The sequence below is a fragment of the Ixodes scapularis genome, unplaced genomic scaffold (genome assembly GCF_016920785.2).
Source record: "Ixodes scapularis isolate PalLabHiFi unplaced genomic scaffold, ASM1692078v2 ptg003039l_1__unscaffolded, whole genome shotgun sequence".
NCBI lineage: Eukaryota > Metazoa > Arthropoda > Arachnida > Ixodida > Ixodidae > Ixodes > Ixodes scapularis.
This window is the reverse complement of record NW_024610291.1, coordinates 310,796-382,116: the sequence shown is the minus strand read 5'-3', so window position 1 is coordinate 382,116 and position 71,321 is coordinate 310,796. Positions and strand designations below refer to the sequence as shown.

Sequence of the window (71,321 nt, the reverse complement as noted above, 5' to 3'; positions counted from 1 at the left end):
TGCAGAGCAACATAATATAGTCACAGCGGGATCAAACGCTGCACCTTATAATCAGCCCTTCACACAGTACGAGCTAAAGAGTGCCCTTGATATAAAAAAAAAAACTCTCTGCTCCTGGACCCGATGGACTGCATTACGAAAGGCTGCGTAATCTCTCTCCAGAATCTCTTAAATCCCTTCTTAATTTCTTCAATTCATTGTGGAAAAGGGCTAGCTTTCCAGCGGCTTGGAAACGGGCACACATTATCCCTCTCTTGAAGCCGGGTAAGGATCCATCTCTGCCTTCTAGTTACCGTCCGATAGCTTTAACCAGCTGCCTTGGGAAGACATATGAAAGACTGATAAACAGGCGGCTGGTGTACGTTCTAGAAAAGGAAAGTATTTTGGATAACAATCAGTGCGGGTTCCGCCGAGGACGATCCACTTTGGATCATTTGGTGCGCTTAGAAACGGCCATACGTGAAGCATTCGTGAATAGGCAGAATTGTGTATCGATATTTTTTGACTTGGAAAAGGCCTACGATACAGCATGGAGATATGGCATCCTCCAAGACCTTTATGGCTATGGAATTCGTGGCCGCATGCTGCAGTGCATAAAAGATTTTCTGACGGACAGGACGTTTCAGGTTAGATTAGGAACTGTTTTGTCGGATCCATTTGTTCAGGAAAACGGGGTTCCCCAGGGAGGTATCCTGAGTGGTACACTTTTTGTTATCAAAATAAATTCTCTCACTCAGGTTTTGCCACCGTCCATTACATATTCACTTTATGTTGACGATATCCAGATCTCAGCATCGTCGTGCAATCTCTCGAGCTGCGAGCGCCAGTTACAGCTTGCCACTAATAAACTTGCCAAGTGGGCAGACGAAAACGGTTTTAAGTTTTCTCCCGAGAAAAGCGTCTGTGTCCCATTTTCTTTACGCCGTGGTCCATCACTGGATCCATCCTTAAAACTGCAAAGAACCTGCATCCCTGTCAGGAAAGAGCACAAGTGCTTAGGTGTTACCTTTGACAAAAAGCTCAATTTCATTTCTCACCTGAAGTCACTCAAAGAAAAATGTCTCAAAACTGCGAATATTTTGAAAGTCTTAGCCCATAAAACTTGGGGATCTGACAGGAAATGCCTTTTTGGCTGTAGAACGCTCTTGTTCGATCCCGTCTCGACTATGGGGCTCCACTTTACGGTTCTGCACGACCGTCCGCGCTCAAGATGTTGAATCCAGTCCATCACCTTGGACTGCGACTCGCAACAGGTGCTTTTCGGAGGTCCCCCGTCCTCAGCCTGTATGCTGAATCAAATGAGATGTCACTCGAGAAAAGACGCCAACATCTAAGCTTAACATACTACTACAGGATACTTGCGAACCGTAACCATCCAACCTACAACTCCCTCCAAAAATCTAGATATTGCCGCCTCTTCCAGAATAGGCCAAGCATCGTAAGGCCCTTGAGTTTCCGAGTACAGGAATTTTGTTCCTCACTTGATCTTTGTTTGGACAAAGTTAATCTTATGCAGAATGTAGAGTGTGTTGCCCCCTGGGACATAGTGCCATTTGCTTGTGACTGGGCTCTCACAAGGTTTAATAAACATAGCGTCTCTGCCCTTATTATCCTACAGGAATTTTCTGAGCTTGAGAAGAAGTATGAAGGCTACACACATTTTTACATTGATGGTGCTAAGACGTCGTCATTTGTTGGCAGCGCCGTACATTCTGATTGTTTTGTTAAAGTGAAACGTCTAAATACTTTCTCCAGCATTTTTACAGCTGAAGTTTATGCAATATCTATGGCCATAGATTATATTCTCCGAGCTAAAATAAAGCAGGCTGTCCTATTCGTAGACTCCCAGAGTGCTGTTACCGCAGTATGCTCTTTGAGAGTTACTAAAAATATGCTGGTGCAGCAACTACGAAATAAGCTCAATAAAGCTGTACATGGAGGCCTAAATATAAAATTTTGTTGGGTGCCCAGTCATATGGGAATATAAGGTAACGAGGAAGCAGACAGACTCTCTACATCCTCAGGTAATCTTCTCCCGTCCCGTGCTTGTTTGCCACACCAAGACATTAAACCTCTAACAAAGTCATCCCTTCTTCGTTTATGGCAGTCTGAATGGAACATGGAGTGCAACAATAAACTTCATATTACAAAGCCGGTTCTCGGGCTTTGGGAGAACTCTTCTCACAGGAACCGATTTCATGAAGTATTGTTGTGTCGACTTAGAATCGGTCATTCTTACATATCACACAAATATCTCCTTTGTGGGGAGGACCCACCGGTGTGTGAGCATTGTGGGGATACACTTACCATCGTGCATATCTTGCGGCTGTGTCCAGCTTTGGACAATGAACGTCGTACCCACTTTTCTGAATTGTTTCATTTCCAAATTCCATTCCATCCTGCTCTTTTACTGGGAGAATATCCCCTCATCCCATTTGACCGTCTATTGACTTATATTACTAACGCAGGTTATATTAATCAGATCTAGTTCCGCATAGCTAATTATTATTTTGTAGCACAGTAACAATAACAGCTTCTTTTCCTTTTAACTTTGTTTGGCGCAGTATGGCTTCCGTTGCTGTTGCGCCATAAAACCCCCAAACAACAACAACAACAAGTGGGAAGGGAAACCCATACGCGCTCCGCTCCTGGCCCACAGATTCCTAGAGTGCAACGCGCGCGGTGACGGATTTACGTAAGTAGTCTATTGTGTTGTATGCAGACTTGTACACGTTACTGGAAAAAGTAACCGATTACAATTACAATTACTTCACTGTAAAAAGTAAACGATTACAATTACAGCCTAAAAGAAGTAATCGAAAATTTACTTTGAAGTAATCAATCACTTCCCATGTTACTTCTCATTCAACTTTTTTATTAGGGCAGCATAATCCTTAGAGTCTCGCGTTCAGTTGTTAAAAAAAAAAAAAAAAGCCTGACCTTTTTTGTTTATAGCTGAGTGAGTGACGCCAACACACTCAATCCCTCTCGTGAGTAAAAAAAATAAATAAAAAGAGCCCTTTTTAGATACATTACTCACAAGAGGCTGAGTAAGGCAATCTTTTAAACTTGGACGTAGTCTTCGTTGTAGGAAAAAAATGTACCCAGGAAACGAAGCATAGTGAAGTGGCCTACTAATCCTCGAGACCTCATGCATAATAGTTTTGAAAAAAAAAAAAAAAAATTGACCATCGCTTACAGCTGAGTGACTCAGGCACATCTAACCCCTCCCCCTCCCCCCCCCCCCCAAAAAAAAAAAGAAATCCAGAAAATTTGTAATGGGTAATTTTGTAATCGATTACTGCAAAAACGTAATTCAATTACAAGTGTCATTACTTTTTAAAGGAAGTAATTGAAGCGTTACAAAATCACAGTAAAATGTAATCGATTACAAGTAATCTACTACTTGTAACGAGTCACGTGCAAGTCTGGTTGTATGTGTGTTTGAACAGCCGGAAATTGATCATCCTCAATGGGCGTCTGTCTCAGCTGTAGATGAGAAATTTATCCAGTGCTGTACAAGCGGTAGCCAGGGGTCTTTAAAGGGATACTGAATCGAAATTTGGATTTCGCAAAATAAGGCCGCGGAAGTGTTGAACGGGACGCTACGAACTCCAAAACCTCACTCATACATCGATATCTCATACGGATGGCCGAATTTTTGGAAAAGAAAGACGCGATCAAGCGAGGACTCTGACGTTACGATCCTCCTGGGACAGTTGAGAATGAGGGGAAGCGGCCTCGCTTCTCCCCTCGCTTCGATTCACGAGCTCGACGGGACGAAGCGAAGAGGAGAGGGAATGGGAATCACGACGCCACATGTCTCGTCGGCCTCATCGGCCGTGTTCAATCGCGCATTTCTTTTCCAAAAATACGGCCATCCGTTAGAGCTATCGCTGTATGAGTGGTGTTTTTGGCTTTTGCAGCATCCCGCGCATATCGCTCCAGCCCTGTTTTGTGAGCTCGAAATTTCGGTTCAGCATCTCTTTAACGTGCACCACGCTGTAGTGATACACGATCACACACTGGTACGATGCTCATCCAGATCGAAACGGGCAGGGGTGGGAATTGATCCCAGGATCCCCGGGTACTGCAGCGTGAGATTTCACTCCACGCGCTCCTAAAGACTCTGGATCCTGGGAACTCCGCGCACGGTCGCTTTTTGGTTCATGGCATTGGCAGTTTTTCCAGTTTTTCCTCGACCATTTTATTCTTGGTGAGTCTATCTAAATCAGGGTTGGACAGTATCGCGATACAAATGTATCGCGAAAGTATTTCAGAAATACATTTCGTATCTGTATTTCTGTATCGCAATACATTTTTTTTCACCAGTATCCGTATTTCTGTATCGAAATGTTTATTTGTATCGCGATACAATCAGGCTAAAATGTATTTTGTTACATTTTTCAGAAATACCTTCTCACCCCCCAAACCTCCAGAAAAAAAAAAAAAAAAGAAAAAAAGAAAAAAAAAAGTTCGAGCGCCTTTTTTTTATAATTTTTTACTTCTGAGGGTTTTAGGTTGAAGGCGGTGCTGGGGCATTGTTACTCTGCTGATCAAGGTTACTTCTGATTCTCCAAACTATTTTTCTATTCGTCCTCTTCTATCTTCCGAGAAGTGTTGCGCAGTGGGGGACTTGAACCAGGTAGCGTGCCAGGACTGGAGTCTTAGCATCTTCTGTCGCAGGTCCCTAGGTAAGGATTTCATGAGTCATTGCTTGCAGGTAGCCAATGCCCGCTGCTAACCGTTTCTCTCACCTTAGCGTACACAGTACAACCAGCCAGCAAAGCTGAGTCATAGCCCGTTGCAGCACGAGCTTGGAGGTGGTTGACATGAAATAGTAGGATGACTCACGCAGTGAAGTTCAACAGATATCCGAACGCGTCTGCGCCCGTAATATGGCACGGCTCAAGGGTACCTCATCAGTCACGTGAACGTGACCCGCTGCTCTGGTGATCTGATACCCAGGAAGGATGCCAGGAGTGACCTCGCTGTGTCGACCCAGACCGCCCGGACTTCGTACACCTGCGACTCGTCTCTGGCGTACTGTTTCTCGGACAGCTCGCACCTGCGCCGGCAATCTTAGGTCGCACCCCACGAGACCTCTGTTTGGATGACGCTAGGTGAAACTTGAAGACTGCCATCCAGGCACGTAGCCAGGATTTGGTTTGGGGGGGGGGGGGGGGGGGGGGCGCCCAAGACAAAATGCTGTATGAGGGGGAGGGGGGAGAGGAGGCCCCAGCAAAATGGAAGACTTCGGAGGGGGGGGGGGGGGGGGGCCGGACCCCGTGGTCCACCCCCCACCCCCCTGGCTACGTGTTTGCTGCCATCCATGCGTCATAGCGTCGACAGGCCGGCAGGAAGGACCGTCACGACAGCGATGCCACCGTATCGTTTTTTCAACCGTAACAGAAGATAAGACATGTGTTCCAGGATGCTTCAGGTAGTCCACTATTCTCGAAAATTCCGAATGCCACTAACTGGCTGCACGATCTTCAACGAGGTCACCTACAAGGAAAGTACGCATTGTCCTTTCATACAGCAGCGTGGGTAAAGTTTCATGTTTAAAGCCACACCTACAGATGCAAGAATACCAATTCATTCCACCGTGACGTCATGGGATCACTGTTGACAGGGGCACCCTTATTTTCTTATTGAACAGGAGCGTGGTGACGTTTTGATGGGATTTAGAGTATCATGGAATTTATTTAGAGCTCGAAGTCTTTTCGCATTACTCGTCAGACAGACAGGATGTCAGGGAAGGGACCGCGGTCAATCCTTGATGGAACGTTTTTTGAGTCCACTGAAAACTCCTCTTCCTCCCGAACCACTGTCTTCAAGGCGAAGTGCCAAGCGTGCGGGAAAGTAATTTCGGGATCAAAATCTTCCACTTCAAACTTCAAGCTTCATCTCAGTTGGCGTCTCGAACAAATGGGAAAAATGTATTGCAGTATCAGAATTTCAGTGTTTGTATTCCTGCCCAACCCTGATCTAAATTCGCTGGTAACGGGTCGCTCCATAGATGCGTTTCTTGTATACCGATATTCTGCTATCACCGGCGAAACAAGCCTACATATTCGTACCGCCACCACGTGCGGCGTCGGCGCTCGGAGGCGTTGAAAAATAATTTTCCTGTCTCGAAACACGTAAGAAGAGCAATATCATTGGTAAGATATGTTGGATGATAAGCATGATTGATAAGCTGATTGCATGCACAGTTCCAACGACGCTTATATTGGCGAGGACTGCATTCAGTACGATATGATGCTCCATAGGGATCTTGGCGCTACAGGTTCAGAAATACCCTTTCGAGCTTGGAAGATTTGAGTGGATCGGAATGGCGATTGCCATGGCAACTGAGACCGACCTTGCGTGGTTTTGTATTCTGTATGCGAGTATTTGTTTGTGTCCGGCGGGCAGGCAGGGAGGGCAACGAAACACTTTCCCGGCATCCGGTGACTTTACGCGCTCCGCGCTGCTGTGCGGTAACAGCCTCGGCCACAGTCGCCATATTTTGCTATATTACCCAAGCATCGAGGATAATGCAGGGATTGGTTTTCCACGCGCCACACGCGCACGCCTTCCCCGTATAAATGATTGGAAGTAAATAACCAAAATAAAGCGTTGATGAACGCGCGTGGAAGATGCCATTTGTTTTATGTATTTGCTTGAGAAAAGTTGCTACTGCTGAGACCAGCAAGTGCGGCGCATGGAAAACCAATCCCTGCATTCTGCCTGATGCTTGGGTGAAGGCCTGTTCACACATGCAGCGGAGCGCTACAAGAGCAGCGCTGACTTCGCGTTAAGCGCGTGCTGACGAAAGCGTTCACCAGCTTTGTATCGCATCTTCAAGACTGTTGCTCATGGCAGACGATAAGTAGCTGACGACACGTGAGTAGCGCTACATCAGCGCTTCGCTGCATGTGAGAACCGACCTTAACGCGGACGGGCGCTTTGCCGAGCGGCGGGTGCGCGCCCGCACCTTAGGCACGGGGTTGGCTAGCTTGAAAGCCTGTATATACTGTACATAGCGCGTTTTCGGGGTTTGGCTTTGTTCTGGGCATGACACCACTGTTGTAAATAAAATTTTCTAAACACAACATTGCAATAGGTCTATTCAGAGGTAGTGGAGAATTAGCCGCTGAAGCTGCCTGCCGTTGGCACTCAATGTGCGTGAGTGCACGCGAGCCTTTACAATCTAGAGGACACCGGAGGTTTCAGGTTTCAACGGTTCTCGTTTTGTTTCTAGAGGACACCGGAAATTTTGTGTTTCAGTAATGATTGAAGGGCACGCAAACTCGTATCGGTTGATTATCAATTTTAAGCACTGTGGTTGTCTAGGAGCGATCTCGGCATGACACTGAACAAATATAGAAATTTGACAATTTTGGTGGCGTGGTCCGAATTCTGGGGCACTGGCCTGATAAATGTCTTAAAAAAAAAACCTGAAAAGAAAAAGAAACAAACATTTTTTTTAAAGAGTCTGGTTGGGACACGCGTGTCAAGAAATAAAAATTTTATGCCAAGAAAAAAATTTATTGTAATATTGACGGCGAGAGATTTATTTGAAATTCTGTGCGCAAATTTCCTTACGTCGCGGATTGGTCATTCGCTCTTTTCACCTCAACGGGAAGGCGAAGCCGAACCACCTCTCCTCCACGCGCCCGAAATCCCGAGAGACAAAGCAAGTGGAACGGTGGTGACTACCGACTAAATCGCGTCTCGCGCCGTTAATATTGCTCAAACAAATAGTTTTTGTCCCGTAAAATTAATATTTTAACACGCGTGTCCCAACCAGACAGTTAAAAAAAAAAAATTAAAAAACTTTTTTTTTTTTTTTTTTTTGAGGGGCTCTTTAAGACCGGTTCACGCAAGGGTGTTTGCTCACAATTTCTGACATTACGGGAAAAGTGAGCGGGACATTCGTGTTTCGTATATCGCGCGCAAAGCTTGAACCGGCCGCCACGTGCTTCCTTTCAAGCACATGATGTCCTGGTTACTCGCCATGTAAGCGGTCCTAACGCAGCGTAAACAAACGCATCTGTGCAAACCGACATTTAGGCCCCCTCGCACAGTAGCGGTTTGACCCTGTTGGACTACATTATGAGGGCTTGCGTCGACTAGAGGCCTATTCACATCAAAACGTTTGCTCACGTTGTGCCTGGGCTACAAACCCTTTCCGAAATTCAGTCTGGCCACTTTGATAGATATCATCAGCTAAGTGTGTACCATCTGAACATGCGAATGGCGGCCTTTTGGTGGCTGGTAAAGGAGGAATTTGAAGACAGAAACCACTGATCTCTATGTCTATTTCCTGGATCGCGTTTGCCCGCTGCGCGAATGCGGCCACTGGCAGCCATCTTTTTGGTAGAGTTCTATTACCTTTAGCCACACCACACGTGTTGCTCGAGCCCAGGGCTGGGCAGAGATACACCAAAAAGTATTCGGGAATACAAATACTGAAATACATGTGTTTTAAGGCCCGAAATACAGATACTGAGATACATTTGTCTTTTATGCAACGGAATATGCCTGAGATACTTCTGCAAAAACGGCGAAAACGTATTGGGGAATACAGATACACATAGATACCTAAAGAAATACATTTGTTCCCGAACGGTGCTACATGGAGAGGGTGTACTTCGTGGCGAATGCGGATGGTAATTTATGCTTGTGTTCCTCTTTTCGTGTATTTTTATGCACTACCCCTACCTCAAACTCTTTATTTATCCTTAATGCCTCTAAATAAGCATGTCACCCCCGTTGAACTAAGTAGTTATAGAACGGTAAAGACTGCGTACCATTCTTGACAAAAGGCTTCTGCCCGAAATGAACCCTGTTTTACCGTAAGGGCGCATCTTAAACTGTCGTCTTCTATGCTTCTGAATCGCTCATAATGTGGGGAGATCGGACAATTGGGCCATACTTTCACCCCACTGAACTCATTTACACCGTTCATTCTGCTAAATTGGAAAGAGTGGAGGGCTTTGTGAGAAGAGCAGATTTTGTTGTTCTTGCTAGTAACCTTCTTTAAACCACTTTCTTTTAATGTTGTTGACTGTGATGGATCATGTTATAGGGCGGGTTCATATAAATTCCGAAGAAATTTGCACCAAACAAATTTTGTTATCTTTTTAAATTTATCTTAAAAAGAGCAGCAAATGTAACGCGATACCTAAGTCCGGCAAAGTATCGCGATACAAGCGATACGTTGTGAATGTATTTCACTATTGAGATACAAATACATTTTGCGAATGTATCTCGATACAAAGATACAGATACTTGAAAGTATCTCTAAGATAGTATCGCGATACATTTGTATCGCGATACTGCTTAGCTTTGCTAGAGCCACACTCTAGCCACACGCGTTTTACAATGTGCAATTGCGATTGGCCAACAGAATAAAAAAGATCTTCCACATCTTCTATTCCGCACGACCATATCTTTTCGGCGGTTAGAAAATGCATAGAGCAGAACGGCGAAGTGTTGCTTGCCAACTCGAGTGGCATCAGTGCGGAGAGTTTTTTTTGGAAGTGTTATCTTTCTATCTATCGCACATGTATGTTTCCTCTCAAGGTGATATGTACGTCCAAAAGAAGGGCATTTGCATCGGTTCGTTTGTCGCGCCGGTACTATCCGATATTTTCTTAAGTAAATGTGACAACGCCATTGCCGAGAGGCTGGGGCGCGACAACAGGATGAAGATTTATAGGTACGTTGATGATTACCTTGTGTTCAGCGAATCGGCAGAGAGATCGCTGGATGGTGTTGTACCCCAGATGCTCGATCTGTTTTCCTCGTGTTCTGGAGGTCTGAGGTTTACTCACGAGAAGCCGGTAGAAGGGACACTACTGTTCCTAGACCTAAAACTACGCTTTCTGGAGAGCCACATATGTTGGGCGTACGAGCCAAGATCTCAGATAGGCATCCTGCCGTACCAGTCTGCCCATTCAAAATTAGTAAAAAGGGGCATTGCTAGCACGTGTTTGGAGGCGGCCCTAAAACGATCTTGCCAACATTCTGTGCAAGACAGCTTTAATTTACAGATTTCGCGCCTGCAGAAGGCAGGTTTTCCACAAAGATGCCTGACTGAGGTTGCGGAAGGATTGTTAAAAAAAATCAAAGGGGCAACTAATCGGGCAAGAGAGAAGCCAAAAATAAGACCGGTAATTATTTCGTACTTGCATGCCATGTCCCATAATTGAAAGAAAGTTGCACAGCGGTTTAGAGTACCCGTAGTATTTTCAGCCCTGGAAAAATGGCACGCTTGTGCCGCCGAATCAATAATCCCCAGCCAGATATGGAGCATTGCAGCACAAAACACCGGACCAAATATGCTGAATGTGCCGTCAGAGTGGTATACGAAATTCCGCTGACTGAGGCTCCGTGTACATCGGCCAGACTGGTAGATGTGTCAATGATCGTGCACGGGAACACACGGCAGCTATGAGAGCAAGCCCGTCTGGTAATCCAGCTGTTCATTGTAGTCGGTGCCCGTGCTCAGCAGTTCTGCATAATGTGAAGGTTCTGGCGAAATATAAAGATAAAATATGCCGAAAAGTGCACGAGGCGTTTGAGATTAGGGCAAAGGGAGACGAATGCGCTCTTGCCCTCTCAGGGAAAGAGTTTTGTCTTTTTCAAGGGGTCTTTTTTATTTACCGATACTACTAATCCTCACAGGAGGATTTTTGTAGGGTGGTACAAAAAACACAGATGCATAACCATAGTGCAGAAAAAACAGTTATACAGAGGATAAAAAGTATATGAAACAAACGGAGTGGATGAGACATAGTATGTTCACATCATGAGCGCTTCGACATCATCCATGAACTGTTTCAGCGAGCTAGCGTGAACAACGTGTCGGGGCAAACTGTTCCATTCCTGGACTGCTAGCGGAAAAAATGAAAATTTAAAGCAATTATTTTTAGGTTGGAACTCCCTGAATAATTTCCCATGGTTTGAACGGGTTTCTCTTCCATCGTGGGGAATAAGGTATTTAGACTTTTCTATTTTAGTCAAGTTATTGGCTATTTGGTAAATTAATTTTAATCTCGTGAGCTTAGCTCTTATTTCTAAGGGCTGCACGCCGAGCACTCTACACAGCTCAGAGGGTGAATCTCGCGTGCCAAACTTATTAGTAATAAACCTTACAGCGAGCTTCTGCACTTTGTCCAATTTTTGTATGTTAGTTTTTGTGAAGGGGAACCAAACAGGGCTGGCATATTCAAGCACAGGTCGAATAAGTGTCGTGTAGGCCAACAGTTTGGTATCGCGGGAAGCGTCTTATCGATTGATGTGATGAATAGGCGTTTTTAACGGCCTATATATTATGTGTTTTCATAAATAAACTTTAGTTGCGAGTGCGCCTCGTCCTGTTTACTCTCCTCTTTGTCCTGTCGCTTTTTTTTTGGCACTTTATATTCCGAGTACAATCTTAAATCGGCGCATGGTGATGACGCACCGCGAGCACAGAGCACTTTCGTTTTTGCTCCTATACGCAATACTAAAACTCTATCGTACGCGACTGTGCTTGTTGTTTGTACATGTGTAACATCCCTCTGTATAGTTCGTTGTCGACATTGTGAAAGCAGAAATATGCATGTATTAGAATCCAAACATAAACAAGCCAGTGTTGGGTAAAGTATACATAAATCTAAGAGGTACTTGAACTAAAGTACAAAATAAATCAGAGTTTATATACTTCAAGTAAAGTAGTAAGTACACAGGGTGCAATGTACTTGAAGTAAAGTACCTTAAGTAGGGTGTACTTTCAAAATAAAGTACAAGCACTTCTCACAATCTTTCATGATGCCCTGCGATTCCTTTTTGTCTTTCTTTTTTAGCTAGTATACATTGCTCCAGGGGTAATGAGAGGAGCATCAGTTATTTTCCGAAATGGCAGCGGATATTAAATAAAGTGCCTGCAGAGTAGTTGTTTTACTCTCGCTGACGAACTATTTATTACAATCAACTTATAAGGTACTTATTTGTATTGGCCTTATAGCCACCATTATTTCACTGAGGGAAATGACCGGATGACGTCTCGAAAGTCGATAGCGTATTTTCACAGAACGACTAGCCATTTTTTGTTAGAGGTTGGACTCAGCCTTACTGGGAAAGTCAAGGACATGAACATGTTATCCTTGAAAGAGCCTAATTTTACCGAGATCAAATTAGGGGATGTACTTTGAAGTCAGGTGGCGGGTACTTTCCTCGGAAAGTACCAGAAAAAAATGCTTCAAGTAAAGTACAAGTACATACTCAGAAAATGTACTTCAAGCAAAGTTCAAGTTTTCTAAACCTCCTTGAAGTAGCACTTTAAGTACAACGTTGTGAAGTACTTCCCAACATTGAAACAAGCAATGGCCGAACTTTCTAAACTAAAACGGCTTCTGGTTGAACCACTTTCTGTATCTATCAGCAAAAATTAAGAGCGCGTATGTGAATTTTTTTACGTGAAAAATCGGAGAATCTATGTCAAAAAGCTGGCGTACAATGGATTGGTGCGTCTTTCTAGGCCACATGAGGTTAAGAATAGTACAGTTTCCAATTTAATTTAGTCTCTTTGGCAAAACAGAGCGGCGGGGGGGGGGGGGGGGGGGGGGGAGCGTTCAACGAAGTTATCAGTCGAGGCCCTTAAAACTACTTCGTGAACTGCAGATCGTGTGTGTGCACCAACCCACGTGCACGTCGTCGCCTTGAGCGTTCAAGAGAGGGAGACGCAACTCAAACCGGCCAGAGAGAAATTCGAAGATAGCCGACATATCATTGAACGATTGTGCTCGGCAAACAACGAGGGTTGTCGACAATGGATTAAGGCATCGTGATTGCGGCAACGTCGACCTATCTTGGTGTTCGCGTAAACGATATCTTCAAACAGGGACGGATGCTGAACTTTTGCGTGAAGGAAGGTCATCGCAGTTCGGTGTGCCTAGTTTTCAGACCGATAGTGAAAAGGCTGATCCAGATCCTAGAATACAGACGATGATGTGAGAAAAAATAATGTCGCTTCCAACATACTGTCTCCATAAATCTGTTAACGCGCGCATTGCATTCTGGGAACCTATAGGCCAGGAGCGGAGCGCGTATGGATTTTGCTTGCGTCTGATTCGAACAATGCTTAATGTGGCATTACGCCGTGATGAGGCGTTTCGAGTTTTGGAATAAGTCTATTTTCTGCAGAACACGAGTGCACGTGAGGCCACGGTTTTCCTGACAAATAACGTGGTGCAGGCCACTTGTATACAGAGGAGAGCGACATCGCGGCACTCCTGAAGTCCGATTCACATGGTGCGATTTTGTTTTCGAATTCGCAGCTGCGACGTCGGGCACCGCAGCTTCCTCCAGGCTTTTTGTGCCACAAGAGCGACAGTTGCGATTTCGCAACTGCGAAATCGCAAGTAAAATCACACCATGCGAATCAGGCTTGAAACGTACTGCTTGTCGGCTTGGACCACTTGTGTTTCAGCAGGCATCCGCATGCGCTTCCGTTTTGGTAACACGCCTTTGATCGTGTGTCACTTTGACGACGCGGGTGAATAACTTAAAATCAATAGCATGTATCACGTCTTGCTTCAGACGAACATCTGCGCGACACATGTCAGCACCCACGCGAATGGGCACTGTTTTAAAGGGATACTACAACGAAATTTCGGCGCTTATTTTTTGGTCTATATGTGTTCAAAGGAGCAGCATCACATCGAACATACCAATATCTTGTTAAAAAAGCCACGAAAAGACGAAAAGGAATTTTAAAACGAATTAAACGATTAGCAAAGAGCACCTGGTGGATGTCGCTAACGCCTCGCTTGTAATGCCCGTCTAGGAACCTTGACAGCTAGTGACGGTGAGTGTCTCGCCTCCGGCCGTGACGAGAGAAGAGGGGCAGGAGGAACTCCCCTCTTCCCGAGAATGCCTTTTCTGTGTCGCAGAAGTCGCTATTACCCCCCTACAAGATTACAGAAGAATAACCCGTCACTCAAAATTCGTACAAAAGCAGCCGCTTCGGTGGCTGGAACGACTAGGCCATCCTCTCGACGTCAGCCTCGCCGTAGCTTTGCTCGTCCTGAGACGACCTACGTCACGATTGCGTTGGATGTCACGTGGTCTCCGCTGGGCCTTCTCAGAGCGCTTGACAGAGTGGGCCGTTTATAACGAAAAATACAGCCACCAGGCTCAAAATACAAACGTGCGATTGTCATTTACAGATATTGTGGATTATATTGAACCTATTTTTGAACACGACGGGAATATTTCAAATTCCGTTGAAGTATCCCTTTAATGCGAACGCACTAACTCATGGAGCTGGCCTATGTTGCTTTTTGCGCCATTAAACACCTAATAATCAATCAACTAACTCATGGAGCGTAAGAGGCAAACGGCTCTTTTACACCCCTTCGATCACATTGGCTAGCTGGCGTCCACAGCCAACGGCACCTTTTACATCGCTGCGATCCCATTGGCTAACCCGCGCCGACCAGGCGCCCATTTGTAGAGAGGCTCCCTACCCATTTGCCGGACACGCAGCGTCATCGGGTGGCCGGTCATTGAAACTGTCGCTGAGCGTCAGTTTCAACGACCGGCCACCCCATGGCGCTGCGTGTCCGTCAGCGCTAGAGTTACTCTAGTCAGCGCTAGAGTAGAGCACTATATAGCTCCTACGGAGCAGAGTAGCGCAATCCTTTGAACCCCGTGTTTTGCCGACAAGATGGCCGACAGAGCGGCTCGGCGCGAGTCACGTGGTACTCAGGGTTCCAGGAGGCGGCCCGCCCTATGGGAGAATACATGGAGATCGACATAACACGGCTGATTAAAAAACTAACGGCGAGTTCACATTTTTCAAAACTAGCCTGTCGTGAAGTTAGTAAAGCGCTAAACACTTTATCAAAGTTTTAATAATATCGGATGCGTGTGCAAATTTTGAGAAGGCAATTTCCAAGGCAATGGCCTTTGAAGCAGACGATTTTTGCTCGCAGCGGAGATGGGCTTTTCGGGTTGGCCGGAGCGGGTCACGTGAATGGTGTGACGTCGCCGTGTCGTCTGCTGCATGATGCCGCTCAAGCAATTTTTTAAAAAAAGTCAGGTCCTTGCGGGGCACAAAACTTAGCGCAAATTATTCTAAAATGTTCCATTATTATGTCAAAAACAATTGCCACTCCGTACACCCCCACAATACTAAAGAAACAGCGATTGTCTCACGTTCTCTATGCATTTCTGACCGCAGTTGGAACCTCCGGGCGTTCGCCGCTAGTCGCCGAGAGGCGGCGTTCTAGATTGCGCTACTCTGCTCCGAAGGAACTATATAGTGCTCTACGCTAGACATACATGGGTAAATTACTTTCAAAATGTAATTTAATTACAATTACAATTACTTAGCTCCCAAAGTAGTTTAACTACAATTACAATTACTACTACGCGAAAGTAGTTCATTGCAATTACAAATTACTTTTTAAAAGTAATGCAATTACTTTACAATTACTTATTTCTGAGAGTTACCCACCTTGGGCCATATAACTGTAAACGAGTTATATGGCCGCTGTATAAATGTTACGCATTGTACTTTCCTTTTATGAAATTTGTTAAATGGATTATAGAACTTAATAGTTTGGAGTAATGAACTTCTGATTTCTTATATTCTCAAAAAAATAAAAATAAATGGCGACAAAATTCACAGGTGCGAGGTGAATCTCTTTAGAGCTTGTGCAAATGGTATCCAAGTCAAACCAACAAAAAATAAACTTAAAAATAATACAAGGAAACAAATATGCGACACTACTGGTATCATAAAACTCGATGATTCGCTGCCTCTCCCTGTCTGTGGACTTGTAACATGTCGGACGTGGGTAACCGTAGTACGCGAACTGCGGTCGCTTCCACAAAACTAGTGTCACAATAGCAGCAACTCTCTTGCCAGGGATTCTGGGTTAATTCAGTGCACGGTAACACCCAAAAAAAAGCTCCTGAGATATATAATAAATTTAGGATCGTCATGTCAGGCGAAGAAGCAAAGAAGCAGCAGGTCTCATTAACACGACTCACCCTGCCTTACTTCCAACTGTTGTTGCTAAACTGCGCTTCTTCACCTCGATGTTAGAGTAGCACGACCCTCTGTTAGTGGTACCAACATACGAGATAGAGGAGAAAGACGTGAAAAACTCATAAAGAAAAGAGAATAATTTCATAAACAAAAAAGTCCCCAAACTTGACTGAAATATGTAAGCGAATATGCTAGCGGCGAAGACGCGTAAGGAAAACCTCGAACCTCCCCGCCTCGACCGGATGATGTGATCGGAGCCAACCAGCTCGACTTCGACCCCCATGCCCCCGTGTGGGAATGAGAAATAAGAAAGACCCCTAGAAACAGGAGCAACAGGAAGCGAACGAGACGAAGAGTCAGATTCAACTACGACAGGAACGAAAACGGACGCGAATGAAGCCCTCATTTATCAAATTATTTCTCAAATGCTTCATTAAATCGTTTTGCAGTCTACAAAATCCTTCATTCCGTTCTATCCGATCCCTCTTTTCAATTTTTCTGAGCAGGTTGGGAGACTCTCCCTTTATTGCTTCGGTTGTGCTCTCGTCGCCGTGGCCAGGGGGGAAAAGCGCCACCGCCGCAAAATCTTGCAAAAGTATTTGTAATTGTGCCTAAAATTTAGCAATTACTGATGCTAGAAAGTAATTAAATTACAATTACAATTCCTTTCAACCAAAAGTAATTATTACAATTACAAATTACTAGGAAAAGTAATTAAATTACAGTAATTTAATTACTGTAATTGAATTACTACCCAAGTATGACGCTAGAGAGCCTTCATACATTCTCGCCACGTCAATCGAGTGGCCGCATAGAGTAATATAGTAAACGTAAAGAGAGGACACAGGAGCCGATTCGCGGCCCAGATCGCCCAGATAGTGCGTTTCATACCCTCCGCTACGTGGCGCTTTTTTACAATTTGGTTAAAATTAATTAAAACTCTTCCTGTGAAAAGTATTTATTTTTTAAATGGCAATGCTTTAAAATTGTTCAATGTACTTAAAACGACTAAATAGATTAAATCAAATACGTCACAAAAACCACGTGATGAATGGCGCCTGCCATGGCCTGCCTGCCTGCACGCCTTCGCCTCTACATCATTCTGCATGGCCTCTGCTCGTCCCTGCGTCGTTCGTGTGTGCCGTGCGTGCCGTCCATCTGTGCTTTCTGCTGCATCATGTTCGGTCCACTTTGCATCAATCAAGGTGACGCATGACCGCCCGCGTGCTCGCATGCTCGGCGTGAATTCGTGGAGCCCATCGGTTCGAGCTTCTCGCGCTGTTGTTTCTGCCGGGCTGTCTGGCTGCACTTGAAACGTGTGTGCATGTTGATTTTCGATGAGATTGTTTTAAAAAAAGAATTTAACTTACGACCTTGCACACGACATTGTCCATGGGTTTATATATGACGGTGTTGAACGAACCTCTAACATTGCAGATAGAGCCTTGGTTGTTATGCTGTCTGAAATTTCCAGGTGCGTTTGCACACACTGTTGTGCACACTCCAACAACGTCTTCTGTTTAACGCAGTCTCCTCATTTCTCTCATTCGGGAGCTTAAAGGGGCAGTGTAATGATATTCAATTGGAATGTTTTTCACTTTACACGAGCTTACTGGCACTAGTGGGACTCAAGGACACTCGCACGCAACGCCACTGACCAAGAAACTCCTCTGTTGCGCTGTAATTTCGAGGACAAAACCCAGTGTTTTTATTCAATCTCTCCTTCGAAAAACCTGATGACGTAGCTGCACGGTAGCAGTACCGCACGGTGACGATATTTGAATACGGCTCATAGATTGGACCCGAGCATGGCGTGGACACTCGATTTGGGCTCGTGATAATCGATAGCTCAAGAAACATTCGGGTAGTGTCCTCTGTAAATCGCTGCAATGACGACAACAGCCGAACCATAACAATGTCTGGAACTCAGCGGGTGTCCTGTGCCTTGCCAACCCCAGCGCATGACTATGATCAACATTGGCGGCATGTAATCGGCTCCAGATCACGGGGCCGCTTCTTCTGGCTGCGAGTTGAGGGGGTGAACTCTGCTCGTTTTTTTTTTTTTTTTTTTTTTTTTTTTTTTTCTGCGCCTTCGATTGCGTGTGGTGAAAATGAACGGGTATATTTTACGGATCATTAACGTCAGGGATTCGTTCTAAGCGGTATTTGCGCAAAATACAAATATCAGTGCATCGCCCCTTTAAGACTGTTGGCTTCACAGTAAAGGCTGTGGTCTGTGGTTAGGGGGCTTCAAACGTAAGCTTGGTGTGTCTGGTGATAAGCCATTTTTTGAAGTTGACAACGAACACGTTTACTTTGTCTTTGGTGTTCCGCATCTTCCCAAAACAACCAAGAGCACTCTCCAAGGCCACAAACTTTGCATTGGAAATGAGGTCATTGAGCGGTCTTCTATTGTTGAACTTCATTGTTCTATCCATGAGATTAGCTTGCAATTGACTCCGAAACTTACTGAGAGACACATTTATTCAAAAACCTTTCTGTAACATGGAAGAAAATTTGCCCCACAGGTACTGAGTGCCTCAAACTTTCATGTCATCATATCTCTTGTTTATGCAAAGGGACTTCCTGAGGCATCCATGGCTACAGCCTATTTCTGTGATAGGATGGACATACTTTTTGATTGTCAAAATAGCTGAAAAATTCAAGAGGACAGGGCAGAAGTTGCGTCATGCCATTCTGAAGGGAGAATCTCAAATACTTGATTTTCTCCACCAGTAACTCGGATGGATTTCAGCATGGCAGTTCCAAAGTAGGAGGCAGCCATAAGCCATCACTGGGCGGCAAGTTACTATAAAAAGTGTCCTCATGCTCTGGGATGAGCTTTCAAGCAGCCATGACTTTAAGTTCTTACTTACACGACGCTTGCAGCAAGACACACTTGAGAACATTTTTGGAGCTAGATACGACAAATGCTGGGCTGCAACACAAACCCAAATGTGCATCAGTTCACCTCATGGACTAAAACACCTCTGAATAAAGAAACTGTTCAATCTGTCAGACAATGAAAACGTAGAAGATGACAAGGCTGACCTCCTAAAGGAGTTGCAAATATCTTCGCACCATGAAAGTTTAATTTCAGACATTGCGGAATGTCTTCGAACTGATAACTTCCCGCCACTAGAGGATATTTCTGAGCTGGCATCAGACATCAGGTCTAACATAATTGATGACTCGTCCACGTTTTTATTACGTTTGGGGCTATTTGATCAAGCTTTTGCTTGAACAGACAACTTACAGCTGTGGCTGTTCTCAGCTACTATCGGATGGGTCTAATAACTTGACCAGGCCTCACCAGTACTGTCTTGTTCCTAAAGCATACCACGTGCCTGGAAAATTCTTCGGGAACTTAGTAGTAATATCACAGCCTGCCTTTCATTTCATTCAGCAACTAGAAAATCACTTTCTTCCCATAATAGAGAGTGTGACAGATGTTCGAGGAGTGTGTGCCGCCTTGTATAGCACACTTTAAGGTCTGGGTGGTTTTCGCCTTTGCCCAGAGGAGTACCACAAAGGGTTTTTAAAATTGTTTTGCAGAATACGCTTGTGTTGACATGTTTGATTTCTTAACCGGAATTCGGACAAAGTTCGGTTGCACTCTTCAGTGGCTAGTAAGAACGAGACAGGTTTAACTATTAATAGCGTATTAACAGAGGCGGTTGCCAAACCAAAAACAAAAAGTGATTAAGTGGGCGGTGCAGCTTGCTCTCCAAATATTTGTTTCCCCCTTTTTCCAGCGAATGTGTATCACGGCTCCCTAACAAAAATATTTTCCACTTTCTGAAAACATTGGATAGAAAATAGTGTATAGAGGCTAACAATATCTGAAAGAAAATGTATCCACTTTTGTATCCACTGTCCATAGTTTTTTAGCCGCTTTTTTCTGAAGCCATATTTCTTTTCTGGACAATTTCGGGGAATATTTAGGGACGTTGAATCTTTTCAGATTTCAAATAGAGTTCTCATTGTTTGGTAATGGCTCGCCCGCAGTGAGTTTGAGGCTATGCAAATTGATGTTTTTTTTTATATTTGCCGGAAATCGGGAATTTGTACTATCCGGCGTGTGCTTCGCACTGTTATTATACTCTTATGACTGGTAATGATAGCGATGTCTTATTTATTTTTGCACTTACTTCCCGTACCCGAGTCGGCGTGAAAGTGAATGTATCATGCAGCATGCTCTCCGTGGAAAGGGTTTGTTAACTTGTTCCGCTAAGAATCTATTACGAAGTGTACGAATGCCGATGTCCTTCATATTCATTTATTTTTGTGAGTATCGATCTCTTTCGTATAAAACATACAGAGCTTCTGAAGTAAATCATGTGTACATGAATGTGGTCCAATAAAATGTGTTCCAACCACTTACTGTTGTTGACCCCAAAATGTTCCACCAGCCAGGAGTCTATGCGGTGATTGTGTAACTTCAATGCTTTACAATATAAAAAGAACAAGAAATATATATACTTCTGCTTTGTGAAGCAAGTTGAAATATTGTTTGACACATTTTGCAGGGACTCTATCGTAAAAAATAAAGCAAAAGTGTGTCAGTATAAAAAAAAAAAAAAAAACAGCGGCTTACGGAATCAAGGTGCTCCCGAGAGATGAGCGAGGCGGGGAGGAAAGAGAGAGAGAAGGGTATTGGAGAACCGGAGGAAAAACGCCCAAACCGAAACCGAAACTAACTTGACCGGAAACGGAATCAGATTATACTTAATACCGCCCGCTAGGAGCGCTACCTGTCACTGGTCTATGTGGGCCGCTGGGGCCTATGGCAGTGTCCGCTCTTTACCTTGTGTATATTACTCTATGGTGGCCGTGTCATGACAGACGCACATTGAGGCACCCTAAAGCGCGAAACACATGTACGACGAAACCGTCCGATCCGACGTCCGACCGGGCAATACGACGGTCGGAGGCGAGGGTTTTCGTAGCATCGGAGAGCGTTGAAAACCCTCGCCTCCGACCGTCGTATTGCGCGGTCGGACGTCGGATCGGACGGTTTCGTCGTACATGTGTTTCGCGCTTAATCGACGCGTCAGCGCTAGCGCCTGAGTTCCGCGTCTGTTTCCTACCTGCCGCCGCGCCGCTATTCGCGGAGATACGATTACGTGAGGAGCCGGATCAAGTGTCGCACAGGAAAGTAGACGTTGCACGCGCCCCGCCGTACGTACCCCTGGTTTTGAACGCGCCGCGCGCCTCAAACGCGCGGCGCCGCTATTCGCCGAATTCAGTCACGTGAGGAGCAGGATCAACATGCCGTGCAGGAAAGACGGCCCTACGGGGATGAACGCGCAACTCTGGCTCCCGTAGGGAGCCTTACAGGAACTCCAGTAAAAGCCAGTCAGCGCGCCAACAGCGGAAGTCGAAAGACTGTATTGTCTGTTTGTCTTCAATGTTCCTCTTTCCTTATCGTAGCTTAGAAACCAACACGCTCAACCATCTACAGCAAGATTGATGTACATGCTTTCGCATTCACAACTCATAAGAAGTGCTTAGGTGTACCGCGATCTTTTTTTGTTTTTCAATTTTACGACCTAGATGAGTGCCGAGTTCAACAGTGCACCTGATGAGCGCGCCTTATCCCACACTTCTAGTTTTTATGACAGCCTTTCGGTTCCAACAGAAAAAAATAATGTCGATCACTTGTTCGCGCCATAACGTTTCGAACAATGCATGTTTCGAACGCTGGAAGTTTTCAATGGTTCGTGTGGCATGCTTCCGTTTGTTCAAGCATGTCACATATACACTTTGTCCGCAAGCAAACGTGTAACAGTAGCAATTGTTATTTTTGTCATTAAAGAGTATATGCAGCGAGTTTGTCTGGGTAGTGAAAGCCTGGAATCTGCAAATGGAACTGCAGTAGATAAAATTATCTATATTTTTCAATGTCTCTTAATGATCGAAGTAAAATAAATTGGTATGCGTATGTTTATACAGCCCGAACTTATACCCCTGTCAGACGGACAAGTTTAGTGTACTTCAAGCGACTGCATGCAGGTCCAGACCGCATTCCTGATCCAGCCCATCCCGAAGCACATGCCCGCGATACACCACGAGGGACACAGGAGTGCGCGAGTTCGGGCTCTACGCTTCCTCATCAGCAAGGAAGGTGACGCCTACTACGTAGATACGGCTGACTACGGCACCAGCAAGATGGTCTCTGTTGTAATCGACGCCAGGTGGTCTCTCGTCGCGAGCTGCAGCATCGACACCGCGGATCCGGAAACGGCAGAAGAGGTGGCCATCGCCCTCGCTCTCCAAATGCACAAGGCACGCCTCGTTGTGAGCGAGTCACAACGGGCCATCCGACAGTTTGCCAAGGGTCGCTGTTGCCACAAGCAGCCAGAATTCTGCGCGGGTACGCCCCCGCGACGTCTCCCTTTAAGCTGATCTGAACCCCAGCTCACTCGTCTCTTCCCGGTAACGAGGAGGCTCGCAGCGGAGCCCCAGGATTGATTGGCTGGGCTGGCCTAACGCTGGACCCCTTCATCACGTCGTTGGCGGGGAGAGACGGGCTGATAATTTTTCCGGGACGTCCTCGACTACTACGCGGGCGATCGCACTGGCTGCCCGCCCTCGCACGCAGCACCGTACATGGCATCGACAGTGCTTTGGCGATGCCTGTAGACGAATTCCTACCCGAACCCTTCCACGCTCCACAAGTGGTACCCGGACCGCTACTCTCTCTCTATCCCCCCCACCCTAAGTGCTAGCTCTGTCAAGCAAAAGCAAACCTGCGGCACATGCTGTGGTAGCGCGCACGACTCGTCCGATCGAAGCATCCTATGATCTCTGAGTGCACCAGTCAGGACGACTGGGACGCTCTTTCCCAGGCCTCCTCACAGGAGGTCCAAGAAGCTGTGGTCCGAAGGGCCGAGGACGCCACCAAGATCGAGGGGATCGAAGCCGCCATCTGAGAAAGACGACCGGGGAAGGCGACCCCTCGCGGGGCAGCTCACACCGAACGCCTAACCCTCCATCTGGGCAAATAAAGATTTATTTAGTCAGTCAAAGTCCCTCGTCCTCCGGCACGGCGCTCCCGAAGTTCTGGTTACAGACCGTGGATCGTCGTTCATGTCCCAGCTGGCGCAAAAAATTCTTCATTTCAGCCACGCCAGCCATCGTCGCACCACGCAGTACCACCCGCAGACCAACGGGCTGACGGAGATACTAAACAAGACCATCGCCAACATGATCTCCATGTACGTCGACGTGAAGCATAAGACATGGGACGAGGTGTTGCCGTACGTCACATTTGCCTACAACACGGCCGTGCAAGAGACCACCGGGGTGACACCCTTTCAACTGCTTCATGGTCGCAAAGTAACGACGATGCTGGACGCGAAGTTATCCCTCGAACCAGCTGTCGACGGAAGTGACGACGCCCACGTAGTTGCTCAATGGGCAGAAGTTCGTCAGCTCGCCAGACTCCGGACTAAAGCCCAACAATGTGTCGACACTGGCCGCTACAGCCTTCGTCGCCAGAGCGTCCACTTCCAGCCCGGAGACAGAGTGTGGGTGTGCACACCGATTCGCTGCCACGGCCTCAGCAAGAAGCTGTTGAAACTGCACTTCGGACCCTCAAATTTCTTCGTCGACTCGGGGATCTGAACTACGAGCTGATGCCCGACGCAATACGGACTTCATCAGACCGCCCCCTCCTTCCTCCCCCCCGGGACCGGACCCCCGGACCGGAAGTCGTCCACGTCGTACGCCTCAAGCCGTACTACACGCTCGATAGGACTAGGAACTGCGTTTTTGTACTACGCTCGATAGGACTGTGTTTTACAAGCCTCCGTAGTGTGCCGGCCATTATGTTTGCTTGTTTAGATGTTTTGTTTCCTGGTACATCGCATCGAGACGATGCGCTTTTAAAACGGGAGTAATTACGCGCACGTTGCCGAGCGAGCGCGTGGCCGAATGGTTACCGCGCTTGGCTACTACGCGCAGGCACCGGGTTCGATTCCAGGGAGCGGACTCCTCTCTTATTTATTCTTTCAACTTGACATTCTCATAAGTTCGAGAACCTTGTCGACCTGATCGAGTTCCGAATGTTCTACGCGCCGAGCGTTCCACGCCGAATGTTCCTGAAGCTCACGCGGGTACAAAAGGTGCTCCGCGTGGCGGTCCGGAGTCAGTCTCGCCCGAGCGCTCGCGATCCTGATGTTAGGCCGCCATCGGCGCCTGCGACGGTAGCTTTCTATTTGGTTTTGGGCACAAGTTCGCCCCATTAAACGTTTAGTTTCCTTCTTATATATTTCGTTTCAATGATTGTCATTCGTGACAATATAAAATTGATGAACCTTCTATCGCTAGTACTTTAACTTCCTGATTTTTTACACGAATTTTTTCCCGCAAGTTCCACATTTACTCGCAGTTACTTTCTTTAAAATGTCGATTACTCCTGATGTAAACATTTGGCCTTTGAGTAGTGTGACATTTAGTTTCCAAAGTTACCGATTAAACTTCCGCGCTGGTTTTTTTTTCTTTCCCACCGTCACCATTACAAGGCAATGGTCGCTGAAAAAGATCGGCTGGACACAAAACGCTATTGTATGTGTACGAAGTTCCGCGGAAACATATATTCTGTCTAAACGTGCTTGAGATGACAATTGAAATGGGCAAAACGCAGATAGTTTCTCGAAGCTCGCGTTTCCGCGACATATTCCAACTCATACTCGTCCAACGAGGTTTTCAAGAAACTCGCGATTCTATCGTAAAGTCGATTTGTTGTAGCCCTATCCTGCACTTTACACACACAATTAAAATCTCCTAATAAACATGTCTTACACAATTTAAAGGTTGCTCGAAGTGTCGAAAAAAGGATCGAGTCGTCTTTATCAGTTCGATTCGGTGTATAAACGCACAACACCCGCCACGCCTCCCTCATTTTTTTAAAACCAAATCACAAAAAATAAAACAACCTGCGTCGTCAGTCGTAATTCCTCAGTTTGGTCAAATTAATTTTCTCTGAAAGAAATTAAAAGCGCCCTGCGGACATGCCGATTGACACATATCGCTTATTTGAGCAAAAATGGTCTTATATCAAGATCAATTACCTTGTAATTTTTTATTTATGTTTCTTAGAGGTGTAGGATGTCAATATCTTGATCATTAAGAAGTCTTTGCAACTGGTACTGTTTTTTTCCTAAAGATTATTCCCCTTACCTTAAAGGTGGCAAAGCGGAAAGGCGGGATTGACTCAACCATTGTTACTTTGACAGTAAAGAGTGAAAGGTTGTTTGTGCTCACACAAGAAACATTCTGTACAGAATGTAGTTTCGACGCAGAACGTATGCGCACTGAAGCGTTAGAAAGCACTCGGAGCGAGTTTCTACGGCTCCTTTCTTTTTTTTTTCTTTTTTTTTTCTGCCTTTTTTTTTTTTTTCTAGATGGCTGCGGTGAGAAGCCCTTGCTGCCTCATCCTGTTTCACAGAGAGGGCGGTTCCGCTTACTTCTTTGCTACTAGGATTCCGAGGCATGGCTCTTCCTGTCGCGTCTTCCGCTTCTGCCTTATTCATCTGAAAGTCGTTTGCATCTTCGTCAGTCCGTTCTTGGGGTATCGCTGCCAAGGTGCGAACACAGTCCGTGCTCTATACCTTCCCAGGCAACACGGACACGTTAAAAAGACGTAGAAAGAACGTCGATGACGTCAGTGACCACATGTCGAAAGAACGTAAAAAATCTAGACGTCAGGTCCCTTCGACGTAATTTGGAAAAGCTAATTAATGTCTAGAAAAGGGTTGATTTTACGTTGACAAAACGTCCCACTTAACGACCATAAAACGTCGAATGCACGTCTGAATTGAACGGGAAGTCATGTGATAACGTTATATCAACGCTGACATAACGTCCGTCTGAAAGTGATGTCAATTAATAACGTCATGTCAACGTTTCAAAGACGTAGAAATATCACTTCACGCCATAAAGAAAAAGCCGCAGGTCGTCAAATATAAATACTATTCGCACGCCTGGTTGAATAGGAAACGTATATTGAAGTATAGAAACGTCTAAAACGTACTATACGTCTACTGGAGACGTTAAATCGACATACAAGAAACGTAAAGATAGCACCGCATATCCTTAAAAAGGTCATAGAACGTCAGGCAGACGTTTTATCCAAACGTATATTCGACACCTTTAGGACATCGTCTACACACCAAGAAAAGGGAGTAGTACTTCCTTCCTTAAAGGAGGAACTCGCGTGTATCATATATTGCTCTATCACGGGAGGAAATTTCTTCCTGCAAACTGGGGAGGAAACTTACTTCCCTAAAAAGGGAGGAAGGTTGCCACCTATTTTTGCTCGTTGAGAAAACGTTCCTTCCCAACGGAGGAAAATTGCCACATTTTTTCACCCAATGAAGGGAACTTTCTCCCCTCGTGTAATTATATAGCTTCAACCAGATGGCACTCAAAACGGGAAGAAAAAAATGTTGGAGAAGCGTCAATTCGTTTTTAAGTTCCCCCAACGTTTGGATGCTACATGGTAGATATATATACATCACTGAACACACATAATACACGGAACACAAGCAGAATACCTCCCCACACAATTGCAACGCAGCGACACCGGAACCCCACCCCTCTCTGCGTACGCTGAGTTCGCACTGCATATATGGCAGTCTTATCTTTGAATCCGACTTGGCCGGTGACTGATATCATTTGTCGCATAAACACGGAGAGTGGGAGCAAATATTACTCGTACTTAATACATTATTTGAATTGTCTCTTGGAATAGCCCCCATCCCTTGTTGAGACGTTTCGTGCTTTACGTCCCAAAAACTGCCCTGGACGTTGAATAGAGGTCGTGGATGCCGAAGACATCAAGGTAAAGCGCGGACGTTGTCAGGGTGTATCATACTAGACGTTGAAATAATTCCTCGTGCAAACGAAGAACAGACGTCACTTAATATCGATGACGTCAACGTGTAGCTCAGGAGATTGTTGAGACATCTCGTGCTTGACGTTCAAAAGACTTTGTAAGGGTTCTGGAAAAGACGGTTGGTTTCTCGATCGGCCGGGCGACGGTCGTCTTGTCCGGCGGCGTGTATGATGCTCCCTCCCCGGTCGTTTTGTGTAGTTTTGCTTTTCTAACGGGGGACCGCGTGGGCCTTTCTGCCGACGCGGCCCCCTGGAGAGCGTCTTCCTGTGTCTCCCTCATCGGGATGACCCCTCGGGAAGAGATGTTGTTTTTTATTTTGAATCTGGAGGCTTGCGCATTCTACGGGGCTTCTTGGGTTTCAACCTGGGGGTTCCGGAGAGGCGCCGCTATGTCTGCAACGGGATGCACGGACGAAGTTACGGAGCTGTAGGCTGTAGTCCGTTGGCAAGTTAACGAATGTGTATCGACGCCCTTGCCAACTATTGGACGCTGGATATCACGTGGCTCCAGCAGAGCTTTGAAATGATTGGTTGATCCTCGCCCTAGAGTGAGGGGGTCAGCGTCTTCAGAAGTCCGTGACAGGGGAGAGAGAAGCCCTTTCTGGCTTGGACTTGGACTAATTTGGAGGACGGCGAATTCCCTTTGCTTGGTATATACTGTGTACAATAGCCCGTCACGTCTAAATAAAAAGTTTAGACGAAGTCCTCCCGCATCTGTCGCACTCTTCTGATCACCCACCGAACAAGGCTCATCAAACGATTGGCCCCGCAAGACACCGCCGGGCAATCATCATCTATTCAACCAAGGGACGAACCTTTACTGGCGCAGCTCGACAGCGATGAGCGAGCCTCGGTGAAGATCGGAGGATCAAGAAAGTGACAGAGGTGGTCCAGCTGAAGCTTCCTGGCTGGCCAGGTGCTTGAACGGAGCGATCTACGGAATCCGTCGACAAGCAGCGCTGAGCGTCAGGGAGCGGTACTGCCGAAGCGGCCTTCTCCGGTGGAAAGCGGCGCATGCGGCACATCGACGGAGAGAAAACCACCTGGGTCATCGGACAGCAACGCTGAACGACCGGTGGCTGAAACCAGGGACCTCAAGGGTCAGGAGTTCCGACGCCGAGGCCAAGGACGACTACTGAGGACGCAATATCCGGGCTCTGGGCGTCAAACTGCAGCAACGTTTGCGCCGGGTGAGTGGGATTTCTTCCGTCGAGTCGAGGTTGGCATGGCTGGTAGTTGGCGGGACTTATGGTTTTGACGCGTCAGATGTTGGCCGACATGGAGAACGGGTTAAATGGAGAGAACTCGCAGGGGACAGGAGCCTCTGGTCAGGGGCAGGAGGCGCCACAGGGTGCGACAGAAAAGGAATCGGAGGCGGTCACAATTCGAAGGCTCGAACTAGAATTTGAGTTGCGGAAAGCGCAACTTCAGATTGAGTCCGAAGAGCGGATCGCGTTGCGCATGGCACAGCTAGGAAAAGAAAGTGGTCGACCTTCCTCCTCTGGGTCGGAAACAGACGACCAACGGCACGCAGGCTTAGACCCGGTTGCGCAATGCGCAAAAGTTTTGAAAGGGTACAGCCTGCCATGTAACGCGGACGTTCCTCTATGGTTTGATGAGGTGGAAAAATTGTTTACCACGTACCAGGTGCCGGATAGTGGTCGAGTACATTTGATTATGCCGGTGCTAACGGAGCGTGTCCGCTACCTGCTGCGCAGTCTAGGGCAAGACGATTGTTTAGATTACGAGTCGGTAAAACGGGCGGTGCTGAGCGAACTGAAACTCACGCCAGCTGAGTACCTAGACAGGTTCGACAGTGCAGCCAAAAGAAAAGATGAAACATGGGCTCAGTTCGCCTCCCGTGTCCGAACCTACTTCACGTATTACCTTCAGGTGAGAGGTGCGGACACGCAGGAGACAGTACCGGAGCTCATGGTTGCTGATCGGATTAAGGCGAGCCTGAGTACCGATGGTCTGGAGTATGTTCGCCTTCGCGAGGGAGAGACTTGGTTAAAACCGGTCGAGGTGGCGAGGGTGTTACAGACTTATGAGCAGGCAAAAGGGAAAGGGAGCGCCACAAAACAGGTGTACGTTCCAACAGAACAGTCAGGGACGGGGCGCTCGCCAGGGTTCAAAGGTCCCGTGAACTCGGGTCGAGCAGCTGTAAGGTGTCATGTATGTCATGAGCAGGGACACATTGCCAAGCACTGCACTCGCGCTTCGGGTAGTGAGGTGCCTCAGGGGCTGGCAAATGTCCCTGAACCGAAAGGGCAGACAGACAGAGTGTTAACCGCTCGGGTTGAGGTGAGGCGGTCGATTTCGGAGACGGGCCGCTCGAAGCTACAATTGGTTCAACTGGAGTGCGGCGACGTACACACCGAAGAAGTGCTCGACACGGGTACCGAAATGACGGTAGTACGGGAGAGCCTGCTACCTCAAGCTTGGAGGGAACCGTCGGGCACAGTGAAGCTAGTGTCCGCTTTTGGCCACGCCATTGATGCCAATCTTGCAACACTTCCAATAAGGTTGAGCTGTCCAGGGGCGGTAGAAAATCCAACTAAAGCCGACTTAGTGTGCGCGCTCACCAATCAGCTGGCGGAAGGGGTGAACTGTTTGCTTGCCTGGGAAGATTGGGAACTGTTGAAAGCTAGGAGCGGTAAGGTCCAGGTGCAACAGGGAGGTACAGCGGCCTATCCTTGTGAAGTTGAAGAACAGAACGTCGGAAGAGATGAAGACAGCGAAGCACTGACTTGTGGGGTTGGCTAGGTAGGCCTCGGCCCTTCAGCGCTACAATGTAACAGCCCAGCATGGGAGGGGAACCAGTAACGGAAATACTGATGCGTAGTGTGGGCTCAACAATTTATGTTGGGAGTCGACTGAGTGATCATGCCATGCCGCCTCGGTTAGACGTGAATGTTCCCCTCACCCGAGCCGCAGGGCGCTGTGGGGCTGTGAAGTGAATTGGCGAGTCGAACTTGAGTACCCAAAAGGACGTTCTTCTCGTTGCTGTTGTGAATACGTTCAATGCTAATGTAACGCTGTTTTTCTCTTTGTGTGTGTGTTGTTTTACAGCCTTTGGAATGTCACGCACGCGTTTTGGCCCCTTTTTATGTTTGCACTGGGGCATTCCGGTTTGTTAAAGTAGAATCTGTTGCTTTTTATGCGTTTTGTTTTATTGTCAGCTTACGATTATGTTTGCGCGCTTTGAGTCGGTTCTGAAGAACTTCACATTAGTGTTATCTAGTTTTATTTCTTTTGCGTGTGTTTAGATTAACTGTTTAGCAGGTCCAAGAAGGACCAGAAACAGTCTTGGGGGGAAGGTGTAAGGGTTCTGGAAAAGACGGCTGGTTTCTCGATCGGCCGGGCGACGGTCGTCTTGTCCGGCGGCGTGTATGATGCTCCCTCCCCGGTCGTTTTGTGTAGTTTTGCTTTTCTAACGGGGGACCGCGTGGGCCTTTCTGCCGACGCGGCTCCCTGGAGAGCGTCTTCCTGTGTCTCCCTCATCGGGATGACCCCTCGGGAAGAGATGTTGTTTTTTATTTTGAATCTGGAGGCTTGCGCATTCTACGGGGCTTCTTGGGTTTCAACCTGGGGGTTCCGGAGAGGCGCCGCTATGTCTGCAACGGGATGCACGGACGAAGTTACGGAGCTGTAGGCTGTAGTCCGTTGGCAAGTTAACGAATGTGTATCGACGCCCTTGCCAACTATTGGACGCTGGATATCACGTGGCTCCAGCAGAGCTTTGAAATGATTGGTTGATCCTCGCCCTAGAGTGAGGGGGTCAGCGTCTTCAGAAGTCCGTGACAGGGGAGAGAGAAGCCCTTTCTGGCTTGGACTTGGACTAATTTGGAGGACGGCGAATTCCCTTTGCTTGGTATATACTGTGTACAATAGCCCGTCACGTCTAAATAAAAAGTTTAGACGAAGTCCTCCCGCATCTGTCGCACTCTTCTGATCACCCACCGAACAAGGCTCATCAAACGATTGGCCCCGCAAGACACCGCCGGGCAATCATCATCTATTCAACCAAGGAACGAACCTTTACTGACTTCCAAAAAAAACGTAGAACTGACGTCGATTAATGTCGATGACGCCAAGGTGTTGCTCAGGACATTGTTGGGACGTCTCGTACTTCACGTTGAAAAGACTTCCCAAAGAAACATAGAACTAACGTCGACTGATGTCAATGATGCCAAGGTGTTGCTCAGGACATTGTTGGGACGTCTCGTGCTTGACGTTCAAAGAACTTCCCAAAGAAAACGTGGAACTGACGTCGATTAATGTCGATGACGTTAAGGTGTTGCTCAGGACATTGTTAAGAAGTCTCAAACTTGACGTTGAAATAACTTCTCGAAGAAAATATAGAACAGAGTCGATTAATGTCGATGACGCCAAGGTGTTTCTCAGGACATTGTTGGGACGTTTCGTGCTTGACGTTCAAAGAACTTCCCAAAGAAAACGTAGAACTGACGTTGACAAATGTCGATGACGCCAAGGTGTTGCTCAGGATATTGTTGGGACGTCTCGTGCTTGACGTTCAAAGAACTTCCGAAAGAAAACGTGGAACTGACGTCGATTAATGTCGATGACGTTAAGGTGCTGCTCAGGACATTGTTCGGAAGTGTCAAACTTGACGTTGAAATAACTTCTTAAAGAAAATGTAGAACAGACGTCGATTAATGTCGATGACGTCAAGGTGTATCTCAGGAAATTGTAGGGACGTCTCGTGCTAGACGTTCAAAAAACTTCCCGGACAAGACGTCGATTGATGTTGACGACGTCGAGGTGAAACTCATGACGTTGTCACGACGTCACGCGTTTGACGTTGTCGGAACCTCTCGTATGGACATACCATTGACGTGGATAAAAGGTCTATTAAGGACCTCAATGTCGCCGACGTCTGGGACCTTATTTCGATGTCATCTCGACGTGCTGTGCTACCTGGGTTGACGATGGCATTCCGGGCATCTGGGAACACGGCATTCTTTCCTGACGTGTACCTTGCGCTGACACCGAAGGCAAAGAGGGGCTCTACCGGGCACCAGAACGAGTACCTTGCAGCCCTCGACGCGAATTTTATGCGGGATGTCGTCCCCGGCGATTCCATCCTCGAGTGCCATCCGGACAATTCTGGTGCTCGAAACCTTTCTCACAAAAGTAGTCTCTGCTGATCTCAGAAACTTTACCAAAGCGCTCCAGTTCCCTACGTACCTGGCAGTTGGGTACATCGTAAGGATCCCAGTGGAGCTTGACCTTCACTACTATGTTGACCGGGTCAAACATGAGGCACCGCCCACCTGCGCGCAGCCGCTTTTTTGCTCCCACCAAACGCTGCGTCGCGGCTAGTGAGTGCAGTCAGAGTATCCATACGTGAATCATCTGATGGGCGCCTGCCGACGCCAAGTTTAGAAGGACTGCCAATCTTCTTAGTTCCTTTTTAAAGTCTTCAATACAATAGGGCCGGTTTCGTTTTTCGCAATGCAGAAATACTGCATTATTCGCAATGTATCCATTAGGCACAGGAGGCAGCTAGAACAATCGCATAATCAGCAGATTTAGTACTAGCAGGGATACGGCGGCCAGTAAAGTCTGTTGTTGCCGCTCCGTTGGAGCTTGTCATCGCACGTCTGTACTCGGCGGGGGCCGAAAGTGGAATCGCCTCGCAGGTACGCTTGCACGACTTGGGAACGGGCGGGTGTTTATGCGTTTAGCTTTCGCGTTCCTCTCTTAAAGACGAAACTTAAGCGTCCTTCCGTATGTTTTTATACAGCAAGCGGCTCTGAAGCAAGCAGCTGCGGTGAGGCATGCTCTTGGCACAGCACATGCATATCACTTGACGCGGATCTGGCTCCTGGTCACGCGCAGTGCTTTGACCTAGTGTGAGCAAAGGCGGAATCTTTGTAATTAGCGTGCCAGTATCAAGCACGCAGCACCTTATTACGCTCAATGCGAGGCTTGTGCCTTTTGGTCCCGTCATAATCTTAGACGATTTACGGTAGCGCCTCATTTTATTCCAAGGCTACGGTCTGACGGAGAAAGTCAACCAGGAATGTCGGACACTCATTGGTATGGGCTGCCAAAAAAGTCGCCACATAGTACTTCATGATCATCGTCAGCGAGCGTCACTGTAAGCACTTGTAGAACGAGAACAGCAGGGGTATATTTATTGGATACAAGGTCTCCGTCATGCGCTCATTGCTTTCCGTCGTGCTTCGAATAAGCGTTTACGCTCCAAGCTTACGAGACGCCAAAGCGCTATCGAAGGTGGGAAAGTCGCGCTCAAGGGGCAACATCTGAAACACCTCCCCGCCGTTCTTATCTTGTCAGCGACTATAACTACGGTGCCTGGAACCCGTCTCCGAGTGGTGTGTTTAGCGTCAAAGTCCTCCAATGCATCGAAAGTGGTCCCGAAGTGGCAACAAATGACGTCACAAAAGCCGGAGTGTCATGCTCTCGGGAACTTGGCGGTTGGTCGTAGAAATTCTCGCGAAAAGCACCAGCGAATGTGAGTGTCGCTGTCGTCGTGGCGCCTCATTTGCTGGCTGCCGAACCTTCCGTAGACTGTCGCGCTGGAGAGCGACATGCCGCTCAACAGCGATCGTTCATATCCAGCACCACTGCTACGACGCCGGGGATCACGGCCGGCGACAGCATGACACTTATATGACGTTATCATGTGAAAATCAAGGGACCACTTTTTTGGGGACGCGGTAAACACATAAGTCGGAGGCGCGTTGCAGGCACCGTACTGTAACTAAAATCGTTCTGTGTAGCTGAAACAAAAAGAGACCAAAACATTCTAACGTAAAAATACAAGTTCAAAAAACGCTCAAGAAATACATAAACGATGGTATCACTGAGTGATGCCGTTTAGGGTCTCCTTAAACAAAAAGGCGAAAAAACCATTCTTTAAAATATTTAGGTTTTGGAGGCTCTTAGGGACATAAAACGAACGATGGATCTGCCATACCACTTAGTCATCTTCATTCGAAGAAGTGTCCGATGTCAGGTCAATTACCGAAAGGTCAAGATTTCGGTCGACGTCAGGTGGTTTTATAGGGCTATCGCCGATTAGGATAACGTCGACAGGTTTTACTACAGGCGTCCACCTGCCACCCGGGAAAAGTTTTACGGCGCCGCAGGAAGAGTCAATGCGACCCAGAAGGTCGAGTGCAAACAGGTCGATCCTAAGCTCTTCTACCTTGATACTTTGATCGCACACTGGACAGCGCCACAACGGCCGGAGGGTGCTTTCGTTCATTTCGAGGTAGGCCATCGCGTCGAAAGCCTGGACGTGGGAACATCTGGGGCCGCGGCACGGCACCTTAATTCTAGTCCTCGATAAGGGACAGGTGAGGGCCAGCGTAATGAAGTCCACGACTATGTCCTCAGTGTTTTCATCCCCAACCGCCTTCTTCACTAAGTCATGTGTAGAGGCCACGTTGTCCATTCCCTTCAGATGATCGTCCCCACACCACCGAACCAATTCGTGCTCCGGTGTCTTGTTGACGACGTGAACCGTCAGGTACCCGTCACACAACCCGTCAGGTACGCTGCAGCTCTTGATGCGGATGTCGTTCACTGTGGCAGAGACATGACCCGTAATGTGGAGCATCTTCAGAGGCACGCCGTAGAACTTGGCATCGTTGATCTTGAGGGTTACCGTCATTTCGTCGTGCTTGCACTCGGGCTCCGGGAAATCGTTGAAGACGAGGAGGACCCGTCTTCTTTCGTGGTTAGCGTGCAGATGCTTCGGCAGGAGTCTGCAGCTGTAATGCCTGCCGCTGCTACCAACTTGAGAGCAACGGACCTTGTAGACTGGCGCGTAGAATGGCTGCGGAGGAAGCATGCCGCGGGCGGTCCGAAGCGGCGATGTAAACACGGGTGTCAAGTCGTTTGGTGCTCTGCACAGAAGTAGAATAGATGGTGCTATGGAAAATTCCACAGCCTTGAAATGACGCCGGCTACTCCAAACCTTGGAAGTGATATGATCTAAGACCTAAAAACATAATGATTAAAATAGGAAAGAAATGAGTAGGGAGTAGCAGCGCAGGCCTGACACGACCACACGAACATACACACGCACACACGCGCGCAGAAAAAAAAAACGAGAAAAAAGAAAAAGAGGGAGCGTTACAGAACACTTGCTACAAAACATAGCACAAAAATAGTTGATGCAGTTGAGGCTTTTCTTGTCAGTCTGTTGCTTGTCTTAATTTTCGGTTAGGATAGAGCATATTTTTGCCACTGTGAAAGGAAGACCACGGAGGCTGAATCGAGTTTAGAATCGAGCTGATACGCAGGGGCGCGTGAGGGGTGAAATGGAAAGTGGGAGGGACGACTGGTCGAAGCATCGGCTTGACTCAACAATGTGAAAGGAAGATAAGACAGCGTTTCGGTGTTTCGCGATATCTGACTTCCGTTCCGTGACCACTTTTTCGCAGGCAAAAGAAATTCATGACCGCGCAAAGTGCCTACGTGGCTGGCAGTCAACGCGGCCTAATTAAAGTCCTTTGATACTTCTTTTCACAAGTAACCAGAACCAATATAAATGGCAAAGCACGTTCCGCTGGAACAAAATGGCGTCATTCAGTTCTGTTCTGCTGTGCGCGGCTATAGGCACCGGCAACGGCCAGGCGGCGCCAGCAGGGCGAGAGCGCACGGTTATACCCTGTCTCGTTGTAACTTGGCAAACGGCGAACGATAAGCCCCACACTGCGTGCCGAAGGCTTCGAAACGCGCGACGTATACGAGCGCAACGCACACATATTGGAGCATGACGCAGCGAAAAGTCTGATACTTCTTCAAAGTTGAGCCGCGCTCCGGTGATACGCAGTCACGTTCCGATTGGCCCGCCAAGGCCGTAGCTTCCGTTCTACTGGCACGTTACGCGATCACGGCTTCCTGGGATACCCAGTATTTCTTGCTTCAGACACTAGGCTCAGCGGCGCCACCAGAGTAATAGCTCACGTTTAAACAATGCAGCCGCCACTCCCAGGGGTACCCAATATTTCTTGCTTCAGTCGCTAGATGACGCCAAACCAAACAGCATTGCAGGTTGGCTATTCGCTTCCTAAAATCTGTACCGTCATGCAGTCAAAGAATATCGCTACTTGCAGGTAGCTCTTACCTAGGAACTTTAGTGCCAGCAGCACCAAAAGCGCAATGTCACGGCGTTCGGCGTTCGTCATGTTTTTGCGCGAGTGATATCACCGGCTAAACTAATACGGCGGCGGCGATCAAGTGCTCCAAAAGCAAGGGGGGAACGCCGATCAAATGGCAATGCAGAAAACGTAGGGGAGACGCGCGATGACAAACCAGCCATACGCTTGTGCCGTCATTGGTCAAGGTCGGAAAGGGGTCGGGAAAAGGGGGGGGGGGGGGGGGGGGCACGTGCGTGCATTTTGAGGGTAAACAAGCGTTCTAGAAAATAAGCAAATGTTTCTTTCCTAGAACTGCATAATATTCTAAACCCCAACCAACATGGTTTCCGCAGCGGCCTGTGAGCGGTAACCCACTTCATTGAATTTTATCATGAATTATCCACTTACGTTAATAGCCGTATGCAGGTTGATGCAGTGTTCATTGACCTGCGTTTGACCGAGTACCTCACCATAGACTAATTAAGACCTTAATCGACCTCGAAGTTCCCTCATGTGTGACTGGATGGGTTAATGCACACCTTTCAAACCGCTAACACTTCGTGGATGTATATGGTACCTTTTCAGGATTATTGGATGTTTATTCCGGCATACCAAACGTTCCGTCCTGTGGCCTCTGCTTTTTTTGGTCTATGTTAACAACTTGTTTCAATCCACCATTGATGCTCCAATTAAGTTAAGAATGTTTGCCGGTGACTGCGTTATTTGCACTCCAGTTTCTACAATACAGGACTACATAAAAGTGAGGGATGTATTGGCTAGCATCGCGTCTTGGTGTCATGTGAAAAACATAAAGTTAATATCAGGAAAACTCAGGACATCCATATTTCAACAAAAAAAATGTATTAAACTTTGGTTATGAGGTTGACGGCGCGCAGCTGACAAAAGTTGACAGTTCTAAATATTTGGGAGTGACTTTATCGAGTGAACTAAGGTGAAAAAAGCATGTGGAGTAAGAAGGGTGCAACAAACCAATTGTGGTATCTGAGAAAAACGCTTGGCAAATCTCCTCCTTCTGTGAAAATTCTTCCATATAAATCAAACATTAGACCTGTTTTATAATATGCTCTGCAGTGTGAAGCCCATGGCAGAGCTCTATGCTCAAAGAACGGGAAGATGTCCAATCACGAGAGGTGCCCATAATATTTTCATATTTCAGACGAACCACGTCTGTCACGGGATTTAAAACGAGAGCCAATATAAATCCTCCGGCAAACAGAAGAACGTGCCAACGGGTCAAATTGTTCTTTCAGATTTTCAAGAACAGTATAAAAATTGATAGCTCAACATATTTAAAACCAAGAGGCTTCTGCTCCGAACATCTGCATCACTCAAAGACCGTAGCCCACATTAATTAACAAATAAATAGCTATAAACAATCTTTTTTTTGTGCATACAATTGCTTTATGGAACAGTCTTACCGGTGATGTTGTGAACATTGATTCATTCTCTCTTTTGAAAAAGGTGTAGAGATCATTCTTCAGTGCTAAAAATGTTTTCGATTACTCTTTAATTATGAAGTTCAAAGTTCTCAATATTTTATATGTGTGTTACAATGTAAAATGTTAAAAAGGGAGTGGGTTAAGGTTTCGTGCATTGATTGTATAGAAAGAGAATTTTGTTGTTTTGTATATTTTATTTGTATGCCATTCAGATATCAGTGTGCCAACTTCCAATGTATCACCCACTCCTGCCCAACGTTACTGGAGCAAGCTCAGTTTCGGAGCTCCCTATTCTCGCCTGCAGAGCAGAAGAAACTTGCACACCGCATAAAGTACTATGCATTTGCCGTCGTCTAGCGTTTTTAGTATGCGTGTTTGTGATTTGTCTGTCTCCCAGCTTTTAAGGTGCAACCCCACCCTTGGTTAGTGTGGTTCTGAACCAACAGATGGCGGTAAGATCGCCTTCCAGGCCTGTGCATCAATGCGAGAAATCATGTGTGGTGGCGCTTCGATACAGTGGGGTATTTTTCTATATCCTGAATTTGACATCCCTGGTACCTTGCTTGATTTTCTCTGCACGAGCTTTCTTTGGAACGTGCACGGCTGCGCCAGTTCTCGTGCAAGGGGGCCAGTTGCCTGCGCTCCGAGCTCACGTCTTCAGCAAATGTGGGCAGAACAAAACGCGAAAATCGTTCAGAGCCAAATGGCGAGACACTGATGCGTTGAAAAATATAAATTGCCTGTGCGCCGTCATCGGAGATTTAAGAGGCCAACTACACATATTTTAATGTGATGATATTTATATTGCCTCGAATAAAGGTGGCGAGGGAACGAACAGTGAACTGAAAAATAAAGGTTTAATCTGTGAACTGTGCCAAACTAAAAAGTAAAGAAACAGCGTCGAGGCAGCAGAAAAGCAGGCGGCGATTCGGCAGCGCAACAGGGAGCGAGAGCGAGACTGACTCGACAAGGGGCCCTAAACTCGTCAAATACAAACTTGGAGGCAAAGTTGACGGGGCGCGCCGATTGGACAATCACGACAATGACTTCGCGTTTTTCTCGTCGACATCCAATCGGCGCGCTCCACGAACTTTCGGCTACAACTTTGTATCTGACGAGTTTAGGGCCCAAGGTCGCGGGCAGCTGCTTATCTATTATCTACAGTGTGTCACTATCTCGGAAGTTCGGCAAAAAAGATTCGAGCGTCGTGCGCTCGGAGCGAGGGCGATGATGAACTGGCATTTTCAAGAAGAAAGTAGGGCGAAAGTTACGTCTGGTGCAAGAATGAACACGAATCTTCTAGAAGTCCATGACCGAGTGTTGCTGTCTCTGCTCTGCAGGTGGCAATATGACGGGCCGGCCCTTTTGTCGTGCATGTGTTTGGCTCTTTGTGGATTTCCAGGAAAACGTGATGACGTGATAGACTTAGGTTTCCAAAGTTCTAGCTTGAGGAATTAACTACCTCAAAAATCAAAACAAAGGAACTGCTTTTTGGGCGGTCAGGTGTCTCACTTATGTAGCTGGGTGTTTATTTTGACCGGAACCACGAGGCTGGAAAGCACAAAAAATGACAGTCAGGTTTATATGTTGAGTTTGGTAAACCCAAAGTAGGACTGGTGCGGGAATCATAATAAAAAAATACTAATAATTCACTCACAGCAATAAATGATAAGAATTAATTTTAGTGCGAATTCATTGATAAATGCAATGACTGGCCAGGCAAAGATTCTGGGGCTGTGGATAGCTTTTGCACATAGTTTAAGCAATGCACAAAGTGTCACAAAATTTTTTTTTGTTTTAATTGCAAGAATAAATTAGGCATCGCCGGACGCTCATTTTTCGCCGAAAAGTAGCGCTTGAGGTCACAACCAGATGTCAAAGTTTAAGCCCGATCCTATACCTTATTCAAAAGTTATAAGTGATTTTCTGAAAAGTTCAATTGGAAAATGACGGCCGACGGAGTTTTCGCATACATGGGGCTCTATGGCACTAGAAACCGAAAACGGTCAAAATGGGCTCCATTTTCCCATTGAAATTTTCAGAAAATCACTTATAACTTTTGAATAAGGTGTCCGTTCCGGATGAAACTTTGGCATCTCGTTGTGACCTAGCGCTACCTATGGGCGGAGAATGAGCGTTAGGCAAAGCGTAGTTTATTATTATTGCGGTAAAAAAAAAAACAAAAAAAACCTGTAAATCTTTTTTGTGACATGCTGTACCAGTCTTAATTTGGTGCTTTATGCGCGCAAGTGTGCATAAATGAAAAAGATGCAAACGGGTAGAGTTTGACGTTGTATAAAATATAGTGTAAGCGCGCACATGGTACGCTGACTAAGAATGAAACAGCCCTACATTTTACACTAGCGGTGAGCGAATCGAAAGCTAAGAGTGCTTCAAAACTTGAAGCTTGTACACATATACTGCCCAGGCCGTTATGTTTGAATGCTCGTGGTCCTTTATTACCCTCAGGCCGGCGCGTATGCCATCCTGCAAGGGTCTAGCCCTGTAGCAGAACGCAACCGACAAATCTAGAGAACACGAGATGGTTCGCGCGGCTGATGAATCGACTACGGTAGAGCGACGTCGATGAGACGTCGATCCAAAATGGCAACGATTCAAGGGTCGAGCGGAGCCAGCGGATCTGAGCCTAGCCGCCTATACTTCGTTTCAGCTTCGGTCCAGACGCAGCCGCGCGAGCATCTGGCACAGAACAGTGCTTGCACTGCACGAGCGCGCGTGCTTGGCAGGGATGCTAAAAGCCCGGAGCTCTCGCTTGTAGCTTAGCCGAGCCGGCCGGGCAGACGAGGGCGAGAGAGAGAGGGAGGCAGCGCGCAGGAGAGGAGGCAATTTGTGTTCTTCCATCACGCTTTCTCGGTGGGACAGTATGTCCCCCGAGTGTCGGAGAACAAGTTGGGAAACACGGTTTTCGGACTACAGCAACATGTTTCCGGACTGTTGCTGTTTCCACAATGTGACAGGGTCCCCGAAAACATGTTTTCCTCGTGTTGAAGGACAAAGTTCTCCGACTGTTTCCGCAGTGTGACAGGGTGCTTCTTTGTGCCATCGATTCAGATGATTCTGACGATCAGCTGCCGCCGCGCAAGAAGCCGCGTTCAAAATGACCCTTCACGCTTGACGTTATTATGAAGTATTCTCGTGCGACTATCTGTCCAGAAAAATATAGATGTTGCCGTGTTGCTGGAAAAAAATTCGCTCAGCCACCGAAATGGGCAACACGTGTCGTCCGACACAAGTTGTCGAGGTTTCCGTTGCCAAAAGCTGTCACACCGAGACAACATTGTAGCTGTCGTCCATGTTGTGTTGCTGTTTCCTCAATGTGACAGGGTTGTCGGGCAACAGAGCCGACAGCCGACATGTTTCCCGACTGTTGAGAAACATGTTTTGTTCATGTTTCCGCCGTGTTTCCTCAATGTGACAGGGCCTTTAGGACCTGCTCCGCGCTGCAGCGCGTCCGGTCCTAAGAAGTCGCAAAAGGCTTAAAAACCAGTCTAGTCTTTCTCGGTCTTATTTGGTCGCAAGGTTGTGAACGTCGCTTTAGTTTCGGTGTCAGGAATCTCACGTAATATTGCTTTGCTTTGTCGCCAACTGTTTAAACATTTGTGGAGGACGGAAAAGCGTTTCCTGCGATTTCAGATAAAGCTTCAGATAACTGACAACCATCATTTTAAGCATCCATATCTGTATGAAACGTAGCTTATTTAGTGGGTCTAGTTTAGCCCGACCGCATAGGCACAGAAAGAGAACGAGCAGCTTAACCTCGCGCTCTTGGCGCTGCTTCAGAGGCTTCATCAGCCCGTAGCGTTGGCTGCACTCCGAACTAAGGTAAAGCAAAGCAAATATTCAGATCTTAGGGTTTCACAAGCCAAACCAACAAAAATCACTTAACAAGCCCAAATATTTAAAAAAACTATTGCGGGTTTATTTTCACTAATTGGAGATCTTTTGGCGTGCAACCGAAATCTCAGATTGGCCTCCGTCGGATCGCGGACAGCTCGGCCTATATTTAAACCCGACAAATATGGATTCATGGGCCAGCGCGTTGGCTCAGAAACACTAAGACGATTTAATGTTTTATGTTTTGTTTTAATATCATTGCCACTTAAGAGCCACCGAAGTGGTTTTTGAAACAAAATATAGTTAAGCCATTCCGACAAGCATAGTTTGATTGCGAAAACGATTTATGCAAGTGATAAAAACATTAAAATGTTTTCGCATACGTGGCAGAATCTAAAACGGCAGAATGCATTTCATGGCGCCCATTTCATTTGGATCGCGTCGGGCATGTGTACCGACATACAGTAGAACGCGCGCAAAAATAGCTGTGGTGCACCCGCAGCCTCGCGCTTGTTTTTCTGACATCTCTGGCTCGCTCACTGAGGGCATCCAGGCATCTGACACCCTGACATCGGGCGTTTTTTCTGTCTTTCACGTAGCGTTCCAAGCGGCACACGACGGAAAATGCACATCGAGCTGTTCTTGAACACGTGTCGCCATCTGTATTCTATATAAAGAAACTGCCATTTGCCGTAACTGAATGGGAAAAGTTCGAGGTTTTATAACATTCCTAACTTGTAATATATTAATATGGAAGTTCTGGAAAATGTAATATCGAAGGATGCTTCATAATTTAATGTCTCGTTATTTTGATTAGTTGACGTGATTCCGTTTTTATAGCGCCATAAAATAATAGCATTTTAAACTTTATTTTTTATTTTAAAATATACATTATCTGTACAGTTTGTTGCTTACTTTTTTATTTTATTACATCCAACCGAACGCTCACGTAAAATATCGCGGACGTGGGGACGTTATAACTCGAGAAATGATTTTTTCAATATTAGAGACTGTGGCCTATTAAAAGCTAAATAATTAAATAACAACTAAAAATAATCGTAATATCGAGACATTAAAGTATCGTTGAAAAACATTAACCTTATAATTGCCAGATACATAGAAAGAAAGTTATAAGCCGTCAAAAAAGCACCAAAACGTCATGCACGGTGGGGTTTCACCTTAAGGGGGATACAACCGCTCGTCACTCAATGGGAAAATTTCGATACACAAACCTGAGTTTCAGGAATGCACACGAGAGTATTCATTCTTTTGGAGGTTAACTATGAAGACGTAATGAAGGTCGTACAGCCCTTGCATTTTTTCTTGAGAGCGCTGGAGATTTTAATGAAATTCAGAAATATGACCGTTTTGACTGTTTTTAGCGCGTTTTGAGGCATTTTTGCAAATACAATTATTTAGAAGACAAACGGGACAAAACGCTTGGCCGCATGTACTAGGGGTGCCTCTAATCTTAATTTTAAGACCACGACGAGGAAACAGAATAATGTTGTATTTGCGTATTTGTGTAAATAAAATTACCATGTTAATTTTATTTCCAACGCGTTAAACGCGATGGCGACACAAGTACTAAATCTATCTGGCACAAAGCTCGGTGACCAGCAGCGATTGGATGAGCGAGCCCGCCGAATCCGGGCGGCCAACCGAGCCCTGCAGGACTAAGGGTACCGGCCAGGGACCGCAAGGTCCTTTCGCTTTTCGAATATTAAAGTTTACGATGATGATTATGACAGAGCATGCTTCGAAGTAATAGCGCAAGCTCCCGGTTGTACTGCCGCTCTGGGCAGTTGCGGGATCGCTATGCTCATGCCCAAGTACAACGAGAGTTACTAATAGAAAGAACCTACACCGACCCGCCTCAAACTAATGACTCCCGCACTCCAATGTATCTTTAACAGGCTTACAATCGCTCGTGCTTACTTCAAAAGCACCGAGAGACAGCAAGCTTGTCAAAGATACCTTGGCGTGCATGCTTCATTTGTGATTGCGTGTGTGTGTTTATACTGCTTGAAGTTAGTCTGCATCAACTAGTGACTTGTCTCTCAGCTGTAGACCAGCAATATAGCCAGTGCTGTACAGCCGGTAGCCTGGCGTATTTAACCTGTACCACGCAGTAGTGATACACGACCGCACGCAAAGATGCTCATCCAGATCAAAACGGGCTAGGGTGGGGATTGAACCCCGGATCCCTGGGTTCTGCAGCGCGAGCTTTCGCTCAACGTGCTCCGAGCTGGTGTGCGCTAGCTCACTCGGCCACCGATCCCCCTTGATCTGTCTGGAGTCTGGACCACCGTGGTCTGGACTAAAGCCCTTCGATGTGTTTACGTTTGTTTTGTAAGTACCGTCAAGTGCGCCAGTGCAGGAGGCCCGTGTCTCGAGCGGTCCTTGGAAGCGAATGGCAGAGGAGCACCCGCTCCTGGCGCGTGTCTTTTGGCTTTCCACAACAACGGTTGGCGGTACTTGTAAGCGTGAATTTTATCAAAGGAATTTAGTCTGCTCTTGCCAGCAGCGCCCTCAACTTTAGAATCTACGAGGAGAGTAGACCCCCTCGAGTGTAACATGACTTTTTGTATTTGAGTGGCTCTTTTTCGCTGGCAGGCAAAGTGACGTAAAATGTCCTTTCTTGCCATACCCGTTGCAATGTTGTCAGCTGCTTGGTACTTGCGCGCGATTGTGGAGGAGTAGTAGAGCCGCGCCACTTGCATGGACTAAGAACTCCTTGGTACAGTACACGAGTGGGAAGCGGTTGCTGCTTGTTGCTTTTGACTCGCCACGCAGAAGTGTGGACCTCGCCTAAGGTCGCGCTTTACTGCGCTAGTGGTCGCAGTTTCTTTATCTGCTGCTTCACTGTCTCTGAATTGCGCGCCGTGGAGATGCCGGCTTCTATAATGTCAGGTTTGCGTTGAGCTGGAGTTTTTCACTCAACATGACATTGTTCAGTCCCATAACATGTTTATTTCTTATTAGCTGTTCTTTCTAGTTCCTGTAGTCGCACGTTTCTGTCATCTTGTAGAAGTCCTCGACAAAGTCGTTGGCAGTTTGGTTTGAATCTTGTGTATGCCTGTGGAACTTGGCCCGTTCGTAGACAACGTTCGTACGCAGCAGAAAGTTTTTCGCGAACGCTCGCGTCACGGCATCGTAGTTAAATTTTTCAACGTCCGTCAATTTGAGCGAGGTCAGCACGTGTTCCACCTAAGTGTAAAAAAGATAAAACTGCTGTAAAATAGTTATGCAGATTTATGTCAGTCTATTGATAACACAGAGGTAGAAAGGACCCTGTCGTGCATTTTACTGTTGTGTGAAGTGTGTGTTTAGTATGTTGTGTAACTAGAGCAACGTTCACACAAAGGAAAAAAAATACAGATACGAGTAAACAAAAAGGGTACAAACAACACAGCCTGTAGTTTGACCCTTCTTTTCAGATTGTTTTTGTGGTTTTAATGCAACCTAATGTATGTCGTATTCATTGTATGCATAATTCAAAATGCATTATTAGTTTGGCACGAGGGGTGTTTCATAATTATCGTGTTTTTTCGCTGCCGATACCGGCAACTTAGTGGTATAGGTAGGTATAACAACTTTCTCGATATATTCCCCCTGTAGCCGGATGCACTTGCACCATCGGTGCAGCAGTTTTTTAGTGGCCTGCCGTTACCACCTTTTAGTAGAACGTCATACCTACGTCTGGGCAGCTGCGTCCAACTTATCAATGACTGCAAAATGGCGCGCCGGAAAAAAGTCGAATTCTATCAGGTATCGGCTCATTACGGTGTCGCGTGCGTCCACGAGAAGTCGTGATTTGCTGGGGCCGATGGGGTGACGCCATTTTTTCGACGCGTCGTGCGATCCGCCGGACGTTTGGTCCTGCTTGGATACGACCCGACTTGCCCCCCCCCCCCCCCCCCCCCCCCCCTTGTCATTGATAAGCCGGAAGAAGCTGTCCAGGCGTGGGTGTGACGCACAACTTAAAAGTGGCACCAGCAGGACACCAGAAAGCTGCCAAACCTGTAGTGCAAGAGCATTCGGCTCCAAGAAGAATATATCGAGAAGGTTTACATATCTATCCACCTCTAAATTTCCGGTATCGGCACCAAAAAATGAGCAGAAATTAATATGGGCCCCGTGTACGTATCTAACCTTTTTAATTAAGGATGTATAGTGCAATATAACGGGTGATATCTGTGAAATGTGAATAATACAGCAACGCTCTCTCTACCGATGGTCTATGACCAGTGTATTTTTATATAAACGTCAAGGTTTTTTTTCTTTTTTATGGATGCATGTCACCGCCATGTAGCTTCTGGAAAAAGTTTTTTTTTCTTTTTTTAGTGTGTCTTACTACTGAGGTGGATCGGATCTCTGATTTGTATGGTTAATAAGACCAAATTTAAAACAAAAAATTCTATATGTTTTCACTTCTCTTATTTATTTTTATTTTTTATTATTTTCACTTCACTCGCATATGTCTAACTAATAAAATAATAATAATTATAATCGATATGCGTGACCCTAGTTTCTATTCGATATGCGTGACCCTGGTTTCAAAGACACACAATTACAAAATAATCACCTTCGGAAGAGCACTGTGTCTCGGACCCTCAGCCTGGGAACAAAGTTCGTCGGGTACCTATTAGTATCTCGAGGGCGAACGATTTTGGGCACCCAAAAGGCTCTTCTGGCGTTAAGTTGTCCACACACATATGCACTAATTGTGAATGTAAGAGCATTTTTCGCGTTTCTATTTCAGCGTCCCACATGTCCGCCATGGTACTGAATTGATGCACACCCAACCGCAGGAACCGGAACCGCAGTGCACGCGCTAATCCGCAGCACCGCGGTACAACAAGCGCTAAAAAGGCGCTACTGAAGCGCTAACAAAGCGCTACTGAAGCGCTAACAAGGCGCTACTGGAGCGCTAACAAGGCGCTACTAGAGCGCTAATCACGCGCTATATTGGAACGAAGTCACGCTCCAAGAACCGCGACATGAGCGCTCCTTGAAGCGCTCACTTAGCGCTTCGCAGTATGTGTGAACAGGCGTTTAAAGTTATTATAAACGATTGCAAGCACAGAGACAGGCCGCGGCAATGTTCCTTCACATTGTTGCGAAAGGGCCCAGGAGACGACCTTGCCATTCCAAACCGACCGGCACGGGTGAGCGCCCTGGAGCATCGTCACCAGGTGGCTACGCTCAGCGGTGCATGGAGGCAGGGCAGGAGGCGCCCTGGCGTCGCCAACATGCCTCTTGCGAAGGGACGACGTGGCCTCCGACGAAGGATTATTAAGTTGACGGACGCCAGTGTCATCGGGCTTTACCTTCCGGGCCTTATACCCCTGCCAGACGGGCACCTAAAAGGACCTTTACGCCAAAGGACCTTTAGTGTAAATGTCATTTAGGCAGTGCCACACGGCAACTCAAATGACATTTAGCGTAAAGGTCCTTTTCGGGAACCTGAGTTCCCACAACTCCTTTACGGCTGCTAAAGGCCTACTCTCGTCAGCAGCGGTCTACACTAGAGACGCGGATTGAAAATAAAGATCGTTCTGATTTCTAAAATAAATATTTTTGTAAATTTATTATTAAAAAAGAGCGTGTTTGGCGTATAATCTGTACAGACCTCGCTCTACTAATAGTTTTTTGTACCCATGGCCCCAGCTATCTAGTAGGCGTAGTCGTCCCGCTGCTCGCCTGCTCGCATCGTTCGCTTCGGCACTTCGGTTTTCCCCCTTTCGATTTTTCTTACAACCATAGTTATCTAGCTTTTATTTCTCTACTTTATATTTTATCATCCTTTAATAGTGTATTACTAACTGTACTGTATATATTTAATCTTTGTTTTGTATATATATTTCTATATCTCTCGCGTCGTGCGATATGTCGAACGACGGAGGAGCGTCGACGAGTAGGAAGGGGTCGCCGCGCGTCCATTGGAGCGTCGACGCGACCTGGGCGCTGATTCGGCTTTGGGAGGATCGGCTGGAGGACCTCCGTCGCGCCAAGAGGAACGGTGCCGTTTACGCCGAGATCGCGGAAGCGTTGGGGGCCCTGGGCTTTCGAACGACGAGGGACCAAGTCCACAACAAGATCGAGAATCTGTGCAGCACTTATCGGTAAGGAAAACTTCACACGTTTGGTGTAACCTGCTAATCCTACGAACACACACACGCCAAACAGTGCCGATAGGGACGACCGTTCAATTTGCGCGGCGCGCAAAGACAGGGCTCGCCTACCTGCAGTGTTTGTCTCGCGTGCCGTGTTCGGCCACCGCTCCTTTGCGTAGCTCGTACGCGTTTTGAGTAGCCGTCTTCGCCTGCAGCAATGTTCAAAGCTTCACAGCTGACTTGCCATGTTTCATGATCTCCGAGGCTCAAACCACATAAGACATCGGTACTGAAGAGCTAAACTCACCTAGGAGCAAAATCCGTTTAAATCTACAGGGCGAGTCAAAGGGATCGATGACTTTTTGAAGGGACGGCATAAATCGGTTTCTAAACGTATCAAGCTACAATTTTGCATAAAGGTGGCGGTGAACGTGCATCAAGGGTACAAAAAAATTCACTGAAGAAACTTGAGTAAACAGTCAGAAATTAAAAACATTAAATTCCTTCCCACGGCGACCCAAAGGTGTCTGATTGGCGCAACAGTCGGACTCGACAGATATCAGCAGTGCTCTCAGCGTCGACAGCAGTGAAGACACCGAGTACCGCATTTTTCAGAGTCGGGTTTAGTGATGACAACTCTTGTTGTGGCTTGTTTTGGTTTTACCCCTCCTCGTTGAGGCGCTTCACACAGCCCAGAGGTTGCCGTCAAAACTCCACCCAGAAGCAGTGGGATCCGTATGCCCTTAAAGCGCATGCTTCGACCCCCTTTGTAGAGTCTTAGTCCGACACGTTCAGAAACAGATTTTTGAGTTTCCTTCAAACAGCCATCAATCCCTTCGACTTCAACTATTTTATATGTATTTGTATGTTGTAAGCAATAACAGGCAATGCCACAGAAGGTCTAACCTGACATTGCGATACGATTAGAAAGTAAAACATGCTGATTTTTATGTGCTGGCACTATATACATGGTTATCACTGACATCATACCACTTGCTGTTGTGGCAGCTGGTATATGTGTCCTTCTGCAGCATATGTTCCACCCCACTGAGGTTGTTTTTTTGAGCAATAATAAGTAGAACTGGCCACCTGCACAATGCCATGACGTCACATGCAAGCCACGTAAAACAGGTAGCATCCTGTGTGCGCCAATCTTCAATCTGAAGGTGGTTTGCAAAGCGATTTCTGTTTATTAGGTGTTGTGAGTGTTGCATGTACATTTACGGAACTACATGAATGTGACACTTACAGCTGCCTTAATTTTTAGGAAACATGCACGGGAAGGCACCACCACGGGATCCGGGAAGCAGACCTGGGCCTACTACTTCGCCATCCACAGGTTCATGGGGTCGCTGCCGCTCAACAACAGCAGCCTGGTCGTAGAGAGCTGCCTGGACCGTGCAACGCCTGCAGTAGTGCAGGTCGGCTGGTGATATCAATCTTTCATAACAAGGTTTCTGTATTATTAGATATTCAATGGTTCCTACATACACCAACTCGTGTTTACAAACAGATCGGCAAGCGCTTATACGAAAAACAAGTCGTCTGCTTCCGACCTACCTGTCAGAGATCCAGCGATTCTGCATGAACTGGGACTCGTCCTTCATCAAATAGAAGAGGAAATACCTCAAAGGCTACACTAGCGCTTCCGAAGAATGGCTACTGTCCTTTATGTGCCCTCGTTGGAGGTTCCTAGACGGGCCATCGGCAATGCAATGGTGACGATACCGAAAGTGGAGCAGGCGACTGCAGGTCTCTCACTTGTCGGGTAAGTTAGTCCTCGTGTTGTTACTTTGGGGAGCTAAGGCTGCTGTATAGAGCAGCTCTATGCTTCGTTTCACGATAACTTGGCGAACTGTGGAGGCTGCAGCTTCCGCGACCCAATAAGAGTGTCTGAGCAAGGCACGTGACAACACTCCATAATCGAGGCCACGGAGCTAAGCCTCGTTACCACCACAACAACAGCATTGTCCGTGACAAAAAGTTGTTCTAGGCTTCTTTTACTGTTAGTAGTGTTGCAGTGAGACCCTTCTGTCCGCCACACTACATGACACGGAAGATGAAGACATGTTACTTTTTTTTCAATGATACTTAATACGGATCAACCCTTTCCCAGGAACAATATGGCTTTTGAATGATATGTGAACGATTGCAGCCGTGTAATCCACCACTTCCGCTCAAACATCGCACTGTGCCGTGGCATTAGCACCCACCACAGATTCGCTAGTAAATTGAACGTATGGTTGTCTCATAAACTGTTTCCAAAGAGCTCACTACTCTAGCGGATGGCAATGTTGCGCCGATGAATGTTCATCTGAAGTTGGTTGGTTTCACAGCAGACGACTTTTGATCAGCAGATGACAGCCAGTTCCTCCAGGTCTTGATTTTGGAGCAGTGACACAAACGCTCCCGTGACATAGTCACATGCCTCGCTCCAACGCTGTTTTTGGGTCGCAGGAGCCGTAGCCTCCACAGTTTGCCAAGTTATCGTGAAACAGAATATAGGCAAAACCAGTGGTGTAATTGGTAGACTTCTGACCAAAGGTGGTGGCCAGGTAGTTCTTCAGCGAGCAGTTGGTGGATGGGTGTCAGTTCATTGAATATAGTTAAGGAAGGAGTTGAAGAAGCCAAAGATGACAGCAGATTCCTCATGCCCGTGCGTCCGAAAGTGATGGTACATCTGTTCAATGATGCAACATGCCTCACACCGATGCACTTGTGGAATCACGAGGGTGTAGCTTCCAAAGTTTGCCAAGTTGTTGTGAGATGGATTATAATACCTGAATTGCGGTTTAATATGAATATCTGATTGTATGGAAATTTTCTCAGTTGCTTGCAGGCTTGCAGGATGGAGGTGCAGAGGATGGCGAGATGTTCGAGGAGCCACCTATGGACGTGGGAGACGACTCACATGATGTCGGAGCCGCTGGAGTCGGCTTCGAGGCTCCAGATTTGAGCGGGCACAGAGGAGAAAGCTTGGCCGCAAGCTCAAGGAGGGCGAGCACCGCGAGCACCAGCTGCGCTGCAAGCACCTCTGCCAGCAACGGCGTGTCCGTGCCAGCGAGGGCGCCTCCAAAGAAAAGGGCTCAGCACCCTAATACTGCCCTCATTAGGGCAGCAATTGAGGAGCAGAAGCTCCTCCGTTTGAGCTTTGAAGCCGCTCGAGCAAAGGAATTCGAGCTCCGGGAGCGGGAGCTCGTTCAGAAAGAACTTGTGTTGCAAGCGCAAGAACGTGCTTTGAAGCAACAAGAACGTGCCGCGAAGGCGCAGGAAGACCTGACTGCGGCGATGATCGCTTTTCTAAATAAAGCACCAAAGTAAGCGGATGGAGCACATTTGTGTTGTACTTTGGAGCAATTATTCATCTAGCTATGGTATTTGATATGTCTTTATTGTTAACATGCACAATTCCAAGTGTTCTACTACGCATTAATATTCATACTGCCCCCCCACCCCCCCCACCCACACACAAAAGAAAAATGTTATGGAAAGTGACACTCCTGTGTCTCGCTGTTATAGTGACTGACAGGGCGAGAAGGGTAGCCACCTAGGTGGCTCCGAGGCGAGGGTGGTGGCCTACGGATCCCATGTGGCGGGTTCGAATCCCGGCCGAGGTGCCCGCAATCTGACGGAGGCTTATTGCAGAGGAGGCGCCGTGTAACCAAGCTTTCAGTATAGTCAAGATCCCCAGGTGGTCCAAATTAATCCTCAATCCTCCGCTGGGGCGTGCCAGATGCCCATCGTTGGTTTGGCATGTAAAGCCCCCAAATTTGACTTGGAGCGAGAAGCGTGAATCTTTCCGAAACTCCAGCATCTCCAGTTAATATTGGGGAGGAGATCAGACCCTGACACCCCAAGTGACTAACTTTAGAACTACACAGATGGGGACGAGAAATAACAATGAGCCAGCGCTTGGCTGACGAAACCGAACGCTGCGTCAGCGTTTGGCTGGAGTTTGTGTTCGGTTGCTTGCGGGAAACGAGGGGCTCTTTTGTTTCTACTCCGGCCTGCATGAAGAATGCAGCATGCAAGGTGCATATGCCCAGCTCGGCACAAAAGCCGAAGTGGGTCAAGCTCGCATTCTCCGACAACTGCTTTCGGGAGAGATCCGGCACCAACGATAAACGTGACTGTTTCGTGTTAGTATTTGTATGTTACACTACCCTGCGCTCTATTGCAGAAGATGAGGCGAACATGACCACAAGGCCTGTGGGCATGTCCACAGACGTGTCGGGTAAACACCGAGGTGTGGGGACAACAAATGGGTTGGAGCAATACCACTTAGAAGACAAGGCCTTCGCATGACCTTTGGTTAGTAGATCCCTGACCCGCCCCAAGCGGCAAACAGCCCGAAGCTTGACGAGAGTATGGGTCACGTCGCAACTACGTCTCGTTCACTGGCGGCCACAGCTGTGTGTGCGCGACTGCAGAGTGCGATAGAGAGCTTCCACAGTTATTTGCAATGTGAATACAACTACAAGATTGCCTGTATTAGCAGCCTACTAATGTAATTTCTCGCGACACCATTGGTTGCCGGTCTTAGCAGCTTGTTAATGTGAGCTCGTTCTGAGCATGACCACTGAAGCAGGCAATGGAGCAGACGATGGTGCTCATCCGGGCTACCTAAAGGGTGCTAAGGGGATCTACTATTGATTATGTTTAGAGGAGCAAACACGCAGGCCTTGATCTCCTCACCAATAGTACCTAGCAAGTTCCACATCTAGTACTGATAGGCCAGACAGGAATGCAGAGTGGACACAAGTACTATGTTAGTGACTCAAAAGAAAGTTTCAACTCTCTTTTGAGAAGCCTTCGGCCTGGAACTTGTGCCCAAACCGTGTCTCGTGCTACCCTGCCAGATGGGGCATCAAAGTTGAAACGTGCACACCTCTACCGTCTTCATTCAGACATAAAAAAAAAGATAAAAACTGAAAAATGGTTGAAATGTTCAAATAAATACTGCGGTTTAACTTCATTTGAGACAACGGGAGGAGGCATCGAAAGAAGTCAGCTCTAAAGCCAAATTTTTTTGGCCCTGAGAAGGGCCTTTGCTGGGGCTCAAAAGGGCCTTTTCTTCTGTGGTGGTGAAGGGGTCTTTGCTCTGCTGGTCCTCAAAAGGGCCTTCGTTCCGGTGGAACTCGAAAGGGCCTTTGCTTCGCTCTTCACTCTAGTGCTGGTGAAGGTAGGCAGCAATGGAGTCCCGGACACTCGAACCATTGCCTGCCACGGCATCCGTGTTGCAGACTGGCTGCTCGTAGAGGCGGGCCTCCGTGCCAACTTCGGTGAGCCACTGGGACTCCACGCCGTCGTTGAAGTGCTCGCAGATGTTATTCAACGTGCAGCAAGCCCGTATAACGAAGCGGGCGTTGTCCACGTCGCACTCCAGCCGCTTCATGATGAAGCGGAACCGTGCCTTGATCCTGCCGAAGGCGTTCTCCACGACCCTACGTGCAGACGACAGTTGCCGGTTGAACTTCTCCTGCGGAGACTGTCCCGCGACATTCTTGCGTGCGTATGGCTTCAGCATGTTGCACGTCAGAGGAAAGGCTTGGTCGCAGAGAACCAGTGGCGGCACGGCAGTCCCGTTGATGGTGACCATTGGTGTTGTAAACGTTGGCCCTTCCAGAATTTTGGCCAGTGCCGACCTCCGAAAGACATGCGCGTCGTGGCACCGCCCTGGCGTCCCCACGTTGACGTACCGGAACCGGTACCGGTGGTCTACAAGGGCCAGGAGAATGATGCTGTACCTGGAGAAAAAAATACAATGCATGCGTCAGTTTTTCACACATAATACGTGAGGCTTCGGGTTTTCCTAAAGCTGTAGATTCAAAAAGAAAATTTTTACACATTATCAGAGCTAGCACGGCACATTATTGAAAATGACAAGCTAACAATCACCTGCTAGCATCTCGTGTTTCGGTAATGTTTCGTCATTTCCACCTCATTAAACGCGGAATACATTTTAGCGCTGAAAACATGACACAAAGACGAGAATCGGACGCCACAGTGCGATTCTCGTCTTTGTGTCCTTGTGCTTTGAGCGCTAAAATGTATTCCAAGTTCCAAAACGAACTAGCCCAACAATCTACTCTACTGAAATCCATTAAACGCAGCTATTTTTGTTTTGTTTTGTTTTAATTAGTGTACTTACCAGCCCTTGTAGTTGTAGTAGTCGCTGGCGTTGACCTTAGGTGGCGACACGGGGAAGTGGCAGCCGTCCAGCGCGGCTATGCCCTGCGGAAATTCCAGGGGAGCCTGGAACTCGCGGACGTGGTCGGGGAGTTCGGCGGCGGTCATCATCTTGAGCCAGTCGCGCTCCAGCTCGGAAACGACGATGTGGCAGAACTCTTTGTAATTATCGTTGACCGTTGACCGCCCCAGGCCGAACAAGTGGGCGACGGTCCTGTCTTCCGCGCTGGAACACAGCTTGTAGAGCGCAGCTCCAACTCGTTTCTCGACCGATATAGTGGGGCGCATAGGGGTGACCTTGCGCTCCATGTGGGGCCGACAAACGTCCAGGATGTACCGAAAGGTCGCCGGCATCACCCGGAAAGCCTGCTTGAAGTGGCTCTCCGGCAGGTTCGGTAGCGTCTCCTCAAACCATCGTTCACCCCGAAAGTACGCTTGGACGCTCCGCGGCATGGTCGTTTCTCCTGCTGTCGCTGCAGCGATGACCAGGCTGTTTGCAAGAAGCCTTTCCTCGAGGAAATCAGCTTCTCGTCGGGCAGACTGAACGTCGGAGCTGATCGACGTCAAAGCCTCCGTGATCGACGACAAAGAACTATTCAGCGATGCTAAACCACTTTCATGGTGGTTGCGCAGGCACACCAGGAACGCGACACGAGACGCAGGGTCCATCGTAGCCGGATCAACATCGGGAGGAAGATCCATCGAAGGAACAAACTGGGGCAACTGCGTTGAAACTCGAGCGCGAGCACGACGCCGAACTGAACAGGGCAAAAGCGTAAAGAACGGGAAGGAGTGCGCGCACTGAGCAACAGGACCGAGCAAGGGAACCTGGCAACGCCCCTCCGAGCGAGCGGGCGACGCTCAGGGTTGCCGCTAATTGCCAAAAAAACACTGTGCATGGGCATAAAGCAGACATTGTTGTAATCACTCGACTAAACTCGTCATTTTGTTTTTTCTAATATTTTGTTTGCTTTAGAAAAACTTTAAAAAAATATTTATATCGCGGAAATATTATCTTTCAGGCGTGAACGTGCTTTATGCGTTTGAACGAGCTGCGGGAGTTCAATCGCTGTAAACATCCTCTAAATGACATTTACTTGTGCCGTCTGGCACGGCAGAACGTAAAGGTCATTTGAAAATCCTGAAGGCCTTTGGCGTAAAGGTCCTTTTAGGTGCCCGTCTGGCAGGGGTATTATTCTCCTTCCTGCTTCGATCTGGCCTCGACGCGCGGCACCTCGGCAGCCGTGGGACGCCCTCGACAAAGGAGGGGGCTTTGCGTCCTCCCCCAGCTTCGAGCTTCGACGGGATTATACCCTTTACGCACGGAGGCCAAGACGCCTGCAATGGACTTTTTCCAAAACCGACGCGCCCCAATGCGGCGAAATACCACGCAGTGCACTCTGGGAACTAGTTGGCCACTCGGTTTCGGTTTCGACTGAGCAAATTCATCTCATGCTATCACGCCGCGACCGAACGCGCTGCTTGCGTTTTCGATTATCTGACTTTTTTCCGAATGTACAATACACTCATTCTCGAGCGATACAAAACGAAGGCCGGGGCACTTTCCTTGGTTCCCGAAACACCGGATATTATGAGTCCGTATGCAAACGTAGTAAGACGTGGCTTAGTCACCTCATCTTTGAGTCCAATTTCAATATTCCCGTCTAGTACCAGTGAACTACAAGTGAAACTCGGTCACCTGGAGCATTATACGTATTTTGTTTACCAAACGTCCGCTTCTTGTTACTTCATTGGGCGAAAAGCAAGCCGCATCCTCACAGGAGTATGAAAGTTGAGCCCAGCTAAAGCTTCGAGGTCTGACCATTTAGGTTAGTTTAGAGACCACCAATGACGCTCTCGGGGCCAGAAAACATGAGATAACGGCCGTTAATAGTCCATGCTCTGTGTGTAATCTCTTGTCGACGTGTCGATCGAAACCGAAACCATGGCACTCTCCTCCCTGGCCAACTAGTTCCCAGAGTGCAATGCGCGCCGTGTTGCATGCAGGGCTTTATGGAAGTAGTCTATTAGGGATCTTTGCCCCGTCCGGACCGGAATGGCGCCGGTGACCAACGAGATCGACAAGCGACACCGTGACCAAGGTCGCCTGCCCTTCGGTGTGCGCGACGCGTGTGGCAGTGTAGGGGAGAGGGAAATAGCGTGCCTGGCCGTTAGGAACAATGAACCCTGGGGATTCCCTGCTAGGGATGCGGGGACAAGTGAGGTAATAAAAGCAGCAGCAGCCGGCTGCTAGCATGCGTTCTCTTGTATTCTCGACAGTGCTCTCAAGTGTTCTTGAGATGATGTAACCTGTTAATATGTATATATAAAGAGTTATATTATATAAGAGACACCCCTCCTGTTGTCTGGTCCTTCCCGAGTCCGGCCTCTACATGAGTTCCTGCCCTGGCTCGGGTCCCTGCCGTCCCCAAAGTCCCCGGACAACCACGCAGTCCCAACAACATGCAGGCAAGAATGACTTTCGTCATTCTTGTCCAGCTCGCTTGCACCTTTGCATTTAATTGCATTATAAATGCAGGCACACCCGCCGCAAAGCTGCACGTGCTTGCACTCATGGGGCACTAATCGGGGCTCCATGTTTGAAATTGTCTACAGACCTTTCCGAAAGAAACATGGCTCCGGGCCGGTCCCATTTTCAGTATTCGTGCGTATGGAGCGTAATTTGCTCGCTTTGCGAAGCGACGAACGTGAGCATGCTTGGCTGAGGAGATCGCACGCTGGGCTGAGGACTTGTAAATATTGGAATTGTGTATTGGGCAGGAGATCGAACTATGGGGGCGCTTTATTGCGCTTGTTGTCCCGACAGCCCGGTGTTTACCGACACAGCAACAAAGAAATTGGAGCTCGCCTAGCGTAGGCACGAGCGCTTCGCTTTGACCAGTGCTTTGGTCGCACGAGGAGCGGCCTTCGAATCGTCATCTTCGATGTCTCTCCTGATAAACAAACAAGAAAATTCGGTTTGTTGGGGGGATCAGTAGCCGAGTGAGCTACCGCACACTAAAACCCCTCTATCCTGGGAAAAGTGGCGCCATTTATTGTTGTCGAAATGCTCAAGACACGTGCCGCGCGCCACTTCTGGTAGGATCATGGCGTCTGAAACCTAGCTCAGTGCTGCGCTGTGCCGCCATGATCTTCCCAAGGGCTGCACGTTGCATGTGCCTCGTGCATCGACGCTCATTGCGCTACTTTTAAAACATGAAGGGGCTTTAGCGCACACCAGCTCGGAGCACGTGGAGCGAAAGCTCGCGCTGCTGAAGCCAGGGATCCTGGGTTGAATCCCCACCCGCATGCCCGTTTCGAACTGGATGAGCATCGTACCGGCGTGCCGTCGTGTATCACTACTGTGTGATGCACGTTGAAGGCCCCAGGCTAGCAGTCGTACTGCACTGGCCAAATGGCTTATCTACAGTGGGTGACAATGTTGCCATGTCCTAGCAGACTAACCTCCTGCTGTATAAACAATAGACCATTTGCTATATTACCCAAGCATCAATGAGAATGCAGGGATTGGTGTTCCACGCGCCACACGCGCACGCCTTCCCCTCATAAAATATTCGAAGTATATTAGCAAAATAAAGCGTTGACGAACGCGCATGCAAGATAAAATTTGTTTTAGTTTTTTGCTTTCGAAACTTTACTCTGCTGAGGCCAGCACGTGCGGCACGTGGAACACCAATTCCGGCATTCTCCTTGATGCTTGGGTAATGTAGCAATAGGTCTATTAACGACAAATTTGACTTTTGGCCTTTTTGTTGGTTTGTTGTCCATACAGCCGAAGCGCACCGCTATAGATGCGTGACTGCTCTATCTTGTCCCCAGTAACCGGTGACAGGCAAAGAATTCAGTGGAAGTTCCCCCTCCAGCACGCGCTTGTTGCCTTTCACCGGACTTTGGCTGCGCGTGCAACGAAGTGTTACCAAAGGCAGGAAGCTCGAAATTAAAGCGGAGCACGCATTAAGGTCATATAGCAAATGCACCACTTGCAAGTGGCGCATTTGACGCCACTTGCAAGACAAACGCAGACACATCGAGAGGTTTTACTTCACACTAAAGCCCCTTCATATTTTAAAAGTTGCGCAACGTGCGTCGATGCACGAGGAACGTGCGACGTGCAGCCATTGAGAAGATCATGGCGGAACAACGCAGCACTAGCAGCACTGAGCTAGATTTCAGACGCCATGTTCTTCCCAGAAGTGGCGCGCGGCACGTGTCTCGAGCATTTTTCCAACAATGAATGGCGCCACTTTTCCTAGGATAGAGGGGTTTTACTCCACACCTCTGTGGAACGGGTTTGCAAACCAGTATTCAGACGAAGAGCAGGCCGATATAGGACATAGAAAGTGCAAACCTGCCACTTTAGTTGTTTTTTTCTTTCAGGCTTGAATTAAGCTTTAAAAATAAACATTTTTTTGTCTATTTTTAGACAAAAACATATCTAAATCACCTTGAGCTTTAGATAATTTCGAACGTGGTTGGAACCTTGAATCCAATCGGAAATCAGAGCTTATTCTACGTTATGTAAGCCATTATAATTTACGTTTGTACAGGCTCGTATCTCGCGCCGCCCGTTGGCCGCTTCCGGCAGCGGCGGTCGCAGAGCGAAGAAGATCTAACTCGAGACAGGCGCCGAACATCCCGTGGCCCGAGCCCACCTCGAGGGCCCGATCTGTATGCGCTGCTAAGAGCATGCAACTCGTTTGTTCCGGAAAAATTCTGCGCCATCTATGAGAAAAAGGGTACAAATAAATAGCGGTTGAATCCCCCTTAACCTATCGCGCTACGACTTTGTGCAGCGTTGTCCACAGATGGTGCATTTTTTTTTGTCGTAAAATTTGCAAAGAGCGAACTTACCTGAGGAAAAAGTAAAGAAAGAAAAAGGCTTAGCTCCTATGGAAATGCAGCGACGCCACCGGACTTCAAACAACACGGCGCCGTTTCGCACGGGAGACAAGAGATTGCGCAACAAACGCCGCCAACGAACGAGCATACGGCGCCGAGAGCCGGGGTATTTAGCAGACGAACTTTTCGACTCAAAAGCGGCGCGCGTTCCGCAGGCGGCGACAGTCCCAGAAACAAAAACAGACTCGGTAATAACAAGGAACTGCGGTTTCTTGTCTGCTAAAGACGCCGGCTCTCGGCGTCGTATGCTCGTTCGTTGGCGGTAGTTGGCGTCGCGACCGCTTGCGCCATCTCTTGTCTCCCGTGCGAAACGGGGCCGTGTTGATTGAAGACCGGTGGCTTCGCTGCGTTTTCATAGGAGCTAAGCCTTTTTCTTTCTTTACTTTTTCTTCAGGTAAGTTCACTCTTTGCAAATTTTACAAAAAAAAAAAAAAAAATGCACCATCTGTGGGCAACGCTGCACAAAATTGTTTACTGGTGATACCGCCACCGAACTCATAGATAACGCAAATGATGCACTCAGGCAACTAGAGAGATGGAGCAAAAGTAACGCTTTAAAAGTGAACGTAAACAAAACTAAGGCAATTTTATTCCGCCCAAGGAATAAACAAGTAGACATAACTAATGCAATTTTTTTGAACTCCACTAAAATAGAATTAGTTTCAGCATTTAAAACCCTAGGTATATATTTCTCGGAGACTATGTCATGGGATGATCATATTAATTTCATTATAACCAAATTATCCAGCGTTGCTGGCTTAATATACCGCAATAAGCATATCTTGCCACGTAGAATAAAACTGTTACTATATAATTCTTTATTTTATTCCCACATAAACTATGGTCATTTAATATGGGGTACAACCACACTAACCAATTTTCAAAAGATATTCGTACTGCAAAAAAAGATATTAAGAAGTATTTGCAACGTTCCACTGGAATACCCGGCAGATTTGCTTTTCAATAAACTTGGTGTAATGAAAATTTTTGATTTGTATAGATATCGCCTATGCTTAAAATATAAAATTGAACAAAATATGCACATACGACATCTTGAAGAATTATCCAATCTAAAAATAAGAGAATACAGTTATCAAACACGTATAATGTTACCCTGGCAAGTGCCTTTCTCTAGAACAGATTACAATCGTCAAACCATAGCTCACACACTTCCAACAATTCTGAATCAGCTTTCTACAAATCACATAGAACTTGATAACCTATCAGTGGGCGGTCTGCGGGAAATGATACTCTCTAGCCGGAACGACCATGACTGAAAGATGCTTTTGAATGTTTTGTTGTATTTCTTATACAAGAGTGTTTTGTGCAATGTATGTGGGTGTATTTCATGTGTTTGCGTTCGAAAACACTGCGGCAGTGTCCTCCTATAGAGCTCGACTTGGTTTCTACTATACGTGCAAATGATTCTTCCGTGTAAAAATGTTGATTTTTTTTCTTCTTTTTTTTTAATCTTTTTTCTTCGCTGTTCTGCCGCTGCTGATGTCGTGGGGGCTTGGGACCAGTCAAGCTGTGCTAACAGCTTTTTTCCAAGCCGCCCTCCAACCTGTACTTTGTTGGAAATAAACTCCTATTATTATTATTATTAAGTCTTAGCGCGATAGGTTAGGAAACTAAATTTTGCGGTCGATTTAAAGACCCTGGCGTCTCCTTGAATCACCCTGTACATTACTGGTGACGCAATTCAAGTTGCCATAAATTTTGTAGGTGAAGTTGGAGTTTGTACTTTCTATGTAGTTTCTCGGTGCTACGTGATGGCAGACCCCGCATCGTGACTTTCCGCATGGCCACTCCCAGTGCTCTCAGTAACAGTTGTCAGGGACCAGACTTGGTAAGTAATCCATTACAAGTAGCGGATTACTTGTAATCTGTTACATTTCAAGTAATTTTTCACGTTACTTTTTTCGGAAGTAATTTGTAATGTATTTTCGTTACAAAATATTGGTAACGGATTACTTTAATTACTCGTTACTTTATAAAAATATGAGCATAATTCAATAACCGGAGAAATACGAGCAGAACGTCCAGCAGCATAAGGTGAGCAAAGTCAACAAAATAGAAAACATCAGGAAGGGGAGAATAGCCGAAAAGAAAACACGATTTTTTGTATGACCGGTCACTAGAACCACTAGAAGAATGGGCAAGGCATGTACAAATATACGAAAGACAAAATTCAAGTAAGACAACGCCGAGTAGGCTCTCCGTCGCCTTCCATCGTGTTTTTCTTCTTCACCCACGTGCAGTAGAAAGCTCGTCGTGTTTATTTTTTTTTGTCTTTTACATCATTCAACTTTTTCCAACTTCTTTGACGTCTCCCGGCACCTGCATGGACATTACCCCCCCCCCCCCCCCCCCTCCCTTCGTTTCGCTCGTTCATAACTCGCATAACAGACGATGTAGCCTCGCGCGAGGGGGTCGAATTATCTTTGTCTGATGTGCGCTGCTGTATTCTGGCACACTCTTGAGGCACGGCTGAAAAGCGCCCGGCGTGAGGCTAAGAACATCGTCTTCGAGGGTACGGACGATACTTCTTTTGGTTTCCTTTGGCGTTGCTTATGTTTTTCTTTCTGAAAAACAAAAAGGGTATATTGCTGCGTTAACAATCGTTCCAACAAATAGATGCTGCACGTGCCTGATTCGACTTTCCTGCGGAAATATCAATAAATATGAGCTGCATGGCAGTTACAGCCCTAGTCTGGCACGATTGACCTGAATGTCATTTATGTAAATGCCATTTAAGGTGCTCGTCTGCCTGTGGTATAAGACGACTTATTGTTTCTAAGATATTACCGCGTGCGAATAGCTGAGTCAGCAGCGTGCTCGACTCCCACGCTACTAGCTGGGGTTGGATCCCCCCCAGCGGTTTTAATTTTTATCATTTTTTTGTTCGCATGAATGCGATGACTCAAAAGTCTTGTTCTTTGTTTTCGCTCAGAAACATTTAGATGCCCACCCGCTTACATAAGAAGCTGCGCATGGCTGGTTGAGTCAGTCGTCCTTCCATCGCCGTCAAAGTACAGAATGTCCCCGCAACAAATTTACAGTTTTTTTTTCTAATGCGAAAGCATTACCTGTCTCATGGAGCGAGCCGACGTCATCGGCTTTGAAACCACGCCAAACGGCTCTTAAATCCCTCTCCAAGTCAAGCCAGCTCCCATTCACCGGTATGGCTAGAGTGTACTAGAAGGTACGAGTGTGGCCACCGGACAGCTATTTAGGTACCTCCGCATGTGGAAAAAAACCGGCTAATCCAAGCCACTTCTCTCGTACGCCCTCTCGGGCGCTACGAGCGAAGTGGTTTGGATTACCCGGTTTTTTTAGAAAACGCTTTTCGTTCCAAACCCAAGCTCGACCGGCACACCGGTCAAGGTCACAGAAACAATAGAACGCCGGACTATATTTTTTATACAACCTAGACGTCAGTCGTCACGTACATAAAGTCACCGCGACCTGACTTCTTCTCACAACGCCATGCGACTTAAGGATGACGACTTGACGTCAACATCGTCATCGACGTTGACAGCGTGCGTTACACAACATCGAGAATGCGTTTTGACGTCATATTGCGCTGACAACGACGACGATGTCAACGTTGACGTTGATGACGACAACGACAACGTCACGAGACGTCAAGATGACGGCATCCTTGTCAATGCGACGTCATAACGACGCTTGGTGTCAGTTCGTCGACGTCGTTATCCACATAACGCAACTCGACGTCACGAAGACGTCCCGACAACTTCAGGACGTCGACGACGTTACACGACGTCAAGACATCTTCGTGACTGCGCGTCGACGTTGATGCTGGCGAAGGCGACGACGTTACACGCCGTCAAGGCTTCGTTGTGACGCTGACGTTCACCATGACGTCAGGACGACGTTAACGTGACGTCATAGCGATGTTTGACGTTGCGTGGGGCATCAACGTCAACGTCGGCATCGATGACCACGTCCACGTCATCCTCGACGCGGCGCGCGACGTCATGACCGCGTTGCAACGGCTACTTGTTGTCGCATAGTGGCGTCGTCCTCAACGCGACGGGATGTCACGCCCGCGTCAAAACGTCGACTTGATGTCGTGAAACGGCGTCGTCCTCGATGCGACCGGATGTCACGACGGCCTTACGGCAGCTTCTTGGCGTCGCGTAACGTCGTAGCCGACGATGACGTCGTGGCGTCGTCGTGACGTCACGTCGTCGTGTCGTGGTGCTTTGACGTTATCTCTGACGTCAAAATCATAACAAAACACAATATAGCCCCTAAGGAGCTTTATTGCCCATATGACCTTGACCTGTGTCGTTGCTCGATCGCTCGCAGCGAAGGTGGCGCTGCGATCGAAGTGGCTTGGTTTCACCTGATCGCTTTCCACATCTTGAGGTGCAACTGAAAGCATGAGCGGAGCCTGTAGCTCGTCCCACTCGTACTTTCTAGTGCACTCTAGTATGGCCACGGCACCTTCACCGCTTCGATCCCATTGGCTAGCGCGTGTCGACCAGGCTCCCATTCGCCGGACACGCAGCGCCACTCTAGCGCTGCGTGTCCGTCAGCGCTAGAGTTCTTGTATAGGCTCCCTACGGGAGCCAGAGTTGCGTGATTACGTGCATGAGGGACCGGATCAAGTGCCGTGCAGCAAAGTAGACGTTGCAAGCGCCCCGCCGTGCGTTCCCCTGCTTCTGAGCGCGCCGCGCGCCTCGAACGCGTGGCGCCGCTGTTCGCCGAAGTCAGTCACGTGAGGAGCAGGATCAACATGCCGTGCAGGAAAGACGGCGCTACGGGGATGAACGCGCAACTCTGGCTCCCGTAGCCTATACAGGAGCTCTAGTCAGCTCTAGAGTGCAGGAAAGACGGCGCTGCGGGGATGAATGCGCAACTCTGGCTCCCGTAGCCTATACAGGAGCTCTAGTCAGCTCTAGAGTGCAGGAAAGACGGCGCTGCGGGGATGAATGCGCAACTCTGGCTCCCGTAGCCTATACAGGAGCTCTAGTCAGCTCTAGAGTGCAGGAAAGACGGCGCTGCGGGGATGAACGCGCAACTCTGGCTCCCGTAGGGAGCCTATACAGGAGGTCTAGTCAGCTCTAGAGTTCCTGTGTAGGCTCCCTACGGGAGCCAGAGTTGCGCGTTCATCCCCGTAGCGCCCTCTTTCCTGCACGGCATGTTGATCCTGCTCCTCACGTGTCTAGATTCGGCGAATAGCGGCGCCGCGCGCCTCAAAAGCGCCCAAAAGCAGGGGAACGCACTGTTCGGGCGCGTGGAACGTCTACTTTCCTGCACGGCATTTGATCCGGATCCTCACGTGATCGGATCTCGGCGAATAGCGGCGCGGCGGCAAGTGGAAAACAGACGCGCAACTCTGGCTCCCGTAGGGAGCCTATACAGGAACTCTAGTCAGCCCCAGATCAGCGCCAGTCAGCGCGCCAACACGCGTAGAGGAAGAATCATGTACATGCTTTCGCATTCACAACTCATAAAAAGTGCTTAGGTGTACCTTGATCTTTTTTTAACTGCAAAAATGAACTACGTTTCGCCGAACGCTCATTTTCCGCCCAAAGTAGCGCTAGATCGAGGTCCGAACCAGATGCCAAAGATTTATCACGAACCGATATATTATTCAAAAGTTGTGTGATTTTCTTTTTTTTATTTCAATGGCAAAATGGTGATTGACGGAGCTCTCGATTACGTGGAGTTCTATGGCCGCAGAAACCGAAAATGGACGAAAATCGGCCCCATTTTCCCGTTGAAACTTTTATAAAATCATTCATAACTTTTGAATGAAATATCGGTTCGCGCTGAACCTTAACGTCTGATTCGGACCTCTAGCGCTACCCTTGGGCGCAGAATGAGCGTTCGGCGATGCGTAGTTTATTTGTGCAATAAAAAAAAAAACTGTAATTTTTTTTTTTGGGGGGGAAGGGGGGGGGGGGGGGAAGGGAGGGACACTTTTTATGTACGGACTTCATTACTTTATGTTTCTCGGCACAAGTTCGCCGCATTAAACGTTCCTTTTAAGTTTTATTATTGAAGTTCGTGTTTTTATTCGTGACAATATTCCGAGTCTTGTGCCGTCATCACAGGCATACCTCGGCAAACCTCACTCATGAGGGCCCTCACTCACCCTCACTCACCCTCATCCTCACAGGTGAGGTGAGTGTGAGTGAGTTTCTGAACCAGGAAAATTCATGAGTGTGAGGGTGAGTGAGGGCCGTGAGGGCTGTGAGGGCGGTGAGGGCCGTGAGGGCTGTGAGGGCGGTGAGGGCCGTGAGGGCGGTGAGGGCCGTGAGGGCCGTGACGGCGGTGAGGGCCTTGAGGGCGGTGAGGGCGGTGAGGGCCGTGAGGGCCGTGAGGGCGGTGAGGGCCATGAGGGCGGTGAGGGCCATGAGGGCCGTGAGGGCCGTGAGGGCCGTGAGGGCCATGAGGGCGGTGAGGGCCGTGAGGGGCGTGAGGGCGGTGAGTGGCGTGAGGGCCATGAGCGTGTGAGTGGTGTGAGGGCGGTGAGTGCGTGAGGGGTGTGAGGGCCATGAGTGCGTGAGAGCAGTGAGAGGCGTGAGGGCCATGAGTGCGTGAGGGCGTGTGATTGCGTGATGCCCCCTTCAGATCGAGCATCTTTTTCAGCAATTTTGGTGTTAACGACGGGTTGTTCTCTAGCTTTCCCTAGATCGACACGAATTGCTGAGATCGGGTCCGGCTCGAAATAAGCAAGCAACTCGGAGCAATTCGAATACGTTTGAAGCGGCTGCATCCAATCAGGGATGCAACATTTTCACGTGATACCTCGTGCCGGTGATGATGACACCGAAAGACTTGGTTCTGGTTTGAAATCGATCATTTTTGGAAATAAACTGTTTCAGAAAGGTGCATTAGTATTCTTAATGGGCGGTGAGTGGCGTGAGGGCGGTGACGCCGGTGAGTGGCGTGAGGGCGGTGAGTGGCGTGAGGGCCGTGAGGGCGGTGAGGGCCGTGAGGGCGGTGAGTGGCGTGAGGGCTATGAGTGCGTGAGGGCCGTGAGGGTGGTGAGGGCCGTGAGGGCCGTGAGGGCGGTGAGGGCCGTGAGGGCGGTGAGTGGCGTGAGGGCGGTGAGTTTCGTGAGGGCCATGAGTGAGTGAGGGGCGTGAGGGCTGTGAGGGCGGTGAGGGCCGTGAGGGGCGCGAGGGCCGTGAGGGCGGTGAGTGCGTGAGGGCCGTGAGGTTCAGTGAGGGTGAGTGAAGGGGTGAAGGTGAGTGTGACTATGAGGGTGAGGGTGAGTGAGGGGCTCATGGTGAGTGTAGCTGTGAGGGTGAGGGTGAGTGAGGGGCTTAGGTGAGTGTGGCTGTGAGGGTGAGGGTGAGTGAGGGCGACCTAAAATGCCGACCTCTGATCACAGGTGACCAGAGACAAAATGGAAGACGGAAATCCCTAAGAAATCGGTAGACACTGGACGGCCAGTCCTTGATAGAGATCACTACACAAGTTTTACTTCAGGGTCACGACACTTGACCCATCTTGTTGCTTAAAATGATTGTTACCATTCATCTGAAGCTTTATTTGAGACCGCAGGAAACGGTGTTTTGTCCTTCAGAAACGCTAAATAAAGACAGAAACAGAGCAAAACTATGTCGCCTGGGGTTCCCGTCGCCGTACCTAAAGGTCAGGAAGTCGCATTCTCGAATCTTTAGCTATCCCCCACTGCGCTCGCTCTGCCCTAATTACCAAAATGGCGGTGTTCACAAGGAAATCGGAGAACGCGGTGCCGCTACTCTAAGCTTGGAATATTTGGTGGTTCTACTCTTTGACACACAGTTTTACTTGTGAGGAACAAAAACGAATTAACATCAAGAAGCAGCAAACATATTTTTCGTAATCATTGGGTCCTTGAGCATGACTGAATTCATTGTTGGTGGGTCCCCAACACGCCCCAAGCGGCAGCCACGAAGAGGCAGGTCTTGTCTTCTCGGAGGTATTGGTCATCTCACCGTAAAACTATGGACGTGTGTATAAATGAAACCGCTTGTTTGTTCTCATGATCTGTTTAATGTAGTAGGGATGAAAAAAACAAAAACAAAAAAACGACGAGCTTTCTAAACGAACAGTTGCCTGCTTTTCCTCGTACGTTTCGTTGTTCACCCTCTCAATTTTATCCCATTTGTCCGTCTTGACTGGAGCGGAGGACTTGCCGACGGGGCTCGACGCCCTCCACGGCTTCCACGCCCTGTATTGTCTTTCTCCGCCCTCTAGCTGCGAGACGCGGAGTGCGTGTGGTCCGATGAACGCGTATGAGCGAGGATTCATAATAGGGAAATGAATAGAGGCGCAGACGTTATCTGCTCACTGATTCATTGAAGCACTGGCAGTGAAAAAAGGGAGAAAGAGTGTGTAAAAGATAAATAGAAAGACCAGACGAATAAAAAAAAAAGTCGAACCGAATATGTTTTTGTGATTAAATAAAAGTAAGGACTTCAATTTTGACGATTTTGGCAGAGTAGCTTTGAGGGCGCAATGATTTCACTTGTTTTTCGCAAGGTGATGACGTCACGAGAGGGAACCAGAGGTGGGCGCCACCAGAGCATCTCGCCCCTAATAGTGCCAGTATATGCCTTTGAAAAGTGGAAATATTTTGGCCCAATTACCATTTCAGATACCCAAAGAATACACAGAAGGATATTCGCTGATAACGTAAGCTGAGAAGCAAAAAAAAAAAAAAAAAAAACCGCTCGTGGCATTTTTAAATAGATATGTATTTAAGAAATATACTACAGTATAACATTTACATCAGAATTTTTTTTTTCATTGTTCAACAATTAAAACTAACCAAATACACGATATAGCTGGCGAACACGTAATATCCCGCTTCATTTCTTCCGTGCGCGTAAGGCGTGCTCCAGCGTAGCCTGGCGCATCAGTCTTTAACGTCGGACACCTTCAGAAAGGAGGTGATCACGTAGAGGCAGTACACGTTCAGTTGGTCAAGTTGCGTGGTGAGCGCTGTCCTCCCATGCGGCCTCAGGCAAACCAGCTCGTCCTTGACCACACCGGTGATCACGAAGTAGTTTTCCTGGATGTACTTGTTCGCTTCTCGGACAAGTGAATCAGCGGACGACGCTGATTCACTTGTCCGAGAAGCGAACAAGTACATCCAGGAAAACTACTTCGTGATCACCGGTGTGGTCAAGGACGCTGATTCACTCGTCCGAAGCAGAGAAAGTTCGTACGTGAAGTACTCGCTCCGCCGATATACCTGGAAGGCTGCCGCAGAGCTCTTGTCCGTCGCAATCTTGACCACGAACTGGAGCGCGCGGTTGAGGAGGGCGCAGTTCCTTCGCAGACATTGGCTGACACTGAATCCAGCGACGCTAGACGCGGGATAAGCAACGGACATCTTCTGAAGAACTTGATTGGAGGACAGGCCGCCCGCCAGGGTTACAAGGCCAAGTTCGACAACGGGAGCATCTTTCAAAATTACAAGGCCAAGTTCGGCAACGGGAGCATCGTTCAGGATTAAAGCGCTGAGCGTGCTGTTCTCCACAAGCATCGTGGCAATCGTTCTGCAGAGGCTGACACCTAGTTTGTGAGAACCAACGCGGAACGTCCAGATGCTCGAGTTGAACGCCAGTCCGCGCACGAGCCACATCAGGGACGTGTTGCGAACCTTGTGCGAGAGAGTTATCGAGCGGATGGTTTTTGTGACGCGAAGAGGATTCGCCAAGGCCATGTGACTCCTCAAGCTCAGGACGCTGTCTATTTCGAATTTTCGCACCGATCGGTTGGAGGCCAGGGCGCCGAACAGGAGACTCGTGTCGAGTGCGTCGGTCTGAATAGATAGGTCTCGAAGCGTTTCGTGGCATCGCAGCCTTTATGAGAGTGTCTGCATCGAGCAGGGGTGCACCACAGACAATTTGATGCCTTCAAGCCATCGGTTGAGCGCCAAGGCTTCGACAAATTCGTTGAATGGCGCTGCTGACCTGAGCAAGAAACCTGGCGAGGCATGAAAGTGCTTCAGACTCTTGTTGGAGTTGACGAGGCGCGCAAACGCCACAACCGCTTCTTCAGTGAACATGTTCCCGTCAATGGAGAGCTCCAGGAGCGTCCTGTTGTTCGTGAGTGATTCAGCGATTGCAACTACACCGTCGCTGCAGATGAAACTTCTGCATATGTCAAGTGTCCGAAGCGTCTTGTTGGATTGGAGCATCCGAGCGAGGAAAACGGCACCGCTGTTATCCAGGTCATTGCGCTGAAGATCGAGGTAGGTCAAGGAGGTGTTCAGCTCAAGGGATGAGGCGATGGCTTGAGCACCTGTGGGACCGATGGAGTTCCCACCTATCATGAGGAACTCGAGTGTGCTATTCGCCGCAAGGGCTTGGCCAATTGCAACCGCGCCTTTGTCGTTTATCTTCGTCTTGAAGAGGCTAACACTCAGCAAAGTCTTGTTGGTTCTCAGCAACTGGGCGAAGCGCTGCGCCCCTCGTACGCCGACCATATTGGAATCGAGCTTCAGGCATCTGATGGTATTGGAAGTCTCGATGGCCTTGAGCAAAGCTAGGCAGTCGCGGCCCCTCAGCCTATTGTCGGAAAGATCGAGGTCTGTGAGTCGCGTGTTCGCTCGATCGATGCTCTGAACCAACGCGGTCATTTCGGTGGCACCGAAACAAACGTGGTGGAGCTTCATTTGGGCGGGATCTCCTCGGAGCATGACGCGAACAAGTTGACAAAATTGGGGCTTGTTCATTCGATGTCCATTAAGCGTGATTTGCCGGATGCCAGCGGTGGGGTGGATCTGACTCAGCGGTTGGCTCTCGTCGTCGAACAGTTCGCCCGCGTAGCTGAGCTCGACTTCCTGAACACAGTGGTGATTGTTCAACAACTGCTTCATTAGGAAAACGGAGACGACACGATACTCCGACGCGCTTGGGTTGCAGTTGACGAACGTTCGAAGCATCAGCCTCCCCGAAACAGTTTCTAGAAGTTCGATGCCGACAGGGTGCAGGAGTCTGTTCCATATGCCAAGGTTCTCGGCGATCCAGCAGCGCTCTTGCCGAAATTCCATGATCGACGCAGACGCAGAACTGTAAGTAATTGCGCATGGAGCATTTAAGTCTAGGAGCCGTTCCCTGAAGTACGAGTGCAAGTCGGGAACGCTTTTGGGTATTCGCGAATCTTGTGGACTCGACGATCGTTTACGCTTTTGAGGCGGCGGCATGTCTGCGACGTTTGTGCGGGAGTTCTGAGTCCGGAAACCACGCCAAGATGCGAAGGTTGTAGAATTTAGCTCACTGCCTGTCCAAATGGAGGGCCCGAGTTATGGTGTTACCGATGTTGTAAGCCAACGTTGATGAAAAGCGATGTTGTGCTGCTTGCCCCACGGCAGCTGTACAATATCGTTCCAGGCTCGTTCAGTCGCGCGCTTTCGCCCGGTCCTCTTGCGTCCCAACGCAACCGCTCTTCGTCGTTTTTATGGTTATAAATGAAAAGCTCGCGAACAACGTTTGCTGTAGAACCCAGGAATGCTGTGCTCAATCCTCTTCCGTTTAGTCCTGAATCAGGTCTCCATACCGGCGTGCGGTTGTGTACCCCATAACGCATCAAAGTTAGCAGGCGTACACTTCACTGGCTACATTTGTCCACGTACTAGGGAAACACTGTTTAAATATCTAGCGGTTTATTATTTTTTTTAATCGAAATCGGTGAAAGAAGTGTTCCACAGTGCTTAATAATTTTGTTTATTAGACAAGCCGCAAGATTACGATTACCCTCTAATTTGTTGACAGGTTCAATAAAAAAGGGACAGAAAAGTTCGGAGGTGAATATTGAACCCTCTTAGGCAATGTTTGATTCTTCCTGAGCCAGGGGCAACAGCCCCGGGCGACTTGCGGTATGAGGGAGGAGATTGAGAAAACCACAGAGAAGTAATTATTATAAACATAAAATTTCTCTCCTGAAATATGATACTAGACATAACCCGCTACGTCATAGAGGAAAATTGAATCTCCTCAGGTGATTTTTGTTGCTTTCTGAGCCAGGGGAACCTGCTAAAAAAAAAAAGTTCGGACTAGTCGCCACAGCGAAGAGAGGTGACTTGTGGTACGAGGGACGAGATTGAAAAAAATCACAGAAAAGTAATTATTATAAACATCAAAATTTTCTCCTGGAATATGATGTTATACATACCGGGCTGTGCGATAGACGGAAATGGAATCTTCTCATGCGAGTTTTGTGGCTTCCTTATGAGTTGTGAATGCGAAAGCATGAATGTCGTCCTTCCGCTCCCTTAGTTTGTCTGCGGTGTACTGGCGTGGACGGCCACGATTCGCTACTGCCCAGGTTGCCGAGCGCGCGCTCTCGTAAAGCGGCTGCCAATGGCTGTCTAGGAGACGTTTTGTTCAGCCAATGGGAGAAGGGGCATATCTTTCGCGTTTTTTCACGGTTACAAACACCGCCAGATCCACTCCATGGGATAGTTAATGCTTTCTCATTAATAATTATTATAAATACCAAAATGCTCTCCCGGTGTATGATACCAGGCATACCCAATTACGTGGCACGTGTGAATTTCACCTGCTCACGCAATTTCTTCCAATTTCTTAACCTTCCGAAAATAGCTCCCGGCAACAAGACGACGGGTAGGGGTCCAGTCGTATGGACTATTCTGGCATCAAATGTCGCGGTATGAATTGTCCGTGGGATGAACTGTCTTGGGGCGAAACATCCTGGG

The 71,321-nt window shown here is 47.8% G+C and overlaps 4 protein-coding genes across 4 annotated transcripts; 2 read left to right on the top strand and 2 right to left on the bottom strand.

Annotated features, from left to right (window-relative positions):
• The first annotated feature begins 28,216 nt into the window (after positions 1–28,216).
• LOC120844027 lies at positions 28,217–29,704 on the top strand. Its single transcript, XM_040215586.2, has one exon. It carries the CDS (start codon positions 28,217–28,219, stop codon positions 29,702–29,704), a length of 1,488 nt encoding a protein of 495 aa, XP_040071520.2.
• Positions 29,705–33,628: 3,924 nt separating this feature from the next.
• On the bottom strand, positions 33,629–34,787 carry LOC115315839 (E3 SUMO-protein ligase PIAS3-like). The gene has a single exon (XM_029975209.3). It carries the CDS (start codon positions 34,785–34,787, stop codon positions 33,912–33,914), a length of 876 nt encoding a protein of 291 aa, XP_029831069.2. The 3' UTR covers positions 33,629–33,911.
• A 10,740-nt stretch (positions 34,788–45,527) lies between these two features.
• On the top strand, positions 45,528–50,836 carry LOC120849594. Its single transcript, XM_040221833.3, has 4 exons — positions 45,528–45,538; positions 47,300–47,524; positions 48,783–48,936; positions 50,345–50,836. Exons 1-4 carry the CDS (start codon positions 45,528–45,530, stop codon positions 50,834–50,836), a joined length of 882 nt encoding a protein of 293 aa, XP_040077767.3.
• Positions 50,837–52,481: 1,645 nt separating this feature from the next.
• On the bottom strand, positions 52,482–54,515 carry LOC120849596. The gene is made up of 2 exons (XM_040221834.3): positions 53,667–54,515; positions 52,482–53,262 (listed from the first exon to the last, which is right to left on the bottom strand). Exons 1-2 carry the CDS (start codon positions 54,404–54,406, stop codon positions 52,683–52,685), a joined length of 1,320 nt encoding a protein of 439 aa, XP_040077768.1. The 5' UTR covers positions 54,407–54,515; the 3' UTR covers positions 52,482–52,682.
• Between the last annotated feature and the right edge of the window lie 16,806 nt (positions 54,516–71,321).

Excerpts from the sequence above, each read along its gene's own strand:
- LOC120849596 (XM_040221834.3), bottom strand. The coding sequence starts at position 54,406 with ATGGATCTTCCTCCCGATGTTGATCCGGCTACGATGGACCCTGCGTCT. Across the intron at positions 53,263-53,666 it reads TACTACAACTACAAGGGCTG|GTACAGCATCATTCTCCTGG; the intron begins GTAAGTACACTA and ends TTTTTTCTCCAG.
- LOC120844027 (XM_040215586.2), top strand. The coding sequence starts at position 28,217 with ATGGAGAACGGGTTAAATGGAGAGAACTCGCAGGGGACAGGAGCCTCT.
- LOC120849594 (XM_040221833.3), top strand. Across the intron at positions 47,525-48,782 it reads AATCTGTGCAGCACTTATCG|GAAACATGCACGGGAAGGCA; the intron begins GTAAGGAAAACT and ends CTTAATTTTTAG. Across the intron at positions 48,937-50,344 it reads CAACGCCTGCAGTAGTGCAG|TTGCTTGCAGGCTTGCAGGA; the intron begins GTCGGCTGGTGA and ends AAATTTTCTCAG.
- LOC115315839 (XM_029975209.3), bottom strand. The coding sequence starts at position 34,787 with ATGCTTCCTCCGCAGCCATTCTACGCGCCAGTCTACAAGGTCCGTTGC.